This window comes from Mytilus californianus, unplaced genomic scaffold (genome assembly GCF_021869535.1).
Source record: "Mytilus californianus isolate M0D057914Y unplaced genomic scaffold, xbMytCali1.0.p SCAF_7, whole genome shotgun sequence".
NCBI lineage: Eukaryota > Metazoa > Mollusca > Bivalvia > Mytilida > Mytilidae > Mytilus > Mytilus californianus.
The window spans coordinates 66,479,621-66,551,709 of record NW_026262723.1 but is presented as its reverse complement, the minus strand read 5'-3'; the positions used below and the strand labels follow the sequence as shown (position 1 = coordinate 66,551,709).

Sequence of the window (72,089 nt, the reverse complement as noted above, 5' to 3'; positions counted from 1 at the left end):
ACATGCTTGAAGCTTAAATGATCCAAAATTAAAATGAAAGAAAATATGGAGTAAACATGAATCAGACTACTGTACAGCTAAACGCTGAACAGCAGTATCTTGGATAGGGGGAAATTTTGCCTTACAACAGGCAACCTACAGATCTCACAAGAGTTCTTGCAATGAATATTTAATGTGCTGACAGCTTACCTAAGTCCTATTAGAAATTTTCTTGCCATTAGTCGCAAGCTATTATCAGTGTTGAAATTTGTAGTAGGTTTTTAAAAGATATCCATTCTAAAATTTGTCTTTTAATATCAAACAATAAACTTCCAAATTCTGACTGTTGCTTATGTTCAAGTTTTGTAATTTTCTTTAAAAACTAATAACTTTTTGGAAAATTGAAAAACAACCGTTTTGTTAGCAAGTTTTGTGAAGATTGAACAAATATTTATATATTTTGTAGGTTGATGGCAGTAGTCTTTTAGATGAAGGATCCTCAGTAAGTGGTTTACATTAATTTAAGAATATTAATTAGGGAATGTGTCCGTAAACATCACTTACAAAGTAACCTTACAACTCAAACTAAAGAATAAAAAAAAGAGGTCAACATACTGCATTCATAATAGACAAGTGATATACCATAGTACCAAGTCGAGATATAAATCGCTTTTTAAAAATAAAAAGTTGCACAATGCCATTTCTTACCAATTGATTCTCTATAAGTTTCATGGTAATCAAGTCTGGTTTAGGAGGAATAGCAGATCCAAAATGTCAGACAATCAAAGGAACATACAAACAAATAGGTGAAAGGACACAATGATCACCATACAAAGGATGAAATGAGGGATGGATAAAATGTATACTTCACACCCTCACCACTGAAAGGGATTGGGGAGGTATGAAAATACATGTGAACCCTTAAATTCAAACACTTTTTTTATTTCTCCAACTTATTTTGACAGTATCTTTTAAATAAATGAATGTTTTGACAACAGACTATAATTGTACGTTTAGATTATATCTATAAGTTAAACAGTTCATTTCCATTGACAAATTTACATTTATTTACAGAAGTCTGACAGCAGAAAAAATCCCTCAGAAGAAACATCAGATTGGTTTTCTACATCTAACGGTTCAGGCTCAGATCCTCAGTTTTCTAAATTACCTGTAGAATCAGAAAGAATATTAACAAAAACTATCAGCGATACAATTTCTGATCGATTTCACGAGGAAGACAAATTAAGTGCCTTATCAGGATCTACATATGATTCAAGGGACAGAACTCTAGATAGAGAAAGTTCGCCACATAGTCGTCATATTAATGGAAACTATGAGCCAAAAAGAGAAAGTAAATTAACAAGTGATACTGTCAGATCAACATCTCCATTACGCAGACCGAGAGATCATAAAGCAATAATGGCAGAGGCCAAGGAAAAATTAGAGGAGCAAAGACGAAGAAGAGAAGATGAAGATCAAAAAGTTAGGGAAAAAGAACAGAAACTTCATAAAGAAACTGAAGCAAAAAAGATCGATACTAGTATGAAACTTGATTCAGCAAGGTCATCAAATGATGACATAGAGGAAATGATACGTGAAAACTTGCCACAATATACAACTTGTCCGCCACAGTATTTACCTGGACTAGGGAGAGGTGTTCCCATTTTCGTGATGCCAGGTCAGAATCCAGAAACAATGTTTTTATTACAAGCCTTGCGTCAGGCTCGTCATGAAGCAAACTTTCATGATCAAGACTCAAGTTCAAAAAGTTCTTCAGAGGAAACTCTTCCGAAAGCTAGACTTTTAGATTTAGAAACTGTTGATGACATCCCTCCGTCAGAATATCTTCAGTTTGAATCTGACAAGAAAGCAGAAATTTCAACACCTCGTGGTGTTTCACCAAGGAGATCCAATTATGTTCCCTCCCCTGAATTTTTACCCACAAAAAAGTCAATTATTGATGTGCTTGGAAGTCCACCAGAACCACAAACTAATGTTGCAGAATTTCCTTTTGCAGAAAGAGACGATAAGAGACATTTCCCACGAGTGGAAATAAAAGAAGATGTTAAGGTGAGAAGAGAAATGGGAAGAGATAAGAGTGACGAAAGAATGTCACCAAGAAGAGACAATTCAACTCGACCACTTTCCCCTGGATATGATTACGTTGATGAAACCATTTCTATTAATGATAAAGATACTGTGCCAAAAACAATTCTTAAAAAGTCATCAAATTATGGATCTTCCAGTAGGGATTCAAGCTATGAAAGAACAAGAGAAAGGTCACAAAGCCCAAGGTCAAGAGAACATGAAAGCATGTCTGACCATGGATTACATACAAGGTCACCACGGGAGCAGATGGAAAGAGATCGTTCTTTGAGTAGTGATAGGGTACCTTCTGGTAGATCATTATCACCAAGATCTAATAGATCTCCAAGACATAGATCACCAGATCTAGATAGGCTAACTGAAAATTATGATAGAATTCAGTCTGTTAGTGAACAAAATGGAGATACAGCTCCTGGAAGTAATACAGATTCAGTTGATCCTAACAGGAGACTTGTGAAAGTATTTCATCAGGAACTTGAACTTCTGCGTATGAAAATGGAGATGCTTGAAAAATCACATTTACCAGATGATGGTGATTTAGAGGATTTGAATTCATTAACGCAGAGATTAAGTGAAAAGATAAAAGAAAGATTAAGTAGCAGATCGCCTCGCTCACCAAGGTCACCTAGACACAGGTCAACCTCACCAGATTACACAAGAGGTAGACTTTTTCGAAAGAAAGAAGATGTAGAATCTCGTTCTTTATCTGAAAACCGAGTCTCACCTTCTTCAGATTGGAGGACTTTACCTAGTGAAAAGTCTAATAGTTTACACAATTTGCCAGTAAGCATAGATAAGTCACTTAAGGTAGATGATGATGGAAAATTACTTTATTCACCACGATCACAAGGCAAGCCAATAACTTTAGGATATAGTAGTCCTATTAGGAAAGTTTCCGATGAAATTTGGGGAATGAGGGAGGAAGAGTTTGCAGGTGTTACAATGGTTCAAAAAGAAAAATGGAAGAAACTTACTTCTTCACGTGATATATCAGATAGCGATATCGTAGAATTGAAACATGCTCTTGGAACAGTAATTGCTGAAAATGACATTTTACAAGCTAAACTTCGAAATTCAAATACTGACATTCAAGAAAAAATGAAAAAAACAGGAGAAGTTTTAAATGACTGTAGAGCTCACTTATCAAAAGCTCAAGCTGAAAATATGGAATTACGCACACAGTTAGAAAAAGAGAGAAATAGAAATGAATCTTTAGAGGCTAGAATGAGAGAATTTGAAAAACAAGTGAAAGATCTAAAGGGTATTAATAGTGAACTGGAATCTGAATTAGAAGAGACAAGAAAGTTACTCAAGGGATCTAGCAAAAAGGATATTCCAACAATGCAGTCACTGGCTGAGGAACGAGATGGACTGGTTGAGGTGTTAGGTACAACTCAGACTGAAAATGAAAGACTCAGAGAGGTAAGGAATATAGAAAATAAGTCACGGTCAAATCAGAATGATATAAATACATGTGAAGAACAAAGTAGATGCATACTTTTTACAATCGTTACCTTTTTTTTTAGTATTTTTTTTTATATTTCAAGTTTGTTTTTAAAGTTAAGAGAAAGGTAGAAAAATAAAGATTTCAATTGCATTAGATAGGAGGTTTTTTTTTAACTTTGTTCGTAGAACTGGGAACAGAAAAATGCAAAATGAACAAAAGAAGATGTCAGAGGGGGTATATGACAATTGGTCAATGACACAGCAACACAATGTTACTTAATAATTGTCTCTTCAAGGTCAACATACTGTGTTTGTCTTCAAAAATATACAAGACTTACTGTTTGCACAGTATGTCAAGCACCAAATCACAATAAGAGTCAAGAAAAATATATCAGTAGAAGTTTTAAAAAGGATGGAGAAAAGACATAACATAACAACATTTGTAGTTTGAAATTGAAAAGCTTAATAGTTTTTTTTAGAAAGTTAAAAACAACTAAGGGTTTAAATGACTTATTCTGAATAAGAAAAACCATTTTGTAAGTTTAATATACCACCACAAAAAATTGTGGTTGTAGTTGATATGACAGGGGTATCTCTTTATTTGTCTTTGGTCACTTTGTGAAGACAAAAAATAAACAATTGATTTGATATTAAGTTGAAAAATTTAATATAAAGTACACAGATAACGTATAAATAAATGTTTGTGATAAGTTAAAAAGGATTGAACCTACTTAAATGATTTTCAGTCAAAAATATCGACTAACTCTAACGTATTAAATGCAACATATTAAAAAAGCAAGTTCTTTTATCTTAATTCTTTTTCAGGAACTGGAGAGAGCACAGAAATATGCATTTAAAGCACAAACTACAATTGTTGATCTTAAAACTATTGTTGATGATGCACGAAAAGAGAGACAACAATTATTTGAGGAAATATCTAGGTTACAAAGTGAAGGACACCTTCAGACTATCACTGGAATTATAAAAAAATATATGGAAAAAGGAATATACTTAGATATTGAACCAATGAACGGTTTCAAAGTTCCTAGCAGATCAGCTTCTCCAACACCAAATGAGAGACGCTGTTCTCCAGTACCCAAACAGAGACTGAGTAGATCAGTAGACAGTGTGATAGCACCAAGGTCAAGGTCAAGGTCAAAGTCCCCAAGAGCAGAAACTCCAACAAAACTTGAGCCAGAAAATACTGGCAGCAAGTCAAGGTCTGTGTCTGCTCAGCATACATATTCAGGACTTAGTCGTTCATATCAGGAACCAACTCCTAGTCAGCGTTCTTATCAGGATCCTGCTCATCGATCTTATCAACAACCCAATCAGCGTTCCTATTCACCAGCACGTCATTCATACAAGGAACCAGTCATGGCTAGCAGTCCACTCAAAAATCCATATGGAAGAGTAAATGGACTATCAATTCCTGTTACACCAGTAGTAAATGATATTATTTCTGATGATGATGACGATGATGATTTTGAGGATGAAGGCATTGAAGGATTCCATTACAATTACGAAGATATTTCGCCATCAGTTAAATCAAATTTACATGAAATTTATCCACATAGAAGAACAAGGTCATATAGAAATAACTTTTCTAGTTCTTTTGATGAAGGTCGTGTTTCCCCAACCATAGACGATATAGAAGTGAACAGAATATTATCACGTCATCCTGTTAGGTTAGACTTTAACGATACAGCTGATAGTTTTAGAAGTAGGTCACCAAGAAGGGAAGATAACTTTAATGTAAGCTTCGAGCGAAGCAAAAGTCCGGGCCGTTTAGATATAGCTGATTTATATGAAATGAAACAGCCAGTAAGACAACAAAATTACAACATCTATGGAAATACAAATAGGAGACCTGTGACAAGAAGTGAATCTCCAAGTAATAGGTATTCAGATCAGAAAAATTACAATGGTAAATCAGGAGAGATAAACAATAGATTATTCATAGCCGCTTTAGATAATGCCGTCCATGATGAGGGTTCCAAAAAATATTATGATGATCATGACATTCCTGAAAAAGACTCATGGCGAGACAGGACAGATCGCTTATCATCAAGCTATGGACCTGAATTATCACGTGCAGCTAGACCTGGTGCAAGAAGTAACGGGGTCAAAGGAATTCTTAAGAATACAAAGGGTGAACAAAACTATATGATTAAACATGGAACTTCATCACCTCTACATAGATCTGTTTTAGAAAGGTCAGTCTCCCCGGCTGCAAAAACGCCACCGCATAATAGAGACATTAATAAAAATCATAGCAAGCTAGCAAATAGTAGTTTAGCAAATAACAAAACTTTTGGTAATTCGGGTAAACCATCATTAGCATCAGCTAGTTCAGGCAAGCCCTTGTTTTCAGGAGCTAGTAAGAAATCGGGCATTGTACGGAATCCTAAGGATTTATTTGCTGATGTTAGTCTTTCTCCTGTACGCACTTCTTCACCATCTAAATATCAGCACACACCACTGTAAGTATATATAGTGCTTGTTAATATGCAGCTTTTATTTATTTATTTGTAAATCATAATAATTGTAAATTACTATTGCATTATTTATTTATACATGTAGTTATGTTTTAATGTTTTATTGCTTGAGTTTAAAGGTGTTTGATCTGCATTCTGATAGCTTTTTTCTTTAAATGAATTGCTTTTTCATTTTTTTGGTGGTTTTGTAAAAAATCTCAGGGAAGATGTATGTTGTTTTGGTTTTTTTTTTTACTTGTGGTAATGGAATATTTGATATTCAGAATTTACATCTGTTAAGCCTAAATCAAGTATATTTGGGGTCCACTGCATTTTGAGCTTGCTTTTTTAGCACATCACCTTTTTATTGAAATGGCATGGGATTATAGCTTCAATTTTTAGTTAGTTTACAAATACCAGTATCATATTTTCAAAAAGTATCTGAATGATTTTCAAATGATCACCTAGTGAAAACTAAGTTGACATATCCAATTTACCTACCTACTTGGCATTCAGAATTATTCTTGATGGATATTAGTTTTCATTAATTTCTTTGATCTGAATGATATATTGTAAGTCCTCAATGAAAAACATATTTTCAGTCATTTTAATGGAAAAAATCAAATTAATGCATGCAAGTCTTCAACATTGCTCAATATACCAGCTTTTTCTGAACCTGAATTCTTAACCACCATATGAATTAAATATATACTTTATTTTAAAGAATCTTGTTTTCCAAACATTCCAAAAGAAAATAAACATTCTATTATCATGATTATATTGCTATAAAAACAGAAGAAATGCTGAGTTTTTGAATCTTGAACAGTGATCATAATTATTTTCTGTGGATGCACAGCTTTTGTTGTTTATATATTGTTAATGTCACAATACTGTTAAAATTTTCAAGTCCAAACTGTATGGTAAACAACATTTCAGAAATATTTTTGATTAAAAAAAAAAGGTTGGTTTTGCAAAGGTAGTTTTAAAATATCATGTTTCTAATTATTTAGTTTTAATTTAATGGTAGTTGCGAATTTTAAAGGAACTTTGACATGTTTCAAGTGCTGAACAAAGCAAATCTGTTTAATACTGGAAAAAGCAATTTAAAATAAAATTTCCTTAGAAACTATTGAATAACTATTGTGACTTTGACAAAGTTGTTTGTTTGCTTACTAGTTTGCTTATTTTTAAGTGGCAAGTACAAGCATTTTTTTTGCTTTCTTTTCAGATTAACTGTCAAATAATACAGGGTGAAATTGCACACTTTGAGATCCCCTGCACACACATTTATATCATGCATTTGTGTAATTGTTGTAATGTTCATGTTGATGTATACTTAATTGTTTATCATGAATTAATTTTTGATATTTGTAAACTGTATCAATATATACTGTTGTTTATGTCCTGTGATATATTTAGTGACCGCTAGAAGTCAGATTTATTTCAATGCAGTGCCATGTTCTGTCTTGCAATCTTCTGGCATCAATTCTTGCAATAAATTATATTCTATCAACATCTTTATTATTTTTTTTTATATTTTTAAAACTATATGTGTAAATACTTCTTTATGATCTATGTTAAATATTTAAAAGTGCATTTCACAAGATTAAAATCAGAAAATGGCATTGAAATGTTCTGCTGAAACTAACAGTTAGTGTTTGGAAGTTTAAGATATTTATTCTCCTCCAAATATTCTCTACTTGCAAGTCATAAATGTTGAAATATCAAGAGTTACTTGCACTTTACTTTGGTGTCCACTGGGAATTCACTAACATTGGCTTTTCAAACTTCATTAATTTAAAAGCTCATTGTTTTGCAGTATAATTATGAAATAAATTCTCTTCCAAAAAAGTGGGGAACCAATAGGACTCCAATCTACATTTGAAACACTCATAACTTACAATAATGTTTTGCAAAGGAAAATAACTCTATAATGATAATGATTGACAAGTAGAGAATGCACAATGGATTTTCCCCAATTCTATAGTAAGCATCTGTATATGAAGCAGAGAGAAAGTGACTATTATCAAATTCTTGGTATTATAATGACAGCGTATTTAAATTGAAAAATATGGCTTTTAAAAACATTGCAAACAAAATAAGCATACTGGCATGAATTATATCCTGTGAAATTGAAAAAAAAGAAATAATGAAAAATTTTAAATCACATTATAACATGTTTTTTTAGTAATTTGATGATGTTTGGATGTATTTCAATTTCTCTGTGCTTCTTTCCTTAATACTTGACCTTTAACTTTAAAATGTGGTGTGGTTGACCTTGCATTAACAGCAGCAAATAAATTTTAAAAAATACATTCAGTTATGATATAATTTTTGTGAGATATAACTTATAATTTACAATGGTTATTGCAGTTATTTTTATAGTTTAATGAGTACATTATTTTACTAATTATAACATTACTTTTCAATAACACACAAATTATTTTCAATTTTACAAAGAAAAATGCATAATGATCAAAACAGGTCAAATTTATGAGGTAGATATATTAAATGTATAGACCTAATATGTATTATATCCAAAATAAGCTTAAAGCCATACATTATATTAATACTCAACCAATATATATAATCAAGAATTCATCACACTGTTTCTAGAATATCCATAGAAACAGATTTCTCTATTTTTCTACCGAAACTGTATGGTAGGAAACAGATTTCTTTATCTCTCTATAAGTAGACAATCTTCTTTTGCACAGTGATTCTCCGACACCTCAGTTAACTGAGGAAGAAAAGAGATATGCAGATCTACTTGTAGACAAATATACTAAGCAGCTTGGATTCAATACCATATACAGCTGAAATTATAGGTAATTACATCTACTGTAGATCAAAGCCAAACAAATATGTTGAATCGACTACCTTATAAATTGTTCATGAGAAGAGTTTATATTGCAAAACACTTACATGCTTTCTACTTATGACTTTGATCAGAGGTTAATTGGTGCTTTATGCTTGCATGATTTTTGGATTTCAATAACATAAACTTAGCAGTATCTTTTCTATTTTTATGACAGCATAAAATTTATTTACCGTGGATTGATTTTATTATCCTGGGTACCAGTTTTTGTGGATTAAGGACATATTGTAATTTAGTGGATATTTGATGTTGTGGTTTAACAAAAGTCTGTATAAAAGCCTTTTAGAAAGTTTGTACTTATTCAGACCATTCAAATTTTTTGGTTCATCTGTACCCACGAAATCCAAGATAAATGTGTATCCCAAGAATAATAATGAGGGGGGGGTAGGACCTTTATCGGGACTCCGGGATCAGGTGTTTTTAGGCTCGGATTTCGGGATTGACCCTTTCAGGATCAGGGAATTCTTTTTTCGAATTTCGGGATGTCGGGATTTAAATTTTTTTAAATTCGGGACCTCGGGATTCCATGTTTTTAAGCCCGGGATTTCGGGATCCGGACCCCTCCTACCCCCCTCAATAATGAATCCACAGTATGTTAAAAAAAGAACCAACATAAAAAAATATGCAGATTAAAAAAAAAAAGAATCGATCAGGACTTAACACATAAAATAAACTTAATAATGTATTTACACATTGTTTTGTTTGCTTGAAATATATTAATTTGTATATACACACATACTAAGGCTTATTTATAAGATTATATAGTATATACTGTATATACAAATATGATATTTTCACTATGAATAATAATAGTTATATTACTACAGATACTTTTAACAATGAAACTTTGGAAGCTGTATGTTCAACTAGGAAATTCATTTTTTACGGTAAAAATAATTTAAAGATGAAAATCTTGAAAGTTTATTTAAAAAAAAAATTAAGGTTGAACTTTGAGTTTTGGAAGTACCTCCAAAGTTTAATTATATTACTTTTAACAATGTGAAAGATCGTCTTCATGATTTATCCTTGGAGAAGGATTTTAAGTAATGGCAATTTAGTATTCTAGATTAGTTGGAATGACTGGGTAATATTATATAATTAATTGGACTAACTAACATTTTGCCTTTCTTTGAGTTCAAGAAGAGCAGTTCAAAGGCAGACAGACTCTTGATCTGAACTTAGTATTTTCAGAAGTATATGAATATTGATCTGGAATCCATATTTTCATTAGAATGTTTTCTGATTTTTCCAACTTTTTATTTTCAGATGTCCAAGTTACAGAATAAATTGTACTAGTGCTGCTACTTTCCATTAAAGGATGTATTTATATCTCATTTCTGTATTTTATGAATTTTGCTAGATATTTTTTGTACAAAAATTATTTATTAGCTCAAATAATTTTCTCATTTTTGTGAAAAAAAACTAGTAATTGTTACCTCCCCTACATTGTTAAAAAAAAAATCGTAAAATTAAGGGGAGACCAGCAGTTTTTGCTTATCTGCTGGTAGATCAGTTTAAATGCTTGTCATAATTTTTGTAAAATCTTTTTCACAGATATTTCAAATATGATTTTATTTATTGCACTATTTCTGCTTTATATTTTTTTTTCAATTTATACATGAAAAAGCCTTTGCTGCAGCTAGTTTAATTCCATGGTGCCTTTGTATTCAATCTAGAAAAAAGTATTTACAGATTTCTTTCATTAGGTTTGTAACACTTAAATGGTTTTATAAACTTTGTAAAATGTTCATCAGTTTTACCACCAAAAGGTGCTTTATGTAGAAAAAAGTCAGTATTTGAATCATGAAAATAAAACAGTTTATTTTTCATTACCTGAATATGTAAAGAAAATTTAACTGTTTTTGTATTCATAGGTGTTTAATTAAGTTGTTTTAAATGTGAAATGCTGTGATAGTATGGCTGAGATATTTATTTTTAAGAAGTGTTTTTTTTTATTATTATTATTATTATCTGTCCTATCCCATATTTATGGGTGGGGTAATAGATTTACCCTTGAGTGCCTGTATGAACACTGTCCTGGGTTTGTTTAGTTTTGCATTAAACATTAAAGTCCATTTCTTGATATATAATGATATTTCACAACTACAGTTCTATGTACAGTACCCATTTGGGTCACATTAACTTACATTTCAAAATTGAACGACTATGTTTTACTTTTTAAAAGTATTAAGGTTGGCTTTTTAGAATCCTATTGTAATATATCAACAGTATATCACTACTACAGTTTTGAATAGTACCAGACTCTCCAGCAGCATTTATGTTATTGGACCATCATTTGCTTTATTGGACCAACATTTATGTCATTGGACCAATATTTATTTTATTTGACAAACATTTATGTTATTGGACCAACATTTCTGTCATTGGACCAATATTTATGTTTTTGGACCATTATTTCTGTCATTGGGCCAATATTTATGTTATTGGACCAACATTTTCTCATTTTTTAAATGGGATGCCTGTGTCTTTCAGACACATCATGTAGTTTTGTGTAAATTGCATTGTTATATTAATCATACTATTTATAAGAGATCATTCCATCCAAATTTGTTTTAATTTCAACAAATTCTTTGTAGCATTTAATCAATAGATTTTTTTAAAATTTCATCCATACTCCAAATCTGCTTTAATTTTCAATTGCGAAGTAATTTTTTGGAGATTTTTCTTTCCTTTTTAAATGTTTATACATGTGTGTATTACACACATTCTTCAGCACTTATCATGGTGTTTTTTTTTATAGTTTTGTCATGTTATATTTGTACTTCTCTTATAAAATGTTTTTTTTATTATCTTGTCATTAATAATACAAGTTACTAATAATAAATATGAAAAAAATCGTATTTTTCTATGTTTTTTTTATTTTACACTTTCTGAAGACATAAAATTATACTTTCCAAAATATTTTATTTGAGATCATTTTGATATTTTAAAAAGCATTCATCATTAAGAGACTATATAGAATTTATCCAATGTTTCAAGTTTAATCCCATTTGTATAAAAATCATAATTTTTCAACTCTTCTCAGGATTCATGAGTATATGCATTTATAACATGAAAGTGTAACTACATAAAAATATTTTTATTGACTCAACAAATTAAATTTATCCTGCTATGGGCCACCTATTGTACAAATAACAGGTATTCAAATATATTATTGCTTTATTTGTATACTGATGATTCATTTATTTCCATGGGTACAAATTTTTTGAATTTAGGGAAAATTGTATATTCATGGATATTTGATTTCATGGTTTCGCCAAAGTCTGCATACAAGCCTATAGATAATTGGCACTTTGATGAACATCTAAATTCGGGATTTAACTATACTCACGAAATCCATGAAAATTGGTATACCACGAATATTAATAAATCTACAGTAGAACAAATAAAGTCTCCTGTCCTGCTTCTATGTTAAGAGAAATGGTAATGTTAATAACCTCACAGTTAATATTTGGGGTCCTCATAGAGGTCTGTGTTTAAGCCATATTGATTGTATAAAGTTCAAAGACAAAGTTTGGGAATTTTAAAACTGAATGTAAAAGCGTCAAGGGCTAATTGCACAATAAAAAAAAATTATGTACATTGTCAGAAGAAAAGCTTGTGAGCGTTGCTTTTTGTCCTTTTTCAAAAGCCTGCACAAATGAATTTTATATGTGTCCTACTATGTACATATATTGCATACGTCTTTTTTTCCCCCTGCTATCAAGTGTTAGGTGCAAATTGTTCATTACTCTGTCATCTGTCCATTTTTCTGTGTATTCTTGAACAAATACACTGGTCCTTCATTTAAAAAAAAAGAAAATTCTTTGAATTAATCTGAGATAACTAACAAGATTTTCTGTATTGTGATGGTTCCGTCCAGGTAGAGGGATTGTAATTTATTAATAATGATAAAATATTTATTTAAATTTTTACATTTTTATCACATTCCATATTTATATATAAGCATCATCTGTGATATATTTTATAATAAATTAGTATTTTAAAATTTGTATTATTTGTCTTATACAAAAATCCATATAATTTCATTAATTTATAATTGTAAGTGTCGCCTGCAACCGTAGTCACAGAAGCGCGACTTTGTCTTGCAGATTCTGGTGGCTGCATCAATTGCTTAAGCATTTGAGTAGGTGAAACAGTCAAGGCATATCTCTGTGTAAACATTTTCATTATAAACAGTTGACCACTCCACAAAATCAATAATTGTTTTGTTTTCAGCCTCTTGGAACATTTTTTTTTTTACAGAAAAGTAAATTCCGAAGAGGTGTGTGATCTTTTTACATTTTTTAAAAGCTATTATTAAGATAAATAAAATAAACAAACAATCTTCCATAGTATTAAATCATGCCTAAGTTTTTAATGTGCAGATCACATGGATAAAATATGGGGTTATATGGACTTTTGTCAAGAAATTAGTAAAGCTATATGAGCACAGTTAGATATTGTATGAATGTGTTAATGGTTTGTTGTCAAACAACTAGTGAATCATGCCAAGAAATAAAAGGAGTATTTTCATTTATATTGTTGAGTTTTATTGTATGATAATGGCATTTATTCAAAATACCCAATTGCCAAAAAGACTTCTCATACATTATCTCCCATCAATACCAATTTGAAGACTGTAAAACCTGGTGAAAGAGTTTGTCAAATGATGGTCACTGCTGGACATAGGGACTTAAGGATATGCAGAAAACAAAACAATCTTTTTTGCCACACTACGTTGTCACACTAGTGTTGATCATTATCATCAGAAAACCTCCAAAATTGCCCATTAATTGTTAGCTGCTGTGATTGTTGACCTGAAAACCTGCTAAATAGATATATAGATAATATATAATAAGGAGATGTGGTATGATTGCCAATGAGACAACTATCCAACAGAATGCAAATGAAGCAGCCTTTGCATCAAAAAAGCCTTATCTACCAACAATTGCTAAAAATCTGATTTATGGATTAAAAACAAAAGATATTGTCCAGAAATAAAACTTTGTATAATGATTTCGTCTATCATTGGCACTGTGACTTTGACCTTTCAGTTACTGACCCAAATTGACTAGGGGTCTTGTTCTTTCCAAGAGTCATTTTCAAGCTAAGTTTGGTGAAATCTGGGTCTTTAGTTAAAAAGATGTCATGACAAAACAAAAGGTTTGCCCATATTTCAGTCTGTCAATTTCTATCTAGACCTTGAACTTGACCTTGTGACCTCTAAATCAATATGGGTCTTACCAAGGAACATTATAAAAAGAAGTTTGGTTTTGATTGAATGTATGGTTCAAAAGATATCTGAAAAAATGTCCAAGGCCAAGCTACCTAGTTGACTTGAGATGAGAACAGGTACTTTTAGTTGAAAGTAATTTTTAATGAACAATCCTCCACTTTTTCATCTATAGAAAACCAAAGGTACCAACGATAAGAACACACAATCAATGAAGGATCATTTAAGAAAAAGCACTTAATTTACATATTGGTTTGTTATAATAGAGACATGTTTCTGGTTACATTAAAGAGGAAAACAATACTAAACAATAGCGCTTTCAGCTTATAAAAGCTAGTTAAAACTAATTTTAACTACTTAATAAGAAAAAGTGTATTCTTATATATAGCTAACCTCAGTCGCTGTACTTTCAGTATAGGTAAATCAATATCATGATCTATGTGATTTGACTAATCGAGGATGATTGTAATTTACTTGCCCGGTGCTTAAATTGACGTTTTCTTTAAGGTTATAATAAAACCTTAACATTTCTTCTGTTGCTTTAAGAACAATCTGTGTATATTGAAATTTATCCCTTTAATATTCAAATTACACTAAGTTTCAGAGCAAGTGCAGGAGATTGATTGATTATATGCTCCATGTCCAGTGGCAAGTATATTTTATGCAATTTAAGGACGGGTTGTGACAACTAGTCAATACGTACCAGATGTACCTTACTGATATTAGAGCTGCTTCTCAGCATTATATTTTTAACAATTTTGTCATAAAAAATGATAGGATTAATTTCATCTGCTTATTGAAATAAATAGAAGGATAAAGACCCTCAAAGTCTATTAATATTTTATAATTCTTTGAAGCTTTGTTAGAATGAAAACAATGCAATGTCTTAAAAAAAATCAACATTTATATTTATTTAACCAATACACTAAACTATTGATGCATTGCAGATACTTGTAGTTGTTATCGCATGTTTTTTTTTGTCTTGCATGCTAAACGTATTTATCCAAGAAAAAATGGGGAGAAATGAAAAGTCTATATTCAGAAACAATTTAGCCTTCATATCGTCTGCGCAATTTATTTTTTGTTTGTTTTGATTTAAAAATTACATGTACCGTTATATATACTTTTTGATAATATCTTTCCACCAAATTAGATTTAAAGGGGGAAGGTTGAGGTCTTATAAACTAGTTCGACTCCACCACGTGTTCAAGTGTCTGTACCAAGTCAGGAACCATGTTGGTGGTTGACTTTTAGTATTAAATAGTGTGTCCTTTGGTTTAGATGGCAGATCTCTGATTTTTCCTGTTTGTCTATTATAGTCTTCAAATTGTTAACTGTCATATCCCGCATTCGATGCCTTCAGTACAAAGATTTAGCTATATTGATATACATAGTAAAGAATTTCGAATACACAGAAACTAGGGCGTAATGAACTTGTAGTGATGCCAGTGTAAGCTTTTGCCTTGAGGACCCTTTGTTAGTGTAATATATGAATAAACTAGTTTAACCTTGGCCTCATAACTTTGGTGTATAGCCTTTGCGAATCGTTTTGATTATTCACGTTCGTTTTGTATTGTCTATATAATTTTTCTCTTTAAGGCCAGAAATCACTGTATCTTGACATTTAATTCAAACAAAAATTTGATACTCTTAATTTTTTCCCGATTGAAGTTTTAGTGATTTGAGAGTTTGAAATAAAGACCACGGTCTTTTAAAAAACATAAACTACGTCAAATATGCAATTAATTATCTTGTTTTCATGTTGCTATTTTATAGATATTTTCATATCACAGTGTATAAACATCGCAAAAAGAAGATAATTTTTAAAAAGTAAATAACAGGAATTACTTAAAATTTGGGATAGTACACGGACAACCACAACCACCAAAACCTGACTCCTCCGAAAAAATTGACGGTTCAGACAAAGAAAAACAACAACAGACCACATGTGCACATACATGGTAAAGATAGTCTGACATGGTTCAATCACATCATGTGTTGGGGTTATACCAGCAAATACCATCCCTTTAAACCTATCTAGATCATATGTCGTAAACAAAAAAACATAGTTGTATAAATCCATACATCTATGGTAAAACACACAATAAAGAAAACCTGCAAGTTTATCTACCAACAGGATAACCACAATCTTAAACAAAGAAATTTAAAAAAAAAACGCCAAATAATTTGGAAAGCCAGGTCAAAATGTGCGCTAGCCGTAGGGTTGTACTGGCTGTTTTTTTTTCTGCAATTGCATATTGTAACTTCATTGACAAAAAAAAAAATAATATGGTCCTACCATTATAACAATCAATCTCATAAATCACTCAGTGCACCACATTTATCACCCTAGTTTTATGGAAAGATAGATTTCATATTGATTATTCCGGGAAGTACGATATGTTTTCTATTTTATGTGATGTTTAATGCAGAAGAGTTCATACCGTGTGGTCAAATTGATTATAATGAACAGAGTCGGTCATTATTTATGCATTTATTGTCCTGTCACAATTTTTGTCCACCGCATACTACATCAATTTTTTTCCAATTTTCCCCAAACCTAGTGTGGTTTGATTATATTTTGTGGTAAATGGTTATGTACGACAATTGGTAATTGTATAGAGCAATAATTTTGTTTGATGTATGCAAGAACAAAAGTACATTACACACAGTGCTATAAACATATTTTATGGATAATGAAACTCTTAGTTAAGCCCGAGATTACTTTTACAATGTTGTAGTAATCTCAAGTGAAGCCAGGTGTATGCCAGTGCCAACTAAATACTCATTAAAACGACATCTTTGTTTGTTTATAAAATCTTCTGATGTTTGATTGTTTGCTATTCTTTGTAAAATACATTGATATATAAGGAAATTGATTTTATCCTATACTTTGTAAAATAAAATCGAGAATGATGATAGAATAATGTTGAACAGAGTTTCACAGGCTATTAAAAAAAATCGGCACGAAAAGTGGATAGACAAGTACATTCACCCCTCCACACTTTGAAAGTTAAGGGGTGCCTTCTCCCCTCATTTCACCTTCTATGCGGTAGATGAAGTGAAATAAGCCTATCATCAGTGCCTGTGACGTACAGCCCATATGAATAATTGGGTTCAAAGCGGACAACCCTGTCGTAAACACTCAAATCAATTTATTCTGTTTGAAATTATGAATGTGCCTTAACTGTTTATCTTACAGTTTTTAATAAATCAAGGAGGTTATATAATATAGTATATCAATACTAGTAGAAGCCATCAGGAAGACATAATTGTAAATAATCAAAATTTTACATAGTCATTGTAATAAAAATGTCATATAGGTACATCTGTCAGCAAGACAAACGAGGTGATGAATCAGGACCCGGATTTTCACGTTCATTATTATAATTAATATACGTAATTTTTTTCTCGATTGATAGTTCATTTTCTTGTGCAGCCGATGAGCTGTATTCTTTTGATAAATTTAAAGTACAAATTTCCAATGAACGTTTTAATTTCAAATGAAATTACTATATATGATATTTCGATCCTGTTCTATTCATATCATCGTTTGAAAAAAAAAGACAAGTGTCATACTAAATATCGACTAATTATATTGATCACAGTATCAAGATAAATATGTTTGATACATACATGTTCCCTCAAGCAAAGAACTTGTAAATGATAAATTAAAGAGGTATGATTGACATGATTACTCAAGGTTATTAGTTTCATATGATGTTACATTTCTTGCATTCTTCATGTCATGTCGTCTAGAAATGAACAAGTTTGTTTTCCTCTTTTAAATTGTTATACATTTTGTTATGTCGGGGCCTTTTATAACTTGCTATGCGGTATGGGTGTGGTCATTGTTGAAGGTCATGCGGTGGACTATGGTTGCTGACATCTACATCGTTTGGTCTCTTCCGGTCTCTGATGTCTCCCTATTTTATCACGATAACACATTATAGAATAGTTGTGTGCTAAAATATAGTAAATAGCGAATAATGGTTAATTAACAAAGATAGGAGAAAAAGGGGATAACAAATCAAAGAATACGGGAATAAAGACCACCGGTCTTCCAGACCCAATAAAAGGGACGACTCAGACTATAGAATTTTTATTTAAGAAACCAGTTGCACATTTTATCTATAGAACTAATTATGCAAAATTAAAGTTACACTTTATAAATTGTATGCGCCCAAAGCGCTTTTCTGGATTTACCTTCTTTAGGATCGACCAAAGCCAAAAGTTTTGGTAAAATTTTGTTTTCTCCAGTACAATATTTTTACGGAAAAAAGCAAAAAATTTAAACCATACTGTAAATAAAAAAAACACTTGTTTCATTTTACTGCCAATTGAAAAAAGAGGCTCACGGATATCTTCAGCGGGGTCAAAAGTCTTTTTGTAAGCTAAGCTGCTTGATGTTATCACCAGAGACATATCACGCAGGGAAAAAATGCCACCGTCTCGCAACACTAGGCGTCAGGTATCTTAAAGGATTCCATATTTGCAAAAGAAGGCTTTTTTTTCAAAACATACATACTACATCATGGCACAAAGTTTGATGAATGATGGTATTCATGTCCAAGTTATATTTTCAAGTAATACTATGATTTGGTCCCGTACTATAAGCAATTAAAATATGGAGTAAACTAATTTTACTTATTTTAAAGTTTTGTTTATTGGCAAAATTTAAAAAAAATGCAAAACAATTACAGATTGCGAATAAATTAACTTCTTTGCACATCGCAGGAACAGGTACACGATCATGTTTTATGATTTATTACATACAGCACTTTTACTATTGTAAACTCATTTGGGACTATAACAACATAAATGCCTATCAATATAATATTTCAAGAATGCACACAATTACATAAAAATGTCATTTCATAATGTTCGGACATAAAATGGTCTATGAGGGCTGTATGGAAATCTTGTTTCTGTATTGAAATCGATTTTTCTTGACATGTTTATTATATTGGATGTTGATTTGCGTTGTTGAGCATTTCCACTAGCACTTGTCTTCAGTGGTTTTGGAGTTGTAGATTTTTCTTCGTTTTGCAAATTTATTTTCACCAACTTTTTCAAATATTTGAGAAGGGAATCCATTTTTGCCTCTCTTTTGTCAGAAGTTTTCACGCATTCAAGTTTAGTACATACAGCCTAAAATAGAAAGAAATATTATAATTCATTGTATATATGAAAAAATAAATGTAGCATTTTGAAAAACAGTTCAATAGACAAAGTCATACAAAAACAATAACATTTAACAATAAACAATTTCTGTTGATTAACATATACTTATATTAATGATTGGGAAACAAAAACACCGAACTCCATGAAAACTGACAAAAACAAACGCTCGAAACAAATATATCAAATAACGGAACGACTCAAAGAAACTGATGGGTTAAATCTGGTTTTACAGCAAGCTATTGAATATTGAAAACAAATGTTTATGATGCCAACAGCTTTTGAGTGACATATGTTAGCAGTTATCATCGTTTCATTGTATTTAACAATTTTTACTAGTCTTCTCAACTTATCACATAATCAGAAGACAACACTTGAACTCCGAAATTATATATATATATATATATATATATATATTTTCTTTTTAACTACGGTAAATCATTTTTTTTTACGTAATTAACAGACCTGCAAACATGAAACTAAACAGCTCTTGTTAATTATTACCGTATATTTATACATGTATACAATTTTAATTCATATTACAGTTACTAGCACATAAAATATAACGATTTATAACAACGAATATTGTAAGATAATACCTCGCCACTTTGATCCTGACACGCACACCTGTTTCCACAGTCGTCTATGGTCAGAGCCTTTCCCATTGGTATAAAGGTGTTACCTACGGCACAACCTACAGAGAACAAAAAACGAGAATGAATGAAAACTTCAGAGATGAATAAGATTATTTCATATTTTTGGTGTTTTATGCGAGTTTGACAATATTTTTTTTCTGTTTTCTTCTCAATTTAATTTTACGCCGAACGAAGCCTATGGAATGTATCATAACAGACCATTTATGCCGTACATACATTTAAAGGTCAGAATATATTTTCAACCGTCTGAAATCGGTCATTGTATTGCTAAAACAACTATAATAAAAAAATTAAGGAGATGTAATATAATTGCCAATGACAAATATTATCCATCAGAGACCAAAGTCAGAGGATGTATATACTTTGTCGTAATTTTTGCTATATATACTATTTTAATGAAATAACACCACGAGTACATAATCGAATGTAAATTGAGAAACAAAAACTAAAAATAACATCATGTTAAATCGAACAAAAAATGTATGGGGAAAAAAAAGAGAACGATAAACAGAATCAGAAGAAAAAAAAAAGAAAAAGAAAGACTGATTTTTCACTACTTATTTGTATATAATCATTTATTTACCTGGTCGACAATAACAGTTAAGGTCTGGAATATAAGTGGGACACATCCACATTCTGTCGTAAACACACTGTGAACCTTTCAAACAACCCCTGGTGAAGAAAACATACAATAATTAGGGAAACTCTTAACCTGCATACCTTTGTAAATGTAAATTATCAAATAACTTCGTTGTTACTGCTTGTATTGATGTGTCGAAAAAGCAAACAAATCACAATACCATTACAGCAAGCTCATGTTTGTGCTATAATTACCTGATGCTAAAATATGATTCTTTGTTACTAGTAACTGTAAACATACTAATACTAAACCCCTAACGGGAAGGATTGTGCCTGATATTCATATGATAAAGACATAATCTTTCAGTCAGTTTAATTGAAGTCTGGAGCTGGCATGTCAGTTAACTGCTAGTAGTCTGTTGTTATTTATGTATTATTGTCATTTTGTTTATTTTCTTTGGTTACATCTTCTGACATCAGACTCGGACTTCTCTTGGACTGTATTTTAATGTGCGTATTGTTATGCGTTTACTTTTCTACATTGGCTAGAGGTATAGGGGGAGGGTTGAGATCTCATAAACATGTTTAACCCCGCCGCATTTTTGCGCCTGTCCCAAGTCAGGAGCCTCTAGCCTTTGTTAGTCTTGTATTATTTTTAATTTTAGTTTCTTGTGTACAATTTGGAGTTTAGTATGGCGTTCATTATCACTGAACTAGTATATATATTTGTTTAGGGGCCAGCTGAAGGACGCCTCCGGGTGCGGGAATTTCTCGCTGCATTGAAGACCTGTTGGTGACCTTCTGCTGTTGTCTGTTCTATGGTCGGGTTGTTGTCTCTTTGACACATTCCCCATTTCCATTCTCAATTTTAATTTTTGTTAGCGATTTTTATTTTTATTAACACGAGTTGTCACGGATATATGCACCATCAAAAGAAAAAAATCATAAAAATCAGTTGTAGCGAAGTTGGCTTGAACCCTAATCCACGCCTTTTGGAATTTGGTGTATATCTGGTTCATTGTCAATCAAAGCACATCTCCCTTTTTATATTAGCAAAAAAAGGTATCTGCGAAAATGAGTTGGTTTACATTAAAAAAACAGATGCAGTTCAAACAATGTAAAACATGTGAGTTGATAAATAAAAAGCTTAATACAGTGAGACTAAAACGCAACTATTTGTACAGAAGCTCATTTTATCCTAACAAGTATGCGATTAAAGCGTCTAGTCGAATACGCCATATTTAGTGGGGTTCGTTATAAACAATGAAGTGTTTTTCTTTTCTTCTTCTCTACTTGAGTTAATGTCTTTCATTGATTTGCTGATTTCTAATTGCAACCTCGTGTTATCTGCTTTTTGCTGCATAGTATAATGCGTAAATATACAAATATCGTTATTTGATAATTCCGTCGTAAGAAAAAAAACTCATTACAGGATAAATAATTGGTTTCCACAGACTTTTTGGATACTGATTTATAGACAACTTACGTTTTATGACATGGCTTGTGGAGTGACTTGATCTTTACTTTGTGTTCAGTTGGTATTGCCTTCACTAGTCTTGGTAATGGTTCTGTCACACCTAATTTTGGATCCTCAGATTCAGACAAAAGTGCAACACTCTTCGATGGTTTTGTGTTTAATAATGACTCTAATGGTGTGATTTTAAATGGAACACCTACTCCAGATCCTTTCAGAGGAAACTGGGCACTTTTACTGAATTCTGGTAGAGAAAACCGTTCAATAACATACAAAGGCCTTCCTGACCAAATTCTCCCATTGCATACTGTAAGTAGTTCAATCACAAGAACAAAAATATATCCCAACATAGTAGTAATTTTTATGTAGCAGTTCTTTTCCTAACTAACTAAGCGTTATAGTCCTTTGATTTTCTAAGCCTGTGTATTGCAGATACTTTGTATATATATCTTAATTTTCGTTCTCCCACGCTGCATGCAATGACGTCATTCCAACATAGTATAGTGCCTACTCTTTCTTATTTTATAGTAGGTATGTTTTGTTTATGTTTTCACGGGACTTCTATTTATAGAAAAAAACAATAAAAACAAATAACCCTGCATGTATTGCAGACCATTGTTATATAATACATGTAAACACATAAATAAACAATAAAGATTGCAGGTGTACATCTACCCCCAAAACAAGTGACGTTACATTGGTTCCGTTTTATTGGAATCGAAAAAAATGTATCTTTTCAGGTCAAAGGTGTTTATTATTGTTAAAAATGATATCGGCAACTGGATAAACAAAGGTAAAGAGTCCAAGTACTTTAAAAAATAAATATTTACTCCGTAAAAAAATAAACATACTTATATTAACACTCTGAAAGGATATGTTCAATATCTAAGTAGCATAAGTGCACTACAAAGATATTCAATTGAGAACGTTTTTCATTGTTGTTTTATAATTTTCTTCGAAAAATTTCCACACCTGCTATATAAATATATATCGTCTTGAAGCAAAACGTTGTAAACAAATGGAAAAATGTTATCATTTCTGATATATTATCTTATCTATGTTGAGAAAGAAACTTATTAAACCAAGCCAAATAGTCAACTTGACTAAATCATACAAGCTGTAAACAGAAACATGCATTTGTACAATTCCTCATCTTGATTCATCGTACGATTCAATTCTAAAAATTCAATTTCAAGAATTTTAAAAACCCCCCCAAAAACTTATAATTTTTGAAAAGGAGCAGAAATGAATTCGTTCTTCTGCTTTTGGACTATACATTAATTTCTAAAATAGCAAGACTTGTACTGTACAATGCCTGCTAGTTAACTTAGTCGTCATAATTGTATGATTGAAGATTTATGAGCCAAAACCTTGTGAGACAGTGTCTAGTTTTCAACCTCCAAGATATGACATTCTGTCCTTTGATATCGGTTGAAAGTTCATTATTCACTTATTGATGGTTGATTGGTATTTGCTTAGTGTCAATTGGCTAATATTTCATGCATTTTGAATACGATAACCAATTAACAATAAATGCTATTGGAAGGCTGTTTAAAATGGGTCGGAATGGAGGAGACATGTGAAATTTGGAAGACATGGACTGCCACAAGTAAAATGAGGGTGTGTAAAATAGGGTCAAACATGTTTGCCTTGAAGCAGGTACCTTTCAATCCATCAAAGAGTTGTTGCAAGGAATCTTTAGCGTGCAGTTAGCGCAGCATCAACCCTTTACGAGGCATCAAATTAAACGCCTCCATTCTGAGGGGATGTGGCTGCGTATTGATATATCCCACACATCTGCATTATTTGATTAAAGACGATGCATGATAACAATATTTATCTCTATTGCTCTCGATCTCAAATATTGGTTGGGGTCTCTATTATCCGTGATTGATTATCAAACGCTCCATCACCATTGAAGTCAATCTCACTTTGATAATGAATTGCGACGTTCAATCGTCACGTGAAGCTAGTCTGACCTTGATAATGAGCAGCAACGTTCCATCAAGTTGTTGAGTCAATCTGACCAGGATAATGAGTAGCTACGTCCTATCACCATGTTAAGTCAATTTGACCTTGATAATGAGTAGCTACATTCTATCACCATGCTAAGTTAATCTGACATAGATAATGTGCAGCAAGGTTCCATCACCATGTAAACATAATTTGACCTTGATAATGAGAAGCGACATTCTATCAACATGCATGTGAAGTCAATCTGACCATGAAAATTAGTAGCGACATTTTATCACCTTGTGAAGTCAATCTGACCATGATAATGAGTAGCGACGTTCTGTCACCATGCATGTGAAGTCAATCTAACCATTATAATGAGAAGCGACACTCTATCACCATGTGAAGTAAATCTGACCTTGATTATGAGTAGCGACGTTTTATCACTAATTGAAGTAAATCTGACCTTGATAATGTGTAGCGACGTTTTATAACTATGTGAAGTCAGTTAAACGTTGATAATGAGTAGCGACATTCTATCACCTTGTGGAGTCAATTTGATCTTGATAATGAGAAGCGACATTCTATCATAATGTGAACTATATGTGCCCAAGATAATGAGTAGCGACGTTCTATCACCATGTGAAGTCAATCTGACCGTGATTGAAATCTTGTAAATCGATTAAGAAGAGACAAATAATGACAACAAACAAAAACTGAGGGAACGTGTGAACTTTAAAAGATGCGATCGAGGCAGAGTGCATCGACGGGTAAGCGTCTCCTGTTTAACATGCACCTCCCATCAAGCAAATCACACTCAGTCAACATGTCACCATCGACAAAATAAATAAAATTAAAGATCAGATGACTATACTGGTATCTAAAGACTGCGTAAACATGTCGCCAGTGAGTTGACAATTGGAAAGTTGAAATCATCACGGATATCATAGATTCTAATTAGAAGTCATTCAGCTATGTCAGTATCGAGGAAAAGATGAAGATATGACACAGACCTTCTACTTTCGGTAGTATCCTTAATCTCAAGTTCACTGCGGTATATTTGGCGTTTAATCAAGGTTATAATTATTGATTTTAGCATATGATTAATTCATTTTAGCATATGCTAAATTATATTTTAGCATATGCTAAATTATATTTTAGCATATGCTAAGTTATATTTCAGCATATGCTAAATTCAATTAAGCAAATACTGAATTATTCAGTTTATAAAGAAATATTGACGCGGAATCAATATGTAGACAATAAAAAAATTAAGCATTTTGATAATATCTTCTTTGGTGTTTTTGTTGTGAGAATCAATGTGGTTCATTTGTAATGACATAAAACAAGAAATTTGTATCTACTTTCCCAGTTTTGTATAAAAAGCTCTGTTTAACGAAATGATGTAGTCTATCCTTCATTTGAGCATTGGGTATAGTAGTTAAAGCGTATTAAAATGGAAAGGATTGATATTTCTGTAAAATTTTAAAGATTGTGAATGAAGATTTTAGGGTTGATAGTTATATAAAAATAAGAAGACATGGCATAATTGCTAATGAGACAACCTTCCACCAAGAATGTTAAAGAATCAACATCAGATTGACGCCGTTGAATATACCGGGACACAATATTTCTAAAGACCTTCTTTTACTGTAGAATGAAAGATGACAAAAAATTTAGAAAGATGTTTAGTCGAATATCGTAACGACCCAACTATATATTGTTCTTTATAAGGGTTTGTGTGAAGTTTAGATATCTATAAAAAAGATGGGAGATTTTCATCGTCCTTTTTTATGTTAATACCAAAGGAGAGAAGGACGGATTCCTAAAATCTCACCTTTCGTGAATTGCGTAGGGGTATATTTATGATTCCCAGGTTTGCTGTGTGAATTACTAGTTCTTTAGTGAGACATTCCAAATAACGATATTTGCATATAAAACACTATTGTTTGAGGCTTTGTCTGCTGGAACAACAATATATTTGTCGTGAAGAGAAGATAAAGCATCATCAACCTCGGGTTTCCTGGCAAATAGATTTGTCTACTGACGTTAAACAAGCAACAACCAATCAGTCCATCTTCAAGTTTACATTTTGCTAGGCTTGATTAGATTCAATCAACCCCTAAACATTGGTGGTCGACATCTTTTACCTTATAAATTGTTTTTGCAATCAACGTATATAACACAATAATTAAAACCAGATAAATTCAAAGGAACATGTTGTAGTGGCAATCTTTGATGTTTATTTTGTAAATGATCTTTATCCTTTGATTATGTGTTCTATTGGGTTGTTGTCTCATTGCCGAATATCCGTATGTCCTTTTATTCATATTCATGATTAATTAACACAAAATATTCCACAGAAGATTTGTACAAATAAGAAATCACACTTTTAAATTACAATTAGAACGTTTTTTTTTTAATTCTTTGTATTTATCATTTGTTTTGTTTCTTTGTTGTTTGTTATATTATAAGGAGAAGTAGCATGATTGTCAATGAGACAATTATCCACCAAAGTTCATATGAAGTGGATGTATTTGTTATATTATAAGGAGAAGTGGTATGATTGTCAATGAGACAATTATCCACCAAAGTTCAAATGAAGTGGATGTATTTGTTTTCTTTTTGCATCGTTTATTGGTTTGCTTTTTATTCAATGTTAAATTTTTCTTGTTTGTACATTTGTAAAATTATGCATGTTTTATAGCTGTACATAAATCACTTTAGGGAACACGTATGCTTTGGTGTTAAAATGTATTACAGACAAACTAGTATTTTATTGCTCTGTTTACTTGTTGTTCGTTTTTTTATTATGAAACAATGCATAACTGGTTATTACCGATACATGTATTGTAGTGCTCTGGAATTTATGAACAAATTCTTTTCATTTTTTAAGTATTCAGACTTTCTGAATATAGTTGTTACAGTAACATTTTTCTCATTATGACCTAAAATTAAGTCCTGTATAACTGTTAGTTGTTCTCCTACCAATTTTGGTTCAGTTATTGATTCTTTCTCTATCTTTTCAAAGAGAGTATTATCGGTACCATCTTGTGATACGATGGTACGAGCGTTTTAAATTTGAAAATTTAACTGTCTCGAGTGGATAAATATCGTATTGCACGAGATTTAGTGGTGGAATCTGTTTCTCTGATGATTTTTGAATTCATAATCGAATTTTGATCAATGAAGAACTGAGATCAAACGAACCACACGTTGATTCTATAGATATACCACTGCATCAAGTGTGAAAGTATACACTCTCGACAGTTAAATGTTAAATATTCAAATACGCTCAAAATTTTATATAATGTAAATAAGAGATCAAACGAACCAAACGTTGAAATAAAAATAATCAACAGGTCAGGAAAAGGATACATAGGGTAAGTTAGAATCAGAGAAATCAAACTAATCAACAGGTCAGGAAAAGGATAAATCGGGTAAGAATTAAAGAAATTCAAATACATGTTTATATTTAGTATTGGGGTACAATTTGAATTGTATGATGTGAGGCAAAGCTTGTTTGATCTTTGAACTTCAATCTTCATATCATGAAGATTGGAGTTCAATCTTCATAATATGAAGATTGAAGTTCAAAAATCAAACAAGCTTTACCTCACATCATACAATTCATAAACAACATAATCATATACACTAAATCTTAAGGATTTTATTAATAATTTGTACAAAGATAATAAAATGGGACTATTGTCATCTGTTTGTCAACAATGAAATCGAATTATCCTGCAAATTTGTTCAAACAATAAATAACTTCATTTTATGAAACGAGAATTACACCAGTTAACGACAGAAAGTAACACATTGTTCTCATTTATAGAGTCACGAACATAAAAACGTTACAAGAACAGAGATCAGCGGCCCAGCCGCTTACATCCAGTCTATCTCCACAAAACATAGCTTGGCAAGCAAACAATGGTTTATAATAGCGGCGGATAAACCATTAAAACTTGAACCTGAAACCTTGTCTGTTTTCCAACTTTTTTTTTACACTGAGGTTTCAAGTTTTAAATAGATTTTCAATTGGAATGGCCTTTATTCCAGACGAGGGAAGACTTTCCCTGAATTCTGACGAAAACGGCGACAACCACGCCAACAGCTGATCTGGGAAATGTAATCCATGAACTTTTATTGACTTGGACTTCGTATTGTCTACATAGAAATAAGGTGAATCGCCCCTAGTCGGTCCTCTATCCTTTACATCCGGTTTAAACTCAACTGGTTTAAATGGGTTTGGTGTTGTTATTACATATCTGCTCTTTTCACATGGAATTTTCGTACATGCTGTCTGAAATAGTAAAAAAAGGTTCTGACTAATTTTTAATAAACTTATGCAAAAAAAAAAAAACCCAACAAAAAACCGAAACAAAAAATCAGCACACAAACAAGCAGACCAGGAAAAGGAAAAGATCCATGGACATAATTCACCCCATATGGGTTAGACCAATAACTTTTTAGATCAAAGGCAATTGTCATTCAATTTTGACGTATGTTATATGTTTTATATGTCTGGTCCATCGTGACTTAAAATAGTAGTATTTTCTATTTATATGTTCATAAAAGTGTTACAAAACTTTATTTCCCTCCAAAATTACTCAGAACTTTGATGATGTAGTGTACTGCAAGTTAATGAGTGTAAAAAGAGGTCAAACCCAAATAACTGAAAACTGTAGACATTAAATATCAAATTTTATATACTTAATAGGAAATGCAAACAATTTACGATTTATAGGAACGGTGCTTTTCGAATTGAGCATGAAAATATGGAGATAGTATACGAATATCAGGCCTAGCGGTAATAAAAACTAAGAGCACGATTATCATACTAAACCTCAGAAATCAACCAATCAAAAAACTGGATTTGGGGTGTCTTCGTACTGAGTAAAGTTTCAGAAGTACAGACCTATGTGCTATTTGTTCAAAATTCAAGTGTAGTTAATAGATACACCGCATTTCCCTTAATCTAAAATATAAATCTAGCTACCACACAATGGATTTATTTTGAATTGTTTTCATTTCCCGCGCAGCCAAGCATGCAAATTAAAAAGACAAAAACAATTCCAAATCGCATGTTATAGTTGTAGTGAAAGCCTTGATCTTGATATTGTAAAAATATAGATTTCACCACTGCAACAAGTGTGTTACGATATTTCTCCACTCGAGACAGTTAAATTTTGATATTTTCTCTAATGATTTTTTACCTTCCTTTTCAAAGATTTGAAGAAAGTTGTGTTCTTTATATGTGACGTCATCAGACATGGTCGCCTTTTTTCATGACGTCACAATAGGAAATTCAGAAGAAACCCAAGAAAATCTGACGTCATAATTAAATTTCGACCAATCATTTGCCGAGAACAAATATTTCACTATTGAGGAGAAATATTTTTCTCACACCGATCAAGAAATGTGAAAATAGCAGAAAAATTAGAGAATTACTTTTTCACTGCAAGTACCCGGAATTACCGAGGTTTGGTGGAAGGACCATATATTCACTGATTAGACATTCGTAACCGGTATTTCAGATGATACGTCAATTTATTTGTTTGGGATAATTACCATGTTTAATTTATTTAAAAAAAAAAACAGAATGAGATTTTTTGCTGAGAACGATCTATCCCATATCAAAACATTTATTAACTTATGCAGTGCAATTTCATAAATAAATTGGATTTGTCTTTATCTTAAAATCAGATATACAGATCAAACAACTATGTATGTGTTTAAAAAAATGTATTATTCATGTATTTTCCAAAAGTGGGACTTTACTTATTCACTACAGTTTCATACACAATTTTGTACTTATTAGGAGTATTTGTAAATTCAAAAGTATTCTACTGTTGGGAGAATTCCACATTTAATACACAATGCATTTGCAAAAAACAAAACGCGAAGAAAGTTTATTCCCGTAAGAAGTGGTTCCAAATGCGCGAACAAATATATAAATATATTCTCTTTCAGTTTGAGCCATTCGTATTCCTGGAAAAATACGAAAAAATTTTCTTTTAGTAATATAGATAAAACCTTAATGTGTTTATGTACTTACCAATCCGCCTTTGCCACAATAACACAAATTGCCACAACGGTCCATGACAACAGGCTGTCCTAATTCAATGTACATATTCTCATGTCTACATCCTATAATAAAATTCTAGTAGATTAAAGCCCTTAAATGTGATTCGTTTTCATTGTCACAGGGTAACAGTTTAATTTTAACGGTGTCTCATGAATGTTTAACTTTAATTCACGGTCTCAATTATTTGAAAGTTCATAAAAATATAAAAGAGAGGCGAAAGATACAGTACTGTACCAAAGGGACATTTAAACTCATAAGTTCTACATTGGGAATTGTGCCATCTCTCGTTGAAGTTTCGAGACCAATGTTCAAGGCTTTAGAATAAGAGCGATGGTTTGTCAAAATACAGATATTTTGATAAAGATTTGTTTGAAAAATACCAAACAATAAAAAAAGAAAAGGAATTATACTTACCAGGTTTGCAGAAACATGTACTTGCTTTTTCGCCTTTAAAACAAAGAGTGTTTTGATCTGATAAGCACGCTCTACCTTTCGGACACCCCCTTGAATAGAAAATAGGTAAATGATAAATACATGTTGAAATTTAAGGCATATAAAGTATTAAAAACACATATACTCCATCTTCAACTTTATATTTGCTTAGAAGATATCGCCTTGTATAAAGTATAGTTTCTTTCAAATAAAAATTTACTTTATATATTAATGATTTGACTATGATAATATTCTGATATGTCATGTAGCTGCAATTTGAACGATATTTGTGGTTAATAAATTATCATAAATGTACAGTCCGAGGTCAAACACTTTTCCCCTATCATTTCACATAAACACTTTTATTAATAAAGATTCTACTGAAGATATTTCTTGTCCAAATTGAATGATTTTTCCCATTAAATACAGAAATGTCTGCAGTTTCTTGCAATAATAATGAAATATATCTATGATTTATACTTTTAAGAACATCACTGTGTAAAGACAAATGTGAATTTCTGCACGTAAAAAAAACATATAGCTGTAATATAGAAATAAATGACACTGAATTTCAATATTTTTATTGAAATAATGATTTCGCAGTAACGACAGGTCATAAAAATATTTCATAGTAACCATAACAATTGTACACATTTATGAGTTCAACATTAAAATTTCATCAAAATCATACCTCAAATTAGTTTTCGAAAATGTTTCGAGTTTGGGATAGGTGCAACACTTTTGACATAAGACTGAGTAATTCTTTAACCACCCACAAGAAACCTTTTATCCTGCTTCAGAGGTAAATTCATTTATTGCAACTTCAATAAACTCAACATAGATACCAGGCTTATAACGGTTTACTTTTATAAATTGTAACTTGGATGGAGAGTTGTCTCATTGGCACTCATACCACATCTTCCTATATCTATTAAAATTGTGTACGCCAGACGAGCGTTTCGTCTACAAAAGACTGATCATTGACGCTCTAACCAACCAAGTTAAAAAGCCCAAATAAAGTACGAAGTTGGAGAGCATTGAGCAATTCCGAATGGTTTTGCCACATACAGCCAAGGTAATCTATTCCTGAGGTAGGCAATCCTTAGTATTTCGAAAAATTAAAAGTTTTGTAAACAGTCAAGGCAGCAACTATTTTATTCATAATGAACATTTCAAATATGTAAGCTACAACATGTATTTTTCTAGAAGAAAAAGTTACTTACATAGTGATGCAATTGTGTGGTACCATGTTCGCAGGTTTCATAGTAGAAGATGGAAACATTCTGATAACGTGATCTGGAAACATCATTTTTACCTCTGTTGTTGGGTTCTTACTGGTTGTTGTTTGCCCGGATGTTGTCGTTGTTGGACGAGTAAAGAAAGTTGTTAATGTTGTTGCCGCTATCGTTGGAGTCGTAATAATTTCGAAATCAGTCGTTGTCGAAGTATTTGTCGTCGCAGCTGTCGTGGGAGTCGTAATCATTTCGGAATCAGTCGTTGTTGAAGTATTTGTCGCTGCAACTATCGTTGCGGTTGTATTCAATTCGGAATCAGTCGTTGTTGAAGTATTTGTCGATGCAACTATCGTTTGAGTTGTAATCATTTCGGAATCAGTCGTTGTTGAAGTATTTGTCGTTGAAACTATTGTTGGGGTTGTATTAATTTCGGAATCAGTCGTTGTTGAAGTATTTGTCGTTGAAACTATCGCTGGAGTTGTATTAATTTCGGAATCAGTCGTTGTTGAAGTGTTTGTCGTTGAAACTATTGTTGGGGTTGTATTCATTTCGGAATCAGTCGTTGTTGAAGTATTTGTCGTTGAAACTATCGCTGGGGTTGTATTCATTTCGGAATCAGTCGTTGTTGAAGTATTTGTCGATGCAACTATCGTTTGAGTTGTAATCATTTCGGAATCAGTCGTTGTTGAAGTATTGGAAGTGATACGGGTTGTAGAAAATAAATCTTGTGTTGTCCTAGTTGTAGTTGCTTCCTGGATAATGTTGAATAGTTCTGTAGAAATATTTGAGGGAAATGTAGAAGCATCCAAATCCCTTTCTGTTGTTGAAGACAGTGTTGATGTACTGATAGTTATTGGTGTTGTGGAACTATCCACTGTTTCATCCGTTGTCAAATCAGTCGTACTTAAAGTAGTTGATGAAGCTGTAGTACTTTTCAATGTTGTGCTACTAGGTAACAGAGTTGATGTTGATGGGGTCATTACAGCTTTCTTTGTAGAGTAAATTTCTTGTATTTCTGTTGGTACATTTGAATATGGAGTTGATGATATTGTGTTAGACTCTTCTAAAGGTGAAGTTGCTGGTATTTCTGTTTGGTTTTCTGCAGCAGTGGATATTATTGTTGACTCCTCTGAAATTGGTTTTTCTGTTGTCAACTCCTCCGGAGATGAAGTTGATAACAATGTAGTGAACTCGCTTGATGTCAGCATCGTTGAAGTTTGCTCGTTATTTTCAATCATTGACCTTGTTGTCGAAAATTCTGTTTTATTATTTGATGAAAAAGTAATGTTTAAAGAATTCCTCTCAGTTTGGTCTGATGTTAGTTCTGTTGTGACCGGAATATGAACGAATACACCTTTTATTGTTCTGGTTTCTGGTGTTGTCGGTTGATTCTCACCTATCATAGGTAGATATAATGGTATCCCCATCACTTTCAAACTATGTTTCATTTGTATTTGTTCAGTAGTTGTAGGAATGTTATCACCCCTTTTAATGATTTCTGGTCCTTTGGTTATAAAATTTGGGGTGGTCGTAGTATAAGGTAAATTCAATGGGGAAGAAATTGGTATTTTTGAAAACATAGTTGTAGGTATTTCAGTTGTTTTGGTTGATGTGGTTGGAGGTACTTTCGCTGATGTTGTTGTAGGTATTTCTGTTGTTGTTGTTGTTGTTATAGGTACTTCCGCTGTTGTGGTTGTCGGTACTTCCGTTATTGTGGTTGTAGGTACTTCCGTTGTTGTTGTTGTTGTTGTTGAATGTTTTTCTGATGTTGTGGTTGAATGTTTTTCTGATGTTGTGGTTGTATACACTTCCGTTGTTGTGGTCGTAGGTACTTCCGTTGTTGTGGTTGTAGGTTCTTCCGTTGTTGTAGCTGTTGTTAAAGGTACTTCTGTTGTTGTGGTCGTAGGTACTTCCGTTGTTGTTGAAGGTACTTCCGTCGTTGTTGTTGTAGGTATTCCCGTCGTTGTTGTTGTTGTAGGTATTTCCGTTGTTGTTGTAGGTACTTCCGTCGTTGTTGTTGTAGGTATTTCCGATGTTGTAGTTACTGACGTTTTCAACGTTGCAGGCGTTCCTACGGTAGATGTAGATTGCACTGGTGCACTCATCGTTACATATTCTGAGATTACCAATGGACTTTTTGTTGAGCTGATAGGCGTTTGTGTTGAATGTTCAGACATTGACGTTTTCGTAGTTGTTTTTTCCTCTCTTACTTCAAAAAGATGACTGAAATCAATTGGCAGTCCAGATGGTATTGAAATGTGTCTTGCTGTTGCCATTTCTGTTGTTACAATAGGGTTAAACGTTGCTACAGTATGATTAAACGTTGTCACAATAGGTTTAATCGTTGTCACAATAGGTTTAAACGTTGTCACAATAGGTTTAAACGTTGTCACAATAGGTTTAAACGTTGTCACAATAGGTTTAAACGTTGTCACAATAGGTTTAATCGTTGTCACAATAGGTTTAAACGTTGTCACAATAGGTTTAAACGTTGTCACAATAGGTTTAAACGTTGGAGTAGGTATTTCCGTAGATATTGCCGGTGATAACTCAGTAGAACTAATCATGTTAACTTGACCAGTACTTGTTGGAAATTTCGTGTAAGATTTTGCAAGTACATCCAAAATTAGGGTTGTGATGTTATGTGTTAAATCAATCATTGAAACAGACGTTAAAGTACCTTGTGTACTAGTTTTTTCAACAGACACATATCTTGTTACAGGTTCTAATGATTTTGTTGAAGATTCTTGCAGAGGTTTGATATTTACCGAATCGTTGTCGTCAGTGTCACGCCTTCTCGTTTGACCTGACTGTTTAGTAGTGGTGTGTGGTGCTACAGTTGGTTGAAAGGTTGTCTGAGCAGTGCTGGTGGTTTTCTGGGTATCAGTTGGCGATTGTGTTGTTTTAAGTATACGAATGCGTTTCACATCGTTGTTTTTCAAAATTGGTAACCTTGGTGCTTCTTCAAACAAAGCAGGAAAAACGGGAGGCACAATGATTTGTGGCATTGTAGTTTGGTGTAACATAATTGGTGGAAAGGTAGTTTTAGGCTTCGGTCTAGGTCTAGGTCGTATTAAGATTATCGAAGGTAAAGGTTGACTTCTTTTTGTTGGTCTAGGAGTAAAAACTCTTGGCCATGGTAGCGGTGTTGTACTTTGAAATACTGAAGGTACTGGTTTGTTTTTGGCAATTGGAATGGGTTTCATTGTAGTTGTTTGCCACATTGGTTTTGCCAAATCAATGATAACCTCATTCAAAATAGGCACAGGAATAAAAACAGATGCTTTTGTTGTTGAAGGTTCTGTAGAAAGAACATAGTCATTTATAGGATTGAAAAGATGTATTGATTTTGATCTTTGTGGTTTAATTGTCGTTGTACGAATTGGTAATTTCTTTGCTGGATAAGTCATCCTTGCATTGATTGGATGAGGTTTTCTTGGAGCAACAGTGTATTTAAATACTGATTTAGTTGACGGAAGAAATTGTTTTGTTGTTCTGTAAATTTTCCTCTTCACATGCTGTTTCGTTGGATTTCCTTTTCCAATATTTTTTCTCCTAAAAACTGGATTTGTTGATGGGTACCACTTTACCTTTTTTGTTATTCTACCAACAGGGTTCATCTTTTTACTCCTCATTTTATCCCTATTCAAGTGTAATGTCTTTGGTTTCCATTTATATTTTGGTGGTGGCCCATCAAACGGTACACGTAAACGTGTATGAATAATTGTAGGTGGAAATCTCGGCGGATTCATGTTTAGATATTTCGCATACATATCCTTTGAAGGTCTATATATCTTTGTACTAATATGTTTGACTCGTTTTTTCCTCTGGATTTCATTCCGTCCTTCACCATCACACGACATTAATAAAAACACAAAAACAAAACACGAAACAAAATAAAATTTCATAATGAAGTTAACTGCTTCTCATAGAACTGAAGATAGTTTTCCTACTTCTCGTATCATGTAGTCATTAAATCCACACCGCAGTTCAAATTTAAAAAAATGACCGTTACACATCGTCTGACCGCATACCTGGTCATCATTTTTTGTTGGAATAATAAGCCTTCCCCATCACTGTTGATATTTGGTAGCCGAAGTGTCAATGCGAATATTTTATGTGTGGACTATTGCGGGGATAATCTCACTGTGTCTACGCAATGAATGACCGTTTTTTCTTGGTAAATGTAAGCACTTATTCCATTCAATAACAAAAATAGAACCATGCGACAATTCGACTGTAATTGTAACTGTTGTATTTCGAAAATATTTAAAATATAACACGGATGACGAAAGTAAGTAGTTCCAATTAAAAAAGTCCCATGGAATAATTATAAAATTAAAGGCTCACTGTTATCAACAGCTTTGCATAAGAAAACGATAACTATTATGAGAACAAGAATGATTTCGCTCAAGCCAATTGGTTTGAATATCTTCTATCATTTGATGAGTAATTTTATGACATTTTCCCTGTTTTAGCACCTGTGTGTATCTAGTTCCTTTTGATGGTTTCCTCTAGGGGACAACTAAACTGTCAAAGTTAGCAATAAAACCGACAATCAGAAACAAACTCTGTTGTTACCGGTCATATACTTGTATGTATTACATATATTAAACAAAAGTCATAAGGTCCATTGATTGGTCACCTAGATAATCATCCAAAAAATAACTGGCGTCTCCTTGGACGTTTTATTGTGGTTATATTTTATGTTTATCGGAATCGATATCTAAAGCAAAGGTTAAAGTACTCAAAACAAGTACTAAAAAAAAACAAAATACTTCGTACATTTGATTGACACAAAGTACATTTAGGATTGACACATGTAAAAAAATATATTTGTTTAATTTTCAAAACAAACTTGAAATCATTACATTAATATTAATATATTCTAGTGAAAACACTATATATATTTGCGTAGTCTTTCTTTGGCATAATAAGGCAGCTTAAGGTCAACTGACCTAATGATCTTATTGAAAATATATATTTTTTTTTTATTTTTTATATAAAACCACCACTGATGACGTTTTCAACGTATGATGTTGACAGCTGTAAGAAAATTTAAATATAGGCCTAAACAGGGGCTATATGATATTTTCAGAATAAGATAAAAGACTATCAGTCTGCGATGGTACCATCCTCTTTTTTAAAGGCCAGCGCTTTGGTACTGAAATGCTTTAAATCATTGTGATATATTTCGTTTGTTAATTTTATTTAATTGTGATCAAACTAAGGTTGCAAATTCCTCAGGCAAAGTTTACCTTCAGTAGACGATTTTGGTCGGCTTTTCTATTTCTATGATTTTGGCAATTGGCAGTTCTATTTAGACGATTTTGGCAGTTATATCAAGACGATTTTGGCAGTTCTATTTAGACAATATTGCCTGTTCTATTCAGACGATTATGGCAGTTCGATTTAGACAATATTGGCTGTTCTATCTAGACGATTTTGGCAGTTCTATTAGGACGATTTTGGCAGTTCTATTTAGACGAATTTGGCAGTTCTATTTAGACGATTTTGGCAGTTCTATCAAGACAATTTTGGCAGTTCTATTAAGACGATTTTTGCAGTTCTATTTAAACAATATTGGCTGTTCTATTTAGACGATTTTGGCAGTTCTATTTAGACTATTTTTGCAGTTTTATTAAGACGATTTTGGCAGTTCGATTTAGACAATATTGGCTGTTCTATTTAGACGATTTTGGCAGTTCTATCAAGATGATTTTGGCAGTTCTATTAGGACGATTTTGGCAGTTCTATTTAGACGAATTTGGCAGTTCTATTTAGACGATTTTGGCAGTTCTATCAAGACAATTTTGGCAGTTCTATTAAGACGATTTTTGCAGTTCTATTTAAACAATATTGGCTGTTCTATTTAGACGATTTTGGCAGTTCTATTTAGACTATTTTTGCAGTTCTATTAAGACGATTTTGGCAGTTTTATTTAGACAACATTGGAGGTTCTATCTAGACCCTTATGGTTGTTCCGTTTCTGTCCTTTTTGGTCAGTATAGCAACAAACATTTTCCTTTGGCTTTTTTAACCTTTGTCAAGCGCATGTGATTATTCTAGAAACACATGTTGGCGCGCGAAAATAAAAAAAATAAAGAGGTGTCACTGTGGTTAAATTGCCACTGAGACAAATACCCATAAAAACAAAGAACGAGGATGAAATATAAGTTTTTTAGGAGCATTTTGCTTTGATCAACATAAGTGGCTGCCAAAAAGTGGTTCATCCATGAAAATTAAAAACAATTTTTGACCAGTGTTAAGTTTTTTTTCGCTTTTGTGGGTAAAAAAAGATTGTCAATGAGTGTAATGTCTCCATTCTCCATGTACTTATTGTTATCATTGCGTAGCATTCAAATTGGAATATGCATTATAATTAAAAACAATTTTGAAATATTATTCCAAATTTGCCCCATACCATACTTTCTTCATTAAAGAAATACATTGTTATCGGATGTAGCACTGAAAGTTTGAACAAAGTAGGGGTAAACTGCAAAGAACGTGTATTCATAATTCATTTCTATGAATTTCACATCTACTATAAATACATAGCAATGAATGCGCTCTATGCCACAGTCAATGAATCAAACAACAAATTCATTATTTAATTTATACTGAATTACTAGGGAACGTTGCCATGTTTAAATATTGCCAATGCTAATAGACTTATATCATTGTGCACTTCATTTTAGATGATGTGACTTGGCTCTTTCAATTAAATATCTATATTAAAAACTGTATCTTATGTGAAAACAATTGTTTTTGTCTATTTTTGTAGCATTGTACGCTGTCATCATCAAAACTTAAAACAGGTATCAGTCTCAATATTTCAAAGAAATCTTTTTCAGTATATTTTTGTAGGAAATATTTGACCCATCATTTTCCTTTCTTAAACAAAAGTTCCGTCTAAGGTTTTCTATGTTGTGTTTTGTGTTCTGTTGCTTGTCTGTTTGTCTTTTTCTTTTTTAGCCATGGCGTTGTCAGTTTATTTTCGACTTATGAGTTTGAATGTCCCTTTGGTATCCTTCGCCTCTCTTTTCCGGGAAAAAGATCACACGATGTACTGAAATAACAAGGACTGTTCGTTGACGTAAGCGATCCTTAGTGACCATCATTTTCCTTCCGGTCATTAATAATTATATTTCATTAATGATTATTTTAGTATCAATTATGTATCAATGAAGTTTGTATTTTTTGTCATAAGTCATTTAAGGTCCTGCACGCGTCAATGAATTACACAGATGTCACGTATCGCCAAAACAGCAATAAAAATTAACCGCTATCTTTTTTCTGTTTTGTTGGACATTTTTATTTCGGACATTTCCCTCCAATACGTGTTGCAATCGTGGCGCCAATGTATACGTACATGTACTAGAATCGCTCATTTCTGTCAAAACATTTAATATCTATTAATTACATATCGTGATTGATCATACACATGTTTTATTTTTTTGGTTGTCATTTTAAGATTTGACGCAATTTTTGTCCAATTTATTCGACTGCAGTTTATACTGATCGTTAATTGTACTATACAGGCAAACAAAAACTAAACACGAAAAATCTCCGAACTATGGTTATCAGTTTTCGTCAAAACTCCATTTATGACATTCTTCGAAAAATTGACATCCGAAGATTGAAAAAAACAAAACACATGGAGTTTGAAATGTTTTAAAACATTCAGTAAAATTACACTGATTGTTTTTGTTTATATTAGATTTAGTTATATTGTCATATATCTATGATGGATGTTTTCACTATGTTGGCTGCTGTATCCAAATTATTGTCTTTTTAATCAATCATGTCTGTTTCGGTTGCTCACACTATTTTGGTGTATAACAGAACTATAATCAACTGTCATACAAGTGACAGGTTTTAGCTGTAAAACCAGGTTTAACCCACCATTTTCTCCGGAAAATGCTTGTACTAAGTCAGGAATGTACATGCTAGTCCTAACAGTCTGGTCACAATTTCCTCAATATAATAATTATCAGAAACTCGTTTTGTATGACTTAAAATGTTTTTCGTTTTTTTGTTGTTGTATTTCTAGAAATGTTTGGGGAAGTTTTGATACAGAATGTTACCTTTGAGCAGATGTATATTTCACAAATATGGAAACCATAGGTAACTTTATCTACAAAACGCAAAACGCAGCCTTAGTATGCTAGTTTGATATGTTCAAACAAATCTCATTGTGTTAACATTTTAAATCTTATTGTGTGTTTTTCATTTATTTTTAATTTAAGTGTATAATTTTTAATTCGCATTGTGTAATTTTGACTTTCCAGTGGTTACATTTTTTTTTTGAAATTATCAGTGTGTAATTTAAATTCTGTGGTTTTTTTTATGCCCCACCTCGGGGCATTATGTTTTTCGGTCTGTGCGTCCGTTCGTTCGTCCGTCTGTCCCGCTTCAGGTTAAAGTTTTTGGTCAAGGTAGTTTTTGATGAAGTTGAAGTCCAATCAACTTGAAACATGTTCCCTATGATATGATCTTTCTAATTTTAATGCCAAATTAGAGTGTTGATCCTAATTTCACTGTCCACTGAACATAGAAAATGATAGTGCGAGTGGGGCATCCGTGTAGTATGGACACATTCTTGTTAGAACTTTTTAAATATCAGTGTATTTTGATTTAGATCTCAGTATTTAATTTTAGATTTTTTAAAAATAAATCTTGGAGTGTATTTTTTTTTCTCGAAAAATTGTTAAAAATCATTAGAAACACAGAAAATTTTCTACCCCCAGGCATAGATTGCAAAAGCAAGATTAAGACGGACTTTTTGGACTTTTTGGTTTTCTTTGCTCTTCAATTTTGTAATTGGTTTGGCTTTTCAACTGTTTCGATTCGAGTGCCATCGATGTCTTATGTTGACGAAATGAGCATCTTCTAAACCAAAAGCATGCTATTTGTGATGTATTTTGCTTTCACTTTGTTTATGTTGGGATTTATTATCCTTAAACTAACTTCATATTTATAAATGTTTACATCTTCAGCCGCCTCTTGAGCAGCCCTTCCGTCCAAAGGCAGTCGATATTGAAGGGCACTTACATCTACAATTATTACATGTAACCAAAGGTCATGTACACAGGCACTTGTCTCTGAAAAAAAAATGTTCCTATATACCTTAATATAACACGTATATAGGAAATTTGTTTTTTAGAGACAAGTGCCTGTGGTCATGTGTAACACAACTGATATCAAGGAATATGTATTGTAGTTGTTACAAAAAGAAAATAAAAGTACGAGTCAAGAACATTTATTAAATAGGAAAACAAGATTTAATGTAAATATAGATAAAATAAAAGACAATTACAAAGCACATATATATCGACCAATTGTAAGTTATGAACGATAAATAAATTAATTAAACTAAGCACTAATACTATAAATAATGGATTCCATAGATCATAGTTGGGATTTTGATTACTGTTTGTTAACCAGCAATTGGAAATACCATGGAATCAGTTTTTGACTTGTCTGATACAAGATTCTTTTCTGAAAGTCTGACTTTCGAATCTATTGGTAAACCTTCATGTCCATTAAATCCTGGTAATTTGTTTTCAGTTAGAAATGGAATTGGTGGAACAAAGGTCTGCTCTGGAAATGATAAGTTCGGCTTTCCTCGGCCGGGAACTTTAACTGGAGAATTTCCTCCTTGTTGACCTGGTATTGTTACCGGAAATTCCATACGTGTTGTGCCTGGTACATTTCCAGGGAAATCTCCTCGCAAGGGACCTGCATCTGGTATTCCAGTTTGTACAGGTTCTAGAATTAACCCAGTTGTAGGATTGTTAGTTGACGGTTGTTTTGGTTTGCATGGAATATCTGTACAGTTAGCCTGGAAAAAATTATAGAAAGATTTATTAAATGTTAAAGATATTATTACAAAAAAAAACATCCTTAAGACAAATGAACCATATAATACCAATAAGTCAAGACAATGTTCATTTTTTATTTCTTTTGTTACAAGTAAAAACGTTTGCTGATAAAAATAATGCAGTGTCTTACACTATCATCGCGTACATATACTGTTTATTTTATTCAGATTTGAATAACACTGATTTGGTTCCAGGAATTTGTTTTGAATGTTCCGATAAAATACTCCGTATTTACCAAATAATACCATGAATTCTTGCAATCGTTATCTTATTTCATCACTAATTTGTTTCGCAAATAATAAATTGAAAGTAAATAATATGAATTCTTTGCATTTTCACATTTGACTCCGTAAGTGTTTAAGAACCATCTTGAAATTTTACTAAATTGTATGTATTATTTATTTTGTTGCAATTTATAAAGAAAACTCACCCCTCCAAATAAACTGTTGCATGAACAAATATTTCCACATGGGTCAATAATCGTGGCAACTCCAAGTGGTATAAATGTATACTGTATGCGGCAACCTGCAAGACAAACACAAAATATAAGAACAAATCAATCAATTATGAAAGCTGCAGTAAGATAACAACACAAACAATCGTTTCACACAATCCATCGTCTAATGTATATAAATAAGACGATGTGGTATGATTGCCAATGAGATTACTCTCTACCAGAGACCAAATGACGTTGAAATTAATATAAACAGTAGATAGAACAGTCACATACAAAAACCTTTATATTTGTTGATACATGCGATTGCGTAGATTGTAATAATGTAAATTATAGATACACATTTCCTATAGTAAACACCTCTAGAATTGGAATATGATTCCATCTTTAAAAAATGGACTGTTACTGCCTTTAGCACATAATTCATATTGTTATTTTCTAATATGACCAAATGTTTATTTCTAAATTGGGAAGTTTTCTACAAAACCATTTAAGTTACATAATGTGTTTACCTCTTTGACAGCGACATGGAATATCTGTGATATCCTTAGGACATATATAGCTGTAGTTATATACACATTCACTTCCAAGTCCACACCCTCTGAAATTTAAAATTATAAGTCAAACAACTATTGAGAAAACATACTTTTGATTACATAAATATAATCGTATGATACAGATTTCAGTGAGCACTCAATATGATTATGAAATAACGAAATGGCAGAGGTACGAAATGGTCAAGGTACGAAATGACTTGCTTCCTGTAGAAGTTGCAACATTTTGTTAAAGTACAAATACCTAACTATCACTGGATCAATACATCTACTGGTGGACTGTTAGTCCCTGAGGGTATCACCAGCCCAGTATCCAGTTCTTTGGTACTGGCATGGAAAGACGGATATTGTTTTTATTAAAATTTGCTGTTATAAAATTTCGAAAATAATTTTATAAATTAAGGAATGTAACTGATAGAATTTAAAACTTCCCTAACATGAACACTTTATAGATTTTATATAACAGATGAACAAATGTTAACACCGGTAAGACAAATATTTCAGCAATAAAAAAGTATAGAAGAAAAAAAGGAATCTAATCTTACGTTTCCTGACACGACTTTGGTCTTTCTACAATTATTGGTGGAAGCTTAGTTGTTTGCTGTTCGATGTAGTCATTTCCGTTCTGGTTATTATTGATGTCAACTCCAGGAAAGATCGGAATTTGTGGAGGATTTGGTACTACAAAAGGTACCACAGCTGACGGAAAATCCGGAATAGAGTTATCTACATTGTTAGTGTCTGGGAAAGTTGGAACTTGTTGAATAGCTGGAACTTCTGCTATCACTTCACTTGTTGGTATCTGTGGATTTTGATTAAGATTTGTCGAAAACTGCGGGATAATAGTATCTACATCCGGACCTACAATGCCATTATTGAACACTGGAGCTGTTGGTTTCCATGGTGGTAGATCATAGGTATTCAGATCTGCAAGTGGATTTGGAAACTGGCGACCGGAAGATGGATACACGGTACCGACTGGAAATATAGTTGGCGGAACAGGATTTCTTTCAACAAATCTAGGAGAATCATACGGTATTAAAATACGCGTATGAATAAAAGTTGGTGGCAGACGACCGGGGTAAAATCTTGCTGGAGGCGTGTAGACACGGGTTCCCATATGATATTGCCTACGATACTGATACTGATGATGATGGAAGTAAAATGTTCCTGAACAAAGTCCTAAAACAGTGGCAATAATTAGTAAAAGTAAAAGTTTTGCCATGATAGTTAAGTATGTACTTTTGATAATGATATTGATCGTGGATGTTCTGTATTTATACAGCCTCAATACTATATACGTAAAATTGGGAATCATGTTTCTAAGAATAAACGTCACATCCTGAGTTTACGCATACGCAACCCAGTAGGTAAGACACATGAATGAGGATGGTTTAAGTTTGATTATTGATGACAAATACCAATGGGGATATCTTCACCTATTTTTTTTTTTTTTTTTTTGCCCATCATTCAAGATATTTAAAAAAAACCAACAATACTTTAATGCTTTCATGTGTGTACTTTGGCAATAACGATTTGTGTGGTTTTAAAAAAAATAAATCGTTCTTTTGACAATTTTCAAAAGAAATGCCCCTTAGTAACCTTCTTGTTCTAACACATATGTATTGTTTGTCCTCATTAACATACCTGTTTTACATTGCAATGACAACTTTTTTGTCATTCATTACGAAGGTTGTCATTTGTGGTATGACCTCATGCCTTTCTTTGTCACTTTTTTTACTTCCTACAATATTACCCTATATGGCATTCTTATTTTTAATAACTTGGTGCAGCTTACAATTTAGTCAATACTATTTAATGATCAGTCTGAAATAAGGCTTTGGACATACATAAATCAGTACAAAGTCCACAAACTAATATACAATTTTTTTTTTTTATTTTTGTCTCAGTAACTTACACTTTTATTGCTTAATTGTTAAATTTTATGTAACTTAAGAGCACTGTATTAGACCAGACGAATAGCCATAATTTGATAGAACGAACGACGCTTAAGCGGCGTGCTTTATATACTTACATCACAAGATCAAGAGACCTTCTTACAAAGCATACCTTTTAAAGCTTTTATTTAAAATGATAAGTCATGCTTGTTACCTGGAGCTATGCGATTTGAAGTTACTTTAGTATATTGCATTCATATCCAATCCAGACATTTGTACAATAATAGCAAAAGCAAAATTCTTAAATTTTATGCAAAGCTATTAAATGATAAATTTCCGTTATGACAGAGTAACTATGTGTAAATGTTTCAAAGATCATATATATAAATGTTATGAAATATTGAAAAGACGACAGAAAAAAAAGTTTACATTTTTTTAACTTCATCAAATACTTGACGATCATTCTGAATGCAATTAAATGTTTTTATAGAAGCACCATTGGTGCATTAACCGAGTTGCTATCTAACTGATTTGTAGTAGAACAACAGATGTTTGTGTATGCTGACAATTTATGTCAAACAACTATGTCAAATGAAGAAAAAACTAGAAAAATAAGAGTCTATCGATCGCTGTTCTTTCTTTTGATCTAGTGACCTTTAAATCAATAGAGGTCTTTTTCATCCAAACTCGTATTTTACTAAAAGTTCAGTCTCAATTGCTGCTGTGACCTTTATCTCGACCTTTTACTAAAGTAACTTTCAAAATTATAGATGGTCACGCATTATCCACCAAATATTAGTAAAGATCAAATGGTCATAGTCTGGAGAGAAAACTTTAAAATTTTTGAGTCAATTTATAGGTACTGTGATTTTGACCTTTGACTTACTATCCCAAAAATCATAAGTGTCTTGTTTTTATCAAGATACATTCTCTAGGTAAGTTGGTTGAAAGTTTGACATATGGTTCAAAGTATATCACCCAAAAGTGCAGTCAATCAAATGCTGCTGTGACTTATACCTTTGACATAGTGACCTCAAATCATTAGAGGTCTTCTTCATCACATGGGCATTATCACACCAAGTTTGATAAAAGTTGGACAATGGTTCAACAGATAAAATGCGGAACCAAAATTTGCCAAAAATTTCAGTCTATAAATAGCTGCTGTGACCATGACCTTTAATTCATTGAACACAAAGTCAATTGAAGTGTTAATCATCCTATGAGGCATTATCAAACCACGTTTGGTAAAAAAATATTGTTTATGGGTCCAAGTATGTTTTCCTTGAAACCGAAATGTTGACATCCGGGCTCCAAATATTTCTAAGCTTGCATTCTTAAAAATACTGGCTTTTAAAAGGATAGAAGTTTCTCCTGTGATACTTTTGTATAATTATATTCTAAAGTATATTGGCTCCGGAGAAAAAAATAAAGATTCAACGTTTCGAAGCAACAGCTCCTTTACAGTCGTTACCATGGTTACAGTTTGTGTAGTTGTGTAACACTGTATTTCGACAAATTAGGAATCACTATATTCACTCATTCAGCTATAACTCAGAGGACTAGTATATAATTTATACAAGTAAGTACGAAGAAAAAAGTTCACCTTTGATAAGGTAAACCGCTAATTCATTCTGTTTTGGATGATCATAACATTACACAATTGAACATAGATATTCACAAACCACATTTCTCGGATAATTTGTAGCAGTTGAAAAAAACGTATGAAGCGACTTCCGTAGGCACAACACGTGTTTCTGGGTTAACCATCGACAAATATGCTTTGGACCAAAAGTTTTTAAAGCCCAAGTTTAAAACGGTTGAGAGAATAAAAACAAAAATGGCATTTATTTGTGATTTAAGATGAAATATTATCCAATTTAAGAGAACTGAAATTGTATTTTAAAAGAATTTACACTGACGAAGGCCACCTGTTGTGGCGAAGTATTTGTATATAATACAATATTGTTTAGCCTTATACGTATATTACTATATAAGTATCGTAGCACAAATCTTCAGACATTTATAATTTTCCTGTCTTTGTATATATAATATCTTCAATTTTAGACGATGCGATACCTATAAGATTTGCTGATTGGTTGTTACACTGATTCCTGCACTGTATCCAGTGCCTTATACCACTCGGCAAACTTATATTTATAAAAATATACATTTCGTTAGCCGAGTATTGCCTAAAGTTCATGGTCGGCTTTATCATGGGCTGTAATACAGTACATGATGTATTGTGGGATGCAGATGGCATACCTTGCAGATCAGCTGTTTTTGTTTGTTTTAAGGGATGATAATTTTGTTTACCTTTCAGTCACATCAATATATTTTTTCATATGCATCTGAATATGTGACAACTTTACGATATAGTTATAAAGAGCTAACACCACAACCTATATATTCTTCCCACAACGGGATTCGAACCCTTGCGTCTGTGATTTTATTTAATTTCCAATTCTGTACTAATAGTATATCTATTAACATGAATTGTAGAGATGTAAATATTGACTAAAAAGCATGTCATAAATATAACATTTCTGGAACTAAAGGCATGCATAAGCCGTACGCCCATTTATTACAGTCAGTTTGCCATACATAAGCCGTACTCCCAGGTATTACAGTTAGTTTCCCATACATAAACCGTACGGCCAGATATTACAGTCGGTTTACAAGATTCATAGATTGGGTGGTTCCCCTTTAGACTGTTCAAACTTGGAATCTACATTTAGGTGTGGTTTATATAAACGTCGAACTTTATTTTTTTTAACTTGGACTTGGTGAACTTTGGATGATAAGGCCAGAATATTTAATTGTTGTACCAATTGCATCCATTTCTTCTTTGTTTGTTCAATTTTGATTAAAAAAAATAGTATAGATGAAAATTATATACTGTTGGTTGCATATATTTTGTTACCGATTTTCCGGATGGCAACAATTTAGATGATTTATTGTTAGTATATTATAGAGTATATTTAAATAAGTATTTGCATAGTTTTTACACAAAAGACACCACAGATGTTACTCGAATCTGGTTAAGTCATACGCATTCTTATTACATTTTAAACGTTTTTATGCTGATATTTTCATTTTTCATTTTCTAAATGCAAACTCAGATTTATCACCAGAAGCAATTTCATTCTATTATATCTACTTCGTAGTTTAAAGATTATGGAATGCGCTAATACATTTTCAAACTTTTCCTGTGACAGATGACGAAAAATAATGAAGAAAAACACTGACAGAAATGACATAAATGACAGCAAACAGTAGAAAATAATTATCCCCCCAGACTACTTCAAAATTTTTCGGCAGGTAAATAAGTATAGTTTTAAAATCTAATACAAAATAAACCATAAAAAATAAAAATTGTATTAGATTTCCGCCTCAACAGATTCAGGATACAAATATTTTTTGCAATTCAAACATGTACAGTGTAGTTTTCATTTTTTAAGTGCTTTATCTGATAATCTGTTAAAGAGTTGTTTCAATTATGAATCCCCTAAGGGTGACTGGGTAACAGAAATATAGTCACTGAGAACTTCTTCCGACCGTCAGTAAAATCCTTGACAAAGTAGGGCGTCCATTTGCTGCGCGGGATGTATAAGTACGCATCCACGTCCGGTCGGAATGGCGACGTTAAATCCGATGCCTCGTGTAGAGAGAGTGCCCTTGCAACAGCTCTTTGAGGGGTCCGTAGGTTGCCAGTTGCAAGGTAAAATTTCTGTCCCTATTCAATATACCCTCATTTTCCAGTGGCAGTCCAAATTTCCCCTACATTCATCCCGAACGGCATCTAATAATTCTATTACAAGACGTTCTTATTGTATTTATTTTTAATTTGTTCTCTTCCTGAGCATGCATGTAATATTTTCCACTGGACGTTAAGCTACCAATAGTCAATCAATCAATCATAAATTGACATTTCCTTTATTGTTAATCAAGAACACAGTCGTTATCCAAGGAAGCACTAAGCGCGATAACTCTACATTACATACATAAAATCGGTCAAATTTGCGTTCTTTTAGACTTACTAATAAACAAGAAGATACCAAGCGGGCGCCCTAATTAAAGGGATAGACAACACCATGACCACAAGACAAAAGGGAAAAATAAAAAATACAATTCCATAAAAACAAAAAAAAAACAAAAAAAACAAACACTACACAGAAAACTACAGACTTTGAAATATGAACCCCATCATAAAACACAGTCTCTGTGCAATGGTTATAAATTATGTAAGTGTGCTAAAAATAAGGCTGCAACTCCTCGAGGCAATTTGTCTTTAAAAGAATTCGTTGCTTTTTAGACCTTTTTGATTTGTGTTAATGCTCTTGTATGTTTTGTTGTATTTCGGTTCCCAATCTTTTGTGTTCTATAGTTCACAAGGTAAACAAAAATGTTATTTAAGTATCTGAAATTGGGGATATACATTTGTGGCGGACTGTCAGTTTCCAGGTATACCATCAGTCATGAAGCAAGTGTTTCAGTACTGGCATGATGTCAATGGTGCGTTATTATTGTAAAGGAGGAGGAATGATAAGAGCCATTGTTTGGCTGCTGAAATAGCAATCCTATAAAACATATGTTAGTTCTACAGCAATTGATAAATGATGAGGTGAATAGACACTTTAGTTCAGAAAAGTTTGTTGGGATATCGCTTTGATGTCAGAAACATGGTGAAATGAATGTTTTTAAATAATAAAGGCCACTCTTGCGATATTGTTTGATACAATTAGATATGAGCCAAGGCCGCACACAAGATATATATCGTCTTTGTATAAGACATCTTGTAGAAAAATGTCTTTTGGGTAAAATTTCTAAAGTATTAGTATTTCAACGGATTTAGCAGTTTTGCATGAAATGCAAGAAGCTTAGAGCCCTATTGCAACATATAAGACATTATTATGACAATTAAAAACATATAAATACTGATATCTTACAGACTGGTGTGCTGTAAACATACGAAGAAAGATGTTGCTTGATAGATTTATAAAACTTTTTGATTTTCGGAAAACAATGGACAGCGACTTGACCTGATCGTGCCGTCTCCTTTTCTGTTTCTTGTTTCTATAATTGTACTAAAACTTAGACCTTAGACAAATTTGACTGCATAGTTTTGATACTCTTAAATGTATTTAGCTTTTAAATCTTTCTTAATTTTATTTTAAATATATGGATCATGGAAAAACATGAGGTAATCCCATGAACTAAAGGACCGAGACCTGATTCTTCACGGTAGAGCGTCTCCTGTTCTGCATGCATCACTCTTCATGCAAATCCGAACTCAGTCAAAATGTTATGATAGATTGAATTGGGTCAAATGTCTCTTGTGAGTTGAGACACAGCCGCGTTCTGTTGGTCACCAAATCGGGTTGTGCAAAGTGTCGATAGCGTTGTTCTTCCACTAGTATACAATTACAAACCAGGTTAAGAATTAATAAGAGTTGCTTCCCTTAGACTTTAGTGATCTGTTGTCCAAACATATTTGTAAAAATTATTTAATAGGAAAAAAACGCTGTAATCGAAAAGCATTAAATAATATTTCTGTATAACATGTAGTCAAATTTGAATCATGCCACAAACATAAAGAATCGTTTTAGAATAATTACATAGTCATTTATCGGCCCGCAAATAAAGAGCACATACAAGTACCAATTAATTAATTTACTACGTCACAGTTGATTGTCCGTATGACTAGCATGTACTAGATTGCAGTTAAAGTTTTGCACAAACCTAAAATTATTTCTATACAAAGTTCGCGTGATTTTGTAATTCTTTAAAAATTTTCGGTCAAATAAAACCCTTTGCGCAATTCCTCTTTTATGAACAAATGTCACCTATGAATGAAAACAAATGTTACACTTTATAAATTTCGTGCGTTCGAAGCGCTTTTCTGGATTTAACTTCATGGGCGGATCCAGGGTCCGAACAAAGGCTGCGTAATTGCCCAAAAATGGTAAAAATACAATTTTTTTACGATTTTAAATAAATGATATTTTTTTCTTTCAAAAAGGGCGGCGGCGGAGGGAGTGTACACATTCTACACCCTGAATCCACCACTGACTTTCATCAGAAACGCATATACCAAGTCATTCAGTTCAGTTTCATGTATTTTCCTCCGTTAATAGTGGAGCACTACCCTAGGGTATAGTGTTGAGGATTATGTACACTCGTTAAACATAAACATTTCAATAAAAATACCCACACCAATTCACAATGAAAAAATTTCATATGTAAAATATTAATAACTTTTACGAGTAATCATACTGAAATCTACAGTATGTTACAAAAATTGTGGATTTCACACAACTGAAAAATGTATATTATTTAGAAATGCTAAACTGTACATTGCGAGAAATTAAATAAAACGCATATTGGTGTAGTTAGTTGAGATTAGCGTATATACATGTATTTATCCGCCACACGTTTTAAAATTTAGATATTACATAAAGGAAATGGTCTTTTACTAGAAGTTTCTAAGGGTCCACAATCAGACTATCTTTCAGGGGCCAGGGGCCAGTTTCACACAAAGCTGTCTTCAGACTAAGCATGTCTTAGGATGGTATTACGACATATCTTAGTCCTAAGTGGGTTTCACAAAGTTGTCCTAACTTAGAACATCTCTTAAAGTTGGTCATAAAGTTAGGACTACACGGTGGTGTCTTATGATGGTCTTAGGATAGTCATACGTTAAGACATCGTTTTGTCATCCAAAAGAGTTTGAATCTCTGATTCTGTAAAATTTGGAATCCTTTTTTGAGGTAGGGCCATTTTCCCGTGACTTTTTTTCATTTGATTAGCTAGGTAAATCATGTTTTTAAATAGCCCGATAGATACTAATTATAGTATATGAAAACACGTCACATCATCTATTTTCATACCGTGAACAGGTATTCCTACAATAATCAAGGCCAAGACTATTGATTTTTTTTTGTTTACCAAAACCAATATTGATTTTGTTTGTAAATGCCCCTGAGGAGCATTAATATATGAATTATCAACTAATAGATATTCAAAATTAGGGAGATACCATTTGATTTTTATGGGGGGGGGCTAGGATGAAATTTGAAAAAATAGGCAGGACAGGAGTTTTGAGAAAAAAAAAAGGTAGGATGAGACACTTTGCAAAAAAAAGAAAGGCAGGATGACAATTTATGTAAGAAAAGTCAGGATAAACTAAAAAAAAAGGCAGGACCGAATAGAGTGAAAAATAAAAAGGCAGGACAGAGATTACAACTAAAATAAAATGCAGGACAAAATTTTTCATCCTAGCTCCCCATAAAAATCAAATGGCAGCTCCCTTAGTTTTGTATTAAAAAAAAAACATGGTGCTTCAGTTAGCGTGTTAATGTTGGTAGGTGATTTGTAGCGTACATGTATTTCACAGCTTTGTTTAACTTAAAAATAACAAAATATTAAACAAGAATGTGTCCATAGTACACGGACGCCCCACTCGTACTATCATTTTCTATGTTCAGTGAACCATGAAATTGGGATAGAAACTGTAATTTAGCATTAAAATGAGAAAGATCATATCATAGGGATCATATGTACTAAGTTTCAAGTTGGTTGGACTTCCACTTCATCAAAAACTACCGTGACCAAAAACTTTAACCTGAAACGGGACAGACGGACGAACGAAGGGACGGACAGACGGACGGACGAACGAAGGGACGGACAGACGGACGGACAAACGAACGAACGGACGCACAGACCTAAAAACTGAATGCCCCTAAGTGGTGCCTAAAAATGGGGTTAAATATAAATACAAGAAACATTTAATAATCTAATTATCTGATATAAATCAGCTAATCTGATTCAAGATCGGTCTCTGTTTTAATGCCAAGAAGCCAAAAAATATCGGACGCATTCAACTGGGATGTTGTTTTCCTCAATCTGGATGTATCTATATCTAAACACTGTTCCAGCTTTCAAGGTTTACCGTCTATATGAACCGGACAACAGCTTACACCAGTTGGTACTAGAATGGCTTGCGTAACAAACACATGTAATCTGGTCTTTTCTGCATGGCATTGTACCAAATGGATCGACCCTATGTTGTGATACAGATTCAATACTTTCTTGATGTTTTACCTACAGTCACGATTGGTAGACTAAGTGTAATTGATTTTTTCTGTGGTGTTGTTTCATTTTCTGATGACTTAGGTTTCGGTGTAGGGACGGATAGTCTGATTGTGGACCCTTAGAAACTTCTAGTAAAAGACCATTTCCTTTATGTAATATCTAAATTTTAAAACGTGTGGCGGATAAATACATGTATATACGCTAATCTCAACTAACTACACCAATATGCGTTTTATTTAACAATGCCAGTACTAGTATCTACACAGTTGGTGGATAGGCGATAAAATTATTGTCTGCATTTGTTACATATCATACCATTTTCTAAAACGTTCTTGTTCAAGATTTAGAAAAAATATTTTTGTTGTTTTGAAATTTTTCTGCTATGGCCTTTTTTCGTTATGTGTATAACACACACAACATTTGGGCTTTATTGCTATATGATCAATTCTCGTGTTATTGGTTATGTACCTACTTCAGTGTGACTCTTTGAATTAAACAAACATCCGAAAAAATGTGATAGAAACATAACATTTTAATATTTCAACATAAAAAATTAGAAAAATTAGCATGAGATTTGAACCCCATCTTAAAAACAATCCATTAATTACAGTTTTAAGCGCTACCGATGGAGCCACGGCGACTCTTGAGAACATAGTCGATATTAAGCAGCTATATAGGTAAAATTTAGTGATGTTCCACATTTTATTAAAAAAGTTGTTTTTTAGGTATTAAGGACACACTAACCAATTTCATTTTTGAGGGGAAAAGTTGTATAAATTACAACAACAACAAAAAACATAACTTTGTTTTGGTTTGAAGTGTCCTTCTAGGTGGATTCCCTGTTTTTCCAACCTAAAAACACGGTAAATTCCGCATATTTTACTTTCATCCTTTTTTGGAGGTTAAATTAACTATTTTCCAGACATAACATAATACATAAAAATCGAGATATTGACCAAAAAACATTTTTATTTCATTTTTTTATCGTAAATTTTATTCTTTCAGCACTTTTTGAAATTGGCCCTTCTGTGAAAAAAATTCAGGGGAAATTGGCCCTACCTCTTTGTTGTTGACTGATTAGTTTTTAATAGTGTCATTAATCACATAATTTACAAAACTAAACTTTTAATACAAAACGGTCAATTTATAATATAAAAAAAAATAGTTTTCGAAGTTTCATCTTATAGTATATTATCCAGTCAACATAATTTTCATTTAATAATATCAAAAATTTGGATCCAAATATGCATTGCTATATTTTCTATAAATAAATCCAAACGATATGTTATGTTTCTATGATTTTTTACAGATCATTCTTAATTCTACATAATTTTATGAGTATTTTCTCTTTTTTGAATAAATTTATCGTGCACCGCTGCTTAGCTCCTCAAATTTTATTTTAATTTAACAATTTATTCCTAAATCATTTTAGATTTTTCAATGGTTTGATATTGTAAGGTGCATCGAATTGAATTTAGTATCTTGTAGTTTTTCATCGAATTAACATAATATCCACACATTTACAAGTTTTTAGTGTTACTTTCTCAAAATTTATCGTTGCCTTTCTGCTTAGCTCCTCATATTCTACTTTAACGGAACAATTTATTCCTAAATCATTTCAGATTTTTCAACGGCTTATATTATAAGGTGCATCGAATTAAATTTAGTATCTTGTAGTTTTTCATCGAATTAACATAATATCCACACATTTACAAGTTTTTAGTGTTACTTTCTCAAAATTTATCGTTGCCTTTCTGCTTAGCTCCTCATATTATACTTTAACGGAACAATTTATTCCTTAATCATTTCAGATTTTTCAACGCCTTATATTATAAGGTGCATCGAATTAAATTTAGTATCTTGTAGTTTTTCATCGAATTTACGTACTATCCACACATATACAAGTTTTTAGTGTTACTTTCACAAAATTTATTGTTGCCTTACTGCTTAGCTCCTCAAATTATATTTTAACGGAACAATTTATTCCTAAATTTTTTTTTAACGGCTTACATCGTAAGGTGGATCGAATTAGTTTTAGTATCTTGTAGTTTGGAATAGAATTTACATAATATCCACACATGTACAAGTTATTAGTGTTACTTTGATATTGACAACTTAATTCGTTATACTTGTAGTACCCTCAAGGTCTTTGTCATTTTCAGGTGATTCTTGACTTGGATATGTACATTTCTGTGTTAAAAAATATTTTTGTAGAAATAAGGAAATATGGTATGATTGCATGCCGACGAGAGAACAATCAACCAAGGTCTAAAGGACAAAATCGTAAAAAACTAAAGGTCACCTTGTGGCCTTCAATAATGAGTAGGTCCGATACATGCCAAATTGTGAAACAATTCAAACTAGAAAACAAACGGCCTGGTTTATGCTAAAACAATAAACGAAAACAACAGATTTTTAAAGTGTTTGTTAGACAAGTAGATTGTTATAAGTTTTTTTCAAATTAAAAATCATTTCTTTTTAGTATGTTTAATGGTATTGTTTTCTATTGGTCACGTAAATCCTCTTAAGAACCGTTGCTTAACCATTCGTCATTAATATTTTTCTTATAATCTCTCTGCCAAGAAGTCGATATTTGTACCACCATTAACTGGAAACCAAATTATTTTAGCGAGTAGAAAAATAACGCGAATATAAATCTTCGCGAATATGTCTAACTATGATCTTCTTATTTATGAATACACGAAATATGAATATATAAACAAAGTTCGTCATAGTAGGTTTTATTTACACAATAAATTGGTTGCCCTTTTAGTGTATTGAAATTCTATTTTAAGATAGACTATTGAAGAGTCAATGATTTAAATTATTTCAGTAAAAAAAAATACAAAATTTAATGGCTAAATATACTTACTGAATGTGTGATGAAACGATTAAAGCTGTGCATATTTTCCTTGACAATATTTATGTTCGTTTCGACAATGAAATTTATCGACAGGTTGTATGTATTCCTAGGGCCACCAATTGTGCCCATTTAATAGCAGACTTGTTCCTGTACCGTTATGAAACACAGTGTATGGTCAAACTCAGTAAAAACCCGTCTAAATTCCATTTTATTGATACATTGTACAATACTTACCGAGATCTTGATGATACTTTTTCGTAAAACAATCAAGAATTCTCTAAATATAATGCCAAAATTTACCCAAAGGAAATTACTCAGTTTAAATAAATCAAATATTAATAGCAATAACTGTTGGGTCCGACGACTTACAGAAAAGAGCGACGATTTACAGAAAAGAACAGAAAAGGACCGAAAAGGACCAAAAAGAATAGAAAAGAACCGAAAAGGAAATCTATTTTTTTTTGCAATCGAAGGAGACTAGCAAATTGCAAAATCATTAAAGTCTATAAATGAAAAGATAGTTTCAACAAACTTTCTTATTAGGTTTTGAAACCTTATATTGCGACAGGACTAACTTACAATTGAAAAATTACCTTCTGATTATTACAGGTAGGGTCGGATGCCTATCTTATATACTACAAGTAGGGGCTATTCAAATGAATTTTGAAAAAGCTCATACATTAATTTATATGTTATATCTATTTAAGTATTTATCAATATCGACTGCATCTTTCATCCGCTTTCTCTTCCCTTTCCCAATCTGGTAGATTTTTTGCCTCTCCAATCTGTATATACATAATCAATTTTCTATCTCCATGTGCATTTCCTCACTTTTTTTATTCTCCTTAGATCTCTTGTTTAATTTCTCTTTCTACTTCATGCGTCTTACTATCTCTCTGGCACCCTTTCTCATTTAACTTATAAATATATAGACGAACTATTTACATATATATACATATAATTACACTAAATTGCGCACAGGTTTTTTTGTCGAGCCTTCGACTTTTGTCGAAAAAGCGAGACATAGCGATCCTACATTCCGTCGGCGTCGTCGTCGTCGTCGTCGTCGTCGTCGGCGGCGGCGTCCACAAATATTCACTCTGTGGTTAAAGTTTTTGAAATTTTAATAACTTTCTTAAACTATCCTGGATTTCTACCAAACTTGGACAGAAGCTTGTTTATGATCATAAGATTATATTCAAAAGTAAATTTTGTAAAAAAAAAATTCCATTTTTTCCGTATTTTACTTGTAAGTGGACTTAGTTTTTCTGCCAGTTAACATTACATTCACTCTGTGGTTAAAGTTTTTAAAATTTCAATAACTTTCTTAAACTATCCTAGATTTCTACCAAACTTGGAAAGAAGCTTGTTTATGATCATAAGATAGTATCCAGAAGTAAATTTTGTAAAAAAAAAAATCAGTTTTTCCGTATTTTACTTATAAATGGACTTAAGTTTTTCTGCCAGGAAACATTACATTCACTCTGTGGTTAAAGTTTTTGAAATTTTAATAACTTTCTTAAACTATCCTGGATTTATACCAAACTTGGAAAGAAGCTTGTTTATGATCATAAGATAGTATCCAGAAGTAAATTTTGTAAAAAAATAAATCCATTTTTCCGTATTTTACTTATAAATGGACTTAGTTTTTCTGCCAGTTAACATTACATTCACTCTGTGGTTAAAGTTTTTAAAATTTTAACAACTTTCTTAAACTATCCTGGATTTGTACCACACTTGGACAGAAGCTTGTTTATGATCAAAAGCTAGTATCTAGAAGGAAATTTTGATAAAATTTTGTTCCATTTTTTCTGTATTTTACTTATAAATGGACTTAGTTTTTCTTCCAGTCAACATTACATACATTCTGCAGTTTAAGTTTTTAAAACATTTATTAGATTCATAAATTATCCTGGATTTTTACCAAACTTGGACAGAAGCTACTTACAATCAAAACATAGTATAGAGGGGAATATTTTTATTAATTTTTTTCCTCATTTTTGTTGAGCCTGCGATTAACACCAAAAGTAGGCGAGACACTGGGTTCCGCGGAACCCTTACGAATTTTTTATTTGTTAATAATCTCCATGCACAAGTTATTGCTACTTAAAAAATATAATATGCATATGAACAAATATTTTAATAATAAGATTAAAATCCTTGATAAAAAATATAAATGATAATTTATCATACTGGTCCAATTTTAATTTTTTAACTTCGACCAGGCCTTGGAGAAGACATTTTCGAAGAAAGAACTAAAATAACACAGAAGTTTACTTTCTAGCTCATCTAGCCTTAAGCGTCATGCCAAGTATTGTCATTACTTAAAATCATTGGATATCAAAAAAACCATTAGATATCTTCTAAGAAACAATTTCGACATTTAAACGAAATCTTTTACTAATGATACTGGGAAGATCCTTAACTAATTTACAGTTTTTGTGGTCAAACCCAAGTAAGAAATGACCACCACAAAGGAACATAAATAGAACCATACACATAGTACATGCATGCAGGTTGTCAGATACCATCTCGCATATTAAAATCGCATCATGCAGAAATGACCTAAAGTGTTCCTCTCCTAATTATGAGTTTTGCTGCAATATCCAAAATTAAAGTTGTGGAACATATTTTATTAGAATCGTTGGTAATCCATGCAATTAGTGTCTCCTCCATGAGAGTCTTGAACATTAAAACTAAATATTAAATAAACGACAATGCTAATTTTTAGTGTTTGGTACAGGTTGGCTATCACTGTACAACACAGTTTAACCATGGAAGTATTGTATGTCAATATTATACTTCCATGGTTTAACATAGAACCCTATAGGAAAAACAGAGAACTATTTTTGTCAGAAAACACTGTCAAACATCCAAATATACTATCCACACTGATCTGTGTCCACACTTTTATAGTTTTAAAATAAAACGAAAAACGCAAAAAGGGAGAAAAATCATTATTTTAAGGAAAATTAATATTAAGGAGTTGATTTCCAATTAAGTTATCCTAACATATTTGTTGGTCGTATATGGCTGATCTATTTCCGCTAACATTTTCTTCAAATCTATAATACTTTTCAATAGTCAAAAATCAAGTTTACAGTTTATTTAATAGTCAAAAATCAAGTTTACAGTTTATTTAATAGTCAAATAACAAGTTTACGGTTTATTTAATAGTCAAAAATCAAGTTTACAGTTTATTTAATAGTCAAAAATCGAGTTTACAGTTTATTTAATAGTCAAAAAACAAGTTTACAGTTTATTTAACAGTCAAAAATCAAGTTTACAGTTTATTTATTTAATGACAATTTGTCGCATCTGGGACTTACATGAATAATACAGTCTCTTGGTCACAGGTTGTTAATTCCTTCATTTTTTTTTAAATTCAAAGACTAATTGCTAGTTTTATTTAAAAACAACAACACTATTTTATTAAAATGCTTATTGTATTTAGATACTATGCGAATTAAAGTCTTTGATGTGTTCATCAAAAGACACATTTTGTTTTATGGTGTATAACAGGAGTGATTTATATTGTACAGTGTGCAAATGATTACTTGTACATATATAAAATTTTTTTTTACTGAAAACCAAGTTGTAATACTGTCTTATTTTTTTTTGTGTCCACATATCCCTATAAAATGTACAATCTAAGTTACAGTTATGCGTTCATTTACTACGAGGAATTGTTAACAATATCAAAATTTCGTGTGTATATAAATATGAAATAAATATATGTATGCTCTTTTCGGTTCCTTTTCGGTTCTTTTCTGTTCTTTTTGGTCCTTTTCGGTCCTTTTCTGTAAATCGTCGCTCTTTTCTGTAAATCGTTGGACCGATAACTGTTCTTTCCCTAAATTTAGCTATTTCAGATTTACACTAGAAACTCTACACAAAAATGTACGACAAAAGGGACGATTTTTCTTTCCCTACTGTTAATTTTCTTTTTTTTGGACGGTAATGTTCCTTTGGTACCGTCTAACGGTGTTTATATATCCCAGCTTATTCGTTTTGTCCGTGTCTGTAGTGACGTTTTGGATTTCAATGAGCGTAATCTATGTATTATTGGAAAATTATTAAGTCAGGGACTTCGTTACCAAATTACTTAAAACCTTATTCTTCCAAAGATTTGGTTTGGAAGTTTGTCTGTACCAGTAGAAAACTAATATCAACCGGAAAAGCACATCCTAGTTTATACGGTGGTGTTTTTTACTGAGCCCGGAAATTTAGATACGATTCGGGTAAATGTATCAATCCGTTAAATGAACAGCAATAAAAGCGCTGTTCCTTTGCTTATTTTGTGTGTGTGTGTATATATACTGATTTTGTGTCATGGATGGATACCCAATATCCTTTCTTTTCTCTTATTCTTAAAGGTTACCAATTCAACAATGTAGTTAGATCTCTATATACTGTTTTATTGGTATAACTATTCGATTTTGTTTTCAGTAAATTAAAACCATAATACATATTATTGTTATACAGTGACATATGCACATTCACGGTACTAAAATCTGTCGATACCTATATTTTGACATTGCACAAGGTCATGCTTTTTACAGCGGATGACAGTGAGGTCATTGCGGTGTATTGCTATCGCCTAAATTTCCATTATGTAAATTAGTTTTGGGTTTTTAACCGATCTATAAACATGATAAATACGCCGACATCATCGAGTGCAAAATAACATTCCTTATCACTTGCTATATTTTCATTTCTTCAATGAATACTCATCAAATATTTTTTTTAATACATAATTTAATAATATTAAAATGTTTTATATGTATGTAAGTAAAAATTATTAATATCTATGCAGACGTACAGAAAAATTGTGTTAACGCATGCGGAAGAATATCTCAAGAACGATTGCAATCTCCTATAAAGGAGGTGAAGATTATATACAGATACATGCAGAGTTATTGGTCCTTGCTCTCTCGTTTTGCGGGAAAATATGAATGCCTACTCAAATCCAATCTATAAGAAAAATCGAATTATTATAGAAGAGTGTCCACCATGCACTTGCACTGCACTATTAATAATTAGTAGAATAGAATGATATACAAATGGATGAAAATTATATTAAATGTAACTGTAATATACAAATATTAATATTAATATAAACCAGAGTATAATGATTTGTATAACTACAATACATATATATATATATAGTTATTACGGTGATGTTGAATTCCCTTTCATTTATTTATCTTCCACACAAGAACTTGTCTCAGAAAAAAAATACATCTGTACATTAACCTCACTTTCAGGTATAAATATGTGATTTTTTTTCTGAGACAAGTGCTTGTGACATCCACAATAACTTGCGGTCATCCGATGTTCAGTACTTCAGTACCTTGATCTTTTACTGTTAATGGCGTCTTTACACTGAATCCATTGGATGTTGGATGTGTACTGATTGATATTTTAGTCTTAGATATATTATATTTTTCTTAGTTGTTATTGGCTTTAAACTAGCTGTCAGTAACTTCGAGTACTTTCAGTTTGTTGACGGATGTATAAATGCCCTGCTACGTCCGGTCTGTGTTTTTGTTACTTGTTTTTCTGCTTTGTTTCGATCTGATGAGTTAAGCCCTTTTCAACTGATTTTATGGTTTGTTTTTATGTTTAAATGTTACTCCAATGTTCCAGGTTAGGGGCGGATTGGAGTTTTATCCCGCCACATTCTTTATGTGTCTGTCCCAAGTCAGGAGCCTGTGGTTCAGCGCTTGTCGTTGGCTCATGTTTATCATATTTGATTTTCATAAATTGTTTTGATATAACATATGCCGTTAGTTTTCTCATTTGCTTCATTTTATTCATGTCGGGGCCATTTATAGCCGACTATACGGTAAAGGTTTTTTTCATTGTTGAAGGCCGTACGATTACCTATAATAGCTTACATCCACTTTATTTGAACTTTGGTGGATAGCTGTCTTATTGGTTATCATACATGTACCACATCTCCTTATTTTTATATAGAAAAAAAAAACTTTAAAGATACTGCATAAATATACTGTATAACAAAATTATGTATTCAGTAATAAATGATAATAGTAATAATAATTTTTGAAGACTTTAAAAATAAGGTAAATAAAGTTGGAGTGTTTTAGTAACTTCGAGTATTCTTTGATGCCGTATTTCATCTTCAGCTCATTTTGCCATCACTTTGCGTCCGTCGTCCGTCATCTTTTCTTTATAACATTTCTCTCAATGAATTGAAACCAAAGTTTGTTTGCTTCATATGTGTGATATCAACTATAAAATTTGTAATTTTCGTCCAGGTTGACCAACCAACATGGCTGCCATGTCTAAAAAAAACATAGGGTTAACCTTAAGTTTTGGCGAATATCTCTAAAACTATATTGATAAGATTAAAAATTGTCAGCATACCTTGTTCTATCAACCCTGAAATTTTGGAAAATCTGTTCACTGGTTTTGAGTTATTGCCCCTGAAATGTTGATATTTATCTTTTTGGCATTTCTTTGCTATTACGTTAAAAACTATAAGAGCTAGGTTTAAAGCGTAAATGCAAAAATATTAAATAATCAGCATGACGAGATGTATCCACCCTGAATATTAGAAAAAAATCTAATAACTAATTTTTGAGTTATTACCCCTTGTTAGCTGTTATCATGAAAACTAAAGGAGCTAGGTTAAAAGTGTTTGCGCAAAAAGGATCAGCACGACAATATATATCTACCCTGAAAATTGGAGAACACTTTTTTGACCCATTTTGGAGTCATTGCCCCTGAAGGAAGCATGGTTTGCTGTTATTGGCTGTTATCGGGAAAAATATAGGAGCTAGGTTAAAAGTATAAAAACGAAAATATGATTAGCACAACAAGATCTTTAATCATTTAAATTTCAGAAAAATCTGTCTGTTCAGTTATTTCTCCTAATATATACATTTTTGCCCTCAATTTTTCGCATTTTATGCTGTTATTTTGAAAATTATAGGATCTAGGTGTGAATTGCAAAAATGATCAGCATGACAAGATCTATCTACTCTGATAATTTGACAACCTGTATTGGAGCTATTGCCCATGAAATGTTGATTTTTTACTGTTTTTGGCTGTTATCTAAAAAGCCAATAGGTGCTAGGTTAAACATGTTAATTGCAAAAATGATTAGCAACACAAAGAAAAACTATAGTATGTGCATATAAAAGTCCTAAGTGTTTTCACCAGACGAGCGATACAGGCACAGATGTTCCTCTTGACATGTTAAACTTTGTACTTGTGTTTTTGTTATTCTATTAAACAGATATTATAGAGTTGAATGCTTTTACTGAACTAATTTTATTGAACGTTATTTTATGAAACGAATCTTATCGTATCTTATCTGATTCAGAATAAAACATGTTCATGTGTCATGCCAGTAACCTCGATATTGGTCCTCTGTGGTTGTCTTTAGTAATAGCTAATTGTTTTTGTCCTTATAGAAATTTGGTTTTAATGGGATGGTTTTTGTTTAATTTATTTACCTGTCTATTATCTGTGTCCCTCTTCTTGCCGACTTGTTCCTTTATTCATATGAGGTTGACTTCATACAGGAACTTCTTAGGAAGAAAGAAAAGAAGTTAGCAGTATCCTTTAACTTTACTTTCCGCTACATAGCCATAGATGATGTTCCCTCACTAAATAATTCAAAATTTGGTGACTATGTTGAACGCATCTATCCCATCGAACTTGAGATAAAGATACAATAGATACAGTTAAGTCTGCCTCATATCTTGACTTACATCTAGAAATTGACAATGAGGGTCGATTGAAAACAAAACTTTATGACAAAAGAGATGATTTCAGCTTCCCAATTGTGAACTTTCCATTTTTATGTAGCAACATTCCAGCAGCGCCTGCATACGAAGTATATATCTCCCAGTTGATAAGATACTCCAGGGCTTGTATTTCCTATCATGTTTTCCTTGATAGAGGGTTGCTGCTCACAAGGAAGCTATTAAACCAAGAGTTCCAAGTGGTGAAGTTGAAATCACAGATGATAGCGGATATGTTCCTAATGTCGTTACTACAATCCCGTCCCCTTTTCCCGAATGTGACCTACCGAATTATACTTATTACCGGGTTTGTACTAACATGAGCAAGACGACGGGTGCCACATGTGGAGCAGGATCTGCTTACCCTTCCGGAGCACCTGAGATAACCCCTAGTTTTTGTTGGGGTTCGTGTTGCTCAGTCTTTTGTTTTCTATGTTGTGTTTTGTGTACTATTGTTTGTCTGTTGGTCTTTTTCTTTTTTAGCCATGGCGTTGTCAGTTTATTTTCGACTTATGAGTGTCTCTTTGGAATATATCGCCTGTCTTTGACATATTGTAAAAACACATGTCTTTTTGATGATAACCGACCTAGTTGACCTTTGGTGACTTTTTGTGTTTTGAAAGTCGTTGGATTGCTGTCTCATTGAATTATCGTCTTTTATATATATGAAATTGAACTTTCATGAATGGAAAACATAGAACCTTTACAGCAAATATCGTATTAAAATTGTCCATAAAAACTGACAAAATCAAACGTTTTACTTTATCAACCAACGGAACGAATGGAAAACAACTGTCAATTTCCTGTCTTGGTAAAGGCATTTTCCAAAGAAAATGGTTGGTTAAACCTGGTTTTATAGCAAGTTAAAAATTTATACTGAATTTCAAAATTGTGTTTCAATTTAAATTTTATTATAAAGAAAAGTTTAAAAATAACACAATTCATACAAAACTCGATATTCAAACAAAAGGACATACAATACAATAGCTGAAAAAGAAAGCAGTCTAAGGAAATCATCAAACTAGCAGATAACAAATTCTAAAAATGGTAAACTGAACCCCATTATATAATTTGGATGTGAATTCAGGTGGTCCGAATAAGTATCTAGTTTCAGTTTCACACCTATATGATGAATGCTGCTTAACTAACTGTAAAGCCGGCATTAAGTCAAAATTAAGGGGGGGAGGGGGGTCAACTGCAACATTAGTTTCATTATATAGATTTGCAATAATAAGACAACTTAAAATATCCTTTATTCCATAATTCAAGGGAATATTAGATACTAGAGTGTACACTAAAACAATATAATCAGGTTGTTATTTTTTAACCGTTTAATAAAATTGAGAATGGAAATGGGGAATGTGCCAAAGAGACAACAACCCGACCAAAGAGCAGAAAACAGCCGAAGGCCACCAATGGGTCTTCAAAACAGCGAGAAAATCCCGCACCCGGAGTCGGGCTTCAGCTGGCCCCTAAACAAAAATGTGAACTAGTTCAGTGAAAATGGACGTCACACTAAACTCCAAAACATATAAATGAACTAAAATTAAAAAACATACAAGACTAACAAAGGCCAGAGGCTCCTGACTTGGGACAAGGGCAAACATGCGGCGGGGTTAAACATGTTTTGTGAGATCTCAACCCTCCCCCTATACCTCTAGCCAATGTAGAATAAACAAACACACAGCAATACGCACAGTAAAACTCAGTTTAAAAAAAGCCCGAGTCCGATGTCAGAATAGGTAACAAAAGAAACTAATCAAAATGACAATGATACATAAATTAACAAAGGACTACTAGCAGTTACTGACATGCCAGCTCCAGACCTCAATTAAACTGATTGAAAGCACAATCCCTCCCGTTAGAGGTTTAGTATCATACCATCATAAAATATATGAGAAGAACATAACCCGTATCATGCCAACAACTGGTGTTGGAATAAATGTGTTTATTTCCGATGCAAGTTTGTATTTGTAAAGTGTGAAAGTAGATAGTCAACTAATAAATCTCAACCAAGTCAATAATATGAGCCGTTTTGTCATTTTGTTCTCTTAGTTGATTTGATTAATGTTTTCCCGATTTGTTGTCAGTCATTCAGGACATTTTTTTTTTAAATACATTTTATTCGAGTTTATTTGAAAAATCCTATACTTACTATACTACGCTTCACAACTACTTTGAACACGGGGTGGATTATAAACGATTTCAATTAATGATACAAATTGATATTAAGACCGAGAGTACACAAGGTTGTCATATTGCCATTTTAAGTTAATAAAATTTAAAGACTCTTTTCAATTTCATAGCATAGACATGTTATTTTCCAAAACCTAGATTTGATATGTTTGAAATTGAACTCAAAAGAAATGCACTGGGTAGGAATGCAGACAGAATGATAACATCCGTAACGAGTAATAGAACGATTTGCACTTCCTTTAACACAAGACAGAGTCATCAGTATTATTATTTTTAGAAATTGTTTCAATAATGATAAAAAAAAAAATAACTCAAAAGAATGCCCTGTAATTTGCATTTCAATTGTAATATAAAAAATCTGGGTTACAAAATTTCTTAATGCATTACAAATTACTAATCACTTGACCTAATATGTTGTAAGAAGGTGTTAACATTCATATAATTGAAGATGACGAAAAATCATACCCGGAGAAAATCTATGATTAATTAAATGCTATTGGCGATAAAAATCATGTACTTATCGTTAACTGTCCATATCTGAAATCATCACATTGACACATTTTCTGACAGTTGTGACGTGTTTCTTCCCATGCAAACATATTACACATCACTTTAACCTAAAATCGGTATAAAAGCTAATCAAGGTATTTCTTCATTCATTTTGAATTTTCGTAGAAACATGTTACCCATTTTCGTGTTTACCTTGTGCATTTATGGCTTCAATGCACAACAATTTAATCAAGGGGGTGGTTTTCCAAACCAGCAATTTGGACAACAAGGACAATTTCCAGGCCAACAATTTGGACAACAAGGACAATTTCAAAACCAGCAATTTGGACAACAAGGACAATTTCCAGGCCAGCAATTTGGCCAGCAGGGAATAATTGGCCAAAATGGATTTCAGAATCAAATTCCAGGACAGTTTCCTGGACAGCAGGGATTTAATGGAGTTAATAATTTTGCACAAAATCAACAGTTTATACAACAAAGTGTTGGTAATCCGAACAGTTGTCATGTAAGGTACGTATCGTATCGTTGTAATAATATACGAGATAAAGAGGACGAAGTCCGTCTTTTTTCATGATACTTGTTGGTAATCAGATATACGCATATGCGGGAAATCATTTGATTTGCAAAATGGCAGCCTCCGTCAACGGGATAACGCGCAAGTACGAATGTTGTAAAAAAAATATGCGATTTTGTTTTTACCATTAATTGGTTTTTTATTATTTTTTTATGTTATGAGGACTCCGTGGAGTCTATAGAAGACATTGTTTTGTGGTCATAATGCTTTATCTTTACGCCTTATCTTTATGAAAATGATAAGAATATAACTTTTAAATCCAAGGTTCTAATTGAAATAATTAGAAGTCAATTATATTATCAATACACGTAAAAAAATGTATACGGCTGACCCTTAAATGGTTTCCGCAATTCCTTTAATTCATAAATAGAAAAACATCAGCAATAAGAATAGCAAAAATGATGCCTTTTTAAAGGCCACTTTATATTAGTGTTATTTAAATTAATCAAAAATGTTCAAATCTACATTAAGAAAAAAATATATCTGCTTTTCTATAAAAAAAAAACGTTCAAAAGAAATAAACAAAAAATAGGCATAGTTTGTTCTGCAATAATATATCGATAAATAGGACCATTCATTTTATTCGAAAGGAGAAAAGATCTGTCAATATGGAAATCTTAAGAATTATGAATAATAAATGCCCATTTATAGCAATCAATACTAATGATATTGCCGCGCCATTAATAAGGTAATTAAAACGTTCAGATGATGTTTTACAACTAGTTTTGGGCACTATATTCACACCCAATTTATATAAAAACAGACAAGTAATTTCAAATCTTTATTTCTGAACTAAAAATCAAATCCTTTTCAGTTGGATACCGGAAAAGAACAACTAAATCATTTCGAATATAACTATTTCAGATATTTAATTTCTTGGATGTATCCGTATTTTACAGAGGAATAGTTTATTTCAAAGGAACTTGGCATAATAACGTTTGCATTTAATTAAGAATCTCTTTTGGTCTGTGAAGAAAAAAATATAGATATAAACGGTAAAATGTTTAACTTCCTACAATGGCGGACTATTGGCGAATAGACTTCTGACCTTTTAATTTTTCAATGAATATAGTCGCCTCGACACTTTTTCAGACTTTTTATAGAGTATAATTAAATTGAACAAAAACTAATGATATTAGAAGAAAAAAAAACCTAGATGAATGTATTTGATTTCAATCATTGAAAATAATATAAATTGTAGTGAAGTCATTACATTTAAATTAATGTTAACCAATTATTATTAAACATAAATTTTTAAAATTTTATGATTATTCTTGTCAGGAGGTTATGATGTTTTAATGGTTTATTTGAACGGAAAATATAATTGTGTGAGGAAAGAGGAAAAGGAATTAAAGCCCAACAAACACGATTTTCGTCAAAACTCAACTAAAATGCCTATCTAAGAATCGAAAAAAAATGAATAGATATAAAATGTATTGTTATTGTTATTACAGAGGATGTGGAATTGGACAACAATGTGTTTACAGAAGTAACGTGGGACTTCCTTATATATGTCCTACATGGATTCCAGTGCTACCTTGTCAATGTATTCCTGGTAAGTCAGATTCATTTACGATTTGGTTTTGATATTTATCAAACCAAAGACAATTGTTGATCAATTTTACTTCGTAGAATGTGATAAGCTGGCTTTTTTTCTAAGGAAGACAAATATAATGCCACAGTTTAAATTTAAAGATCATAAATATTTCGAATTGTCAAGAACACTATAATGATAAATTAAAAAAAAAGAATTTTGAAGACTGTATGTTGCCTTCTGTTTATAAGCAACTTTCCAAACCAAAAATATTTTAACTTCTTAGTTTTTATAATTATGTATTATCCAATGGATACGATGCAATTGAAATATCTTCTTCTTCTTTGATTTGAGTTTAAATAAATAATCATTCAGCTAAATACAAAAAGTGTAAATACGTCTAACAGAGGGAAACATCAAAGAATTTTTGAATCGGCTTCTGTTGCTAAAATAACTTGAACTTGAACATAGAATATCATTACACTCTTCTGAAGAAATACGAAACGTGATTTATTCATTCTAATGTTTAGAAAATTATCCAATTTTATCCAATTTTCCTATATCTTTAACAGGCTGCAGGGCTCAGAATCAATTTATACAAGTTGGACAAACAAAACAGATTGACACCTGCGGTAACAGATGTACTTGTAATACACAAAATGGACAGGTATGGTCTTAATAAATCAATCATTTTGTCAGGTCAAAAGTACAGACTTGATAATAATGTTACAGCTTAGAAAATCTCAAAAAAGAAATGCTACTTATATATTAAAGTTTCATTCCAAAATATCATTGATTGATTTATTGTATATCTAAGAATGATGATTGGATTTTATGTAAAAGAAAGACGATAGACGAAAGATACCATAGGAATATCAAAGTCGAAAACAATGACAATGCAATGGTAAAAAAAAAACACAAAAAAACAACAACGAAAAACAAACGAAAAACGATCAGAGAGACAAATAGCAGTATATAAAACACAACATAGAAAACTAAAGACTAAGCAACAAGAATGTTATTTTTAACATGTTTGTAGCAAAGGTTTTAGGTCTTTAACCAAAAATATCAATATAAATAAAAGCAAACATTTTTTTTCGACTTTGATTTTAAAAAAACCCACATTTTTTATCAATAACATACGATAACAAGATTTTTTTTGAAACTCAAGTGTGAACTAATTTTCTTATGAAACTAATTATTTTACCCAATTTTCAGTGAAAACAAACTGTTTTGTTCATTACTCTTTTGAAACAATTACTATTTTTCCCAAGAAATAAAAAAATCAAACAATTTATTAAAAAAAAACCTTATACTTTCCACAGATTGTTAGGTTAGTACCTTAGAGGTTTGTTACATACAGAGCTGTACAAGTGTTTAATGGTATTTTGTTTCTTATTTCAGGCGTCGTGTACACAGATTGCTTGTAATCAAGCCAGCCCCGGAACACAACCACAAACGATTGGCACTATTCCTGGAGTTGTCCCAGGTGTTGTTCAGGGAGGTATACCTGGTGCCATTGGTGGTGTGCCGGGTCAGGTCGGAGGTATACTTCCGGGTGGTATACAAGGTGGGCCACAGGTTCCAATCGGAAAGAAAAAATAAATTCAAAACAAGAACTGAAAGTACCAAGTAGATCGCATAGAGTTAATTCAAGAACTGGCCATGGAGTATCGGTACATAGTGTATAAAAATACACGAGAGAATGATAAAAATAACAGTTGAATAATATGATACAAAAGTCCCATTATATAATTTGCTTATTATACTTTCACCTAAAGATTACTTTGTTGTATAAAGTATTGTATATAATAATGTGTTTGATCATTTGATTTTAAAGATAAAAAAAACCTGTTTTTTTTTAATCATTGTAATAAAAAAAATGTGAAATCAAGTTATATATATATATATTTATCTGATTGATTGATTGATACTCCAACATGAGGTTTGAATTTAATGAAAGATTTAAATAATTTAAGAAATACTGTACGAATGATATCTGCCGCAGGGAAAAAAATACACACATTGGTAAGTAGGTGATCTTCTGATAACATAACAACAAAAGTGCCATCTTGTCAGCTTACCAGATTCCAACAAATGACACTTTCATCCCGAGCGAAACGAGATTACTACAAGGTTCTGAAATAAGATAAAGAGGACTTAATCGGGAAATAACTTGCAAACAACCATAACACTCCTTTCATATTGTTCAAGAAGACACCATTACCCTCACTTGACACGTGTACTCCATTTTGACTGAACAAATCTTTTTTTTTAGCTGTTACACATGTATATTAAGGTGACAAATTACAAGGCCGTGATTTATTTCACCTTTGAATATATTACGAACAGCTAAATTAATTCTTGTACGCGTCGAAATAATAGGCAAGTGCCAATTTTTGATGTGGCAGAATTCCTCTCCATACCGAGGAGCGATTTGGCATTAACACATGCAAACGTATAATATTCGACCTTATTTGTTTAATAAGCTCCTTTCCTTAGATAAGACCCAAATTTTGATCAAAATTTGAGGATGTAGATACTATCTCAGATCCTCTTCGACTGTTGGTACTTAATTTTTCAAGTTGAGCCCTCGCTGGTCATACCAATGAATCAAAGAGCTGATTGCTCTGAGGAAAAATGACGCCATTGTCTCTAATATTTGTATATTTTTGATGCAAGTCTTGATTTTCACATAATTTACCTACTGAATCTTAGGAGACTTTTCAGTTCATGGTAGGTACAATGTAGGCTGACCGACTATAGAATAGATATGAATTGTTTTTAATGTCTATGGCTTTTTTATTTGTGTGTCAAGATATATATATATATATATATATATATATATATATATGTGTGTGAAGTGAAGTGAAGTGAAGATGACTACTGGTTGTTCTGTTGTACAAAGAAATAGCTCAAGACTACCTGAACAATCTTCAAATTTAAAGTAATATGTGAATTTGTTTCTTGCAATTTCATTATTCTTAGTCAATGATACATTTACAGACTATCCCCTTCTTTGTAGAATTATTTAACAAAATGATTATGAAGAGCCTATAGTAAGCAAGATCTTATACCCCACATAGTCCTTATTTAAGAGATAAGTTACAGGTGACCTAGTGACATCATCATACACTGTTACTTAAAGCACGATCCATTTCTGTAGATTTAGACAATAGTATTGTTATACTAGTTTGACAATAACAAACATAGTGACACCATTTATACAACTTATTGTTGATATATATATAGATACTGAAAACTTAAAATGACCACATAAATTATTGCAGAATTATTTGTTTTAAAATGATTTAATGTTTGTTAGGGAGCTACCATTTGATTTTTATTGGGGGGGGGGGGGGGGGGGGGGATATGTAAATTGAAAGCAAATATATCTTTTGAAACATTTAGATATGAAGAAAAGGAGATGTAAAAAAAAAGTCAGAATAAACTAAAAAAAAAAAAGGCAGGACCGAATAGAGTGAAAAATAAAAAGGCAGGACAGAGATTACAACTAAAAAAAATGCAGGACAAAATTTTTCATCCTAGCCCCCCCCATAAAAATCAAATGGCAGCTCCCTTAGTCATTTATTTCAAATAATTAACCCGTACTAAAATAAGGAGATGTGGTATGATTGCCAATGAGATAACAGTCTGATAACTATCCACTAGAGTCCAAACAATGTGGCTGTTAGCAGTTATAAGTCACTTTACAGACCTCAGCAATGAACAAAACTTGTTCAGTGTTTTCAGGCACCATAGGAAATCGAGAAGTTGTGGATTGGTGGCTTACAAGAAAATATAAGAAATATATTAATAATGATATAAATAAGAAAATAAGAGAGAAACAAAGACAGGACTAAACCACTGCAGTGGCGGATCCAGAACTTTTTGTAAGGGGGGCCCACTGACTGACCTAAGGGAGGGGGGAGGGGGGGGCGCTCCAGTCATGCTTCAGTGATTCCCTATATAATCAATCAAATTTTACCCACAAAAGGGGGCCCGGCCCGGCCCCCCCCTCCCCCCTGGATCC

At 32.2% G+C, this 72,089-nt stretch overlaps 5 protein-coding genes across 10 annotated transcripts in view; 2 read left to right on the top strand and 3 right to left on the bottom strand.

Moving 5' to 3' along the window:
- The window catches only part of LOC127708540 (uncharacterized), a 36,485-nt gene extending 23,059 nt beyond the window's left edge, over window positions 1-13,426 (top strand). For 3 of the 6 annotated variants that reach the window (XM_052213437.1, XM_052213440.1, XM_052213439.1), the window contains 5 exons: window positions 446-481; window positions 1,054-3,507; window positions 4,357-6,014; window positions 8,726-8,836; window positions 10,153-13,426. In XM_052213437.1, coding sequence (XP_052069397.1) covers window positions 446-481; window positions 1,054-3,507; window positions 4,357-6,014; window positions 8,726-8,828 — 4,251 coding nt within the window. In that variant the 3' untranslated portion in view covers window positions 8,829-8,836; window positions 10,153-13,426. Of the gene's footprint in view, window positions 1-445; window positions 482-1,053; window positions 3,508-4,356; window positions 6,015-7,236; window positions 7,513-8,725; window positions 8,837-10,152 lie in introns of those variants that run through there. The other 3 variants (XM_052213443.1, XM_052213441.1, XM_052213442.1) reach the window with 3 other exon arrangements.
- A 5,447-nt stretch (window positions 13,427-18,873) lies between these two features.
- LOC127708546 (uncharacterized) lies at window positions 18,874-22,403 on the bottom strand. Its single transcript, XM_052213454.1, has 4 exons — window positions 22,025-22,403; window positions 20,543-20,631; window positions 19,903-19,997; window positions 18,874-19,273 (listed from the first exon to the last, which is right to left on the bottom strand). The coding sequence occupies exons 1-4, from the start codon at window positions 22,360-22,362 to the stop codon at window positions 18,998-19,000; spliced, it is 798 nt and encodes a 265-aa protein (XP_052069414.1). The 5' UTR covers window positions 22,363-22,403; the 3' UTR covers window positions 18,874-18,997.
- Window positions 22,404-27,619: 5,216 nt separating this feature from the next.
- LOC127708541 (mucin-2-like) lies at window positions 27,620-34,105 on the bottom strand. The gene is made up of 4 exons (XM_052213444.1): window positions 31,712-34,105; window positions 30,471-30,559; window positions 30,027-30,118; window positions 27,620-28,271 (listed from the first exon to the last, which is right to left on the bottom strand). Exons 1-4 carry the CDS (start codon window positions 33,997-33,999, stop codon window positions 27,984-27,986), a joined length of 2,757 nt encoding a protein of 918 aa, XP_052069404.1. The 5' UTR covers window positions 34,000-34,105; the 3' UTR covers window positions 27,620-27,983.
- Window positions 34,106-40,969: 6,864 nt separating this feature from the next.
- Window positions 40,970-43,889, bottom strand: LOC127708545 (uncharacterized). The gene is made up of 4 exons (XM_052213453.1): window positions 43,161-43,889; window positions 42,574-42,662; window positions 42,038-42,132; window positions 40,970-41,567 (listed from the first exon to the last, which is right to left on the bottom strand). Exons 1-4 carry the CDS (start codon window positions 43,838-43,840, stop codon window positions 41,163-41,165), a joined length of 1,269 nt encoding a protein of 422 aa, XP_052069413.1. The 5' UTR covers window positions 43,841-43,889; the 3' UTR covers window positions 40,970-41,162.
- Window positions 43,890-66,098: 22,209 nt separating this feature from the next.
- On the top strand, window positions 66,099-69,950 carry LOC127708547 (calcium-binding protein P-like). Its single transcript, XM_052213455.1, has 4 exons — window positions 66,099-66,458; window positions 67,977-68,077; window positions 68,629-68,723; window positions 69,461-69,950. The coding sequence occupies exons 1-4, from the start codon at window positions 66,118-66,120 to the stop codon at window positions 69,659-69,661; spliced, it is 738 nt and encodes a 245-aa protein (XP_052069415.1). The 5' UTR covers window positions 66,099-66,117; the 3' UTR covers window positions 69,662-69,950.
- The last annotated feature ends 2,139 nt before the right edge of the window (window positions 69,951-72,089 follow it).

Excerpts from the sequence above, each read along its gene's own strand:
- LOC127708546 (XM_052213454.1), bottom strand. The coding sequence starts at position 22,362 with ATGTTGGGATATATTTTTGTTCTTGTGATTGAACTACTTACAGTATGC. Across the intron at positions 19,998-20,542 it reads TAACTGTTATTGTCGACCAG|GTTGTGCCGTAGGTAACACC; the intron begins GTAAATAAATGA and ends TGTTCTCTGTAG. Across the intron at positions 19,274-19,902 it reads GTCAGGATCAAAGTGGCGAG|GCTGTATGTACTAAACTTGA; the intron begins GTATTATCTTAC and ends TTTCTATTTTAG.
- LOC127708541 (XM_052213444.1), bottom strand. The coding sequence starts at position 33,999 with ATGGCAACAGCAAGACACATTTCAATACCATCTGGACTGCCAATTGAT. Across the intron at positions 30,119-30,470 it reads TACATGTTTCTGCAAACCTG|GATGTAGACATGAGAATATG; the intron begins GTAAGTATAATT and ends ATTTTATTATAG. Across the intron at positions 28,272-30,026 it reads ATTGTGGCAAAGGCGGATTG|ACAGCATGTACGAAAATTCC; the intron begins GTAAGTACATAA and ends TTACTATTTCAG.
- LOC127708545 (XM_052213453.1), bottom strand. The coding sequence starts at position 43,840 with ATGGCAAAACTTTTACTTTTACTAATTATTGCCACTGTTTTAGGACTT. Across the intron at positions 42,663-43,160 it reads CCAAAGTCGTGTCAGGAAAC|AGGGTGTGGACTTGGAAGTG; the intron begins GTAAGATTAGAT and ends TTTAAATTTCAG. Across the intron at positions 41,568-42,037 it reads GCAACAGTTTATTTGGAGGG|GCTAACTGTACAGATATTCC; the intron begins GTGAGTTTTCTT and ends AATTTTTTCCAG.
- LOC127708547 (XM_052213455.1), top strand. The coding sequence starts at position 66,118 with ATGTTACCCATTTTCGTGTTTACCTTGTGCATTTATGGCTTCAATGCA. Across the intron at positions 68,078-68,628 it reads ACCTTGTCAATGTATTCCTG|GCTGCAGGGCTCAGAATCAA; the intron begins GTAAGTCAGATT and ends TATCTTTAACAG. Across the intron at positions 68,724-69,460 it reads GTAATACACAAAATGGACAG|GCGTCGTGTACACAGATTGC; the intron begins GTATGGTCTTAA and ends TTCTTATTTCAG.